The sequence below is a fragment of the Prionailurus bengalensis genome, chromosome B4 (assembly GCF_016509475.1).
Source record: "Prionailurus bengalensis isolate Pbe53 chromosome B4, Fcat_Pben_1.1_paternal_pri, whole genome shotgun sequence".
Lineage (NCBI taxonomy): Eukaryota > Metazoa > Chordata > Mammalia > Carnivora > Felidae > Prionailurus > Prionailurus bengalensis.
In genome coordinates this window covers 93,415,099-93,487,187 of record NC_057358.1, presented here as the reverse complement: position 1 = coordinate 93,487,187, position 72,089 = coordinate 93,415,099, and the positions used below count along the sequence as shown (strand labels likewise).

Here is a 72,089-nt window from a genome sequence, read left to right as displayed (position 1 = left end):
GTATAGTAAACAACAATGGATCATGAACTGAATACAAATATCAGTTTTGGGGGTGCCTGGGTGGCTCATTCAGTGAAGCACCTCTTGATTTCAGCTTAGGTCATGTTCTCACAGTTTGTGAGCTCAAGCCCTGCATCAGGCTCTGTGCTGATAGTGTGGGGCCTGTTTTCGATTCTCTCTCCCTCCCTCTCTCTCTCAAAATAAATACATAAAAAAAAAAATGCCAGTTTTTGGCTGAGCCATGAACCAATTGCAATGTCTAGTTTTTTTTTTTTTTAATTTTTTTAAAGTTTATTTCTGACAGAGAGAGAGAGACAGAGCATGAATGGGGGAGGGGCAGAGAGAGAGGGAGACACAGAATTGGAAGCAGGCTCCAGGCTCTGAGCTGTCAGCACAGAGCTGGATGTGGGGCTCGAACTCACAGACCGCGAGATCGTGACCTGAGCTGAAGTCAGACGCTCAACCGACTGAGCCGCCCAGGTGCCCCTGTAATATCTAGGTTTTAAAACATGGCTTGACTCAGGAGACACTATTGCCTGGAAGTTAAGAGCACAGTGTTGGAAATCAGACTTCCCAGGTTTGAATCTCAGTTTGGCAGTTTATTGGCCCTTAACTGTTCTAAACCTCCTCTCTGTAAATGAGACTCTTCTCTTTAGGGTAGTTGCAAGGACTAACTACACAAATAGCAATAGAGCAAACCGGTCAAAGGCTCAGACTTGAGAACTTGATCGTCTGAGGTCACATCCAGCTCCACCACTAAATAGTGAGGTGACCTTGAGTGCCGGTGCATGCCTCAGTTTCTTCTTCTGGGTGTAATAACAGTACGAGATCATCAGGTTGTTATAAAGATTTACTGAGTTAATATATGTAAAGCCTTAGAACAGTACCGGGAATTATGATAAGTATGGCATATTTATATATATTTAAAACGACCTTATTCTTACTCTGATAATAATTATCAGTTCATTTGGCAACATCAAACTCAAGACACAGGGATAGAGGCATGAGTAACATAGATTGAACTGAACCAATCCCAATCCTTTTTTTTTTCCCGTGATGCTGTAATGACAGCAGAAGCAATTTCCCCTGTCTATATGAAGAGATCAAAAGAATGAATACTTTATATTGAAAAATATAAATATGACTGTAAAGTCTCCTTTTGCTCTCCATATAAAGGAGTTCAGTGGATCTAACCCTGAAGAATCCTCTACTCATCCACTCACAATTTTGTATTAAATGTCTACTATGTACTGGGCACTGTGCTTGCACCTGGAAGATACAGATTGGGGGAAAAAGACCATTTACTCATTAAAAAAAAAATCATGTAAACTTACCTATTCGAACATACTTATTTAATCATAACATGGACAACATAAATATATACTTTTTTTTTAAAGTTTATTATTTATTTTGAGAGAGAGAGAGAGCACGAGCAGAGGAGGGACAGAGAGAGAGAGAGAGAGAGAGAGAGAGAGAGAGAGAGAGAGAATCCCAAGCAGGCCCTGCACTGTCAGTGCAAAGCCCAACGTGGGGCTTGAACTCATGAACCGTGAGATCACGACCTGAGCCGAAACGAAGAGTTGGATGCTTAACCGACTGAGCCACCCAGGTGCCCCACAACATAAGTCTTTTAAATCACTATTGTAGCTACCAGATAAAATTTGGTTATTATTTTCTTAAAATGCTCTTGCTTAAAACCTATTTTGAGGTTAAACTATTCCATCTTGCAAATTGATATTAGTACGTGGTTGGCAATGTTTTATTCTTTTTTCCTCCTCATATTGACCAGCTCTTTTACTTATTTATTTAAAAAGTGTGGTAACATGCATAATATAAAATTTACTACTTTAGCCATTTTTAAGTGTGCAGTTCAATGGAGTTAAGTACATTCAAAGTGTTGTGCAAAGTTATGTTTAGTCTTAAATATATATATATAAAAATATATATAAATATATAACATATATCATTATAAGTATATACATATAAATGAACCCCAAATAATTTTTATTTGATTCGTCTCCCTGCTCAAAACGTATCAGATCTGGGGCGCCTGGGTGGCGCAGTCGGTTAAGGGTCCGACTTCAGCCAGGTCACGATCTCGCGGTCGGTGAGTTCGAGCCCCGCGTCAGGCTCTGGGCTGATGGCGCAGAGCCTGGAGCCTGTTTCTGATTCTGTGCCTCCCTCTCTCTCTGCCCCTCCCCCGTTCATGCTCTGTCTCTCTCTGTCCCAAAAATAAATAAATGTTGAAAAAAAAAATTAAAAAAACAACAACAACGTATCAGATCTTGGTAATTAAGATGAAATTCTGACAAACATTTTATGCATAAGGAGCAGTGATATTGTAAAGTAATTCAGGGCACCTGGGTGGCTCAGTTGGTTAAACGTTAGACTCTTGATCTCAGCTCAGGTCTTGATCTCAGGGTCTTGAGTTTAAGCCCTGCGCTGGGCTCTCTGCTGGGCATGAAGCCTACTTAAAAAAAAAAAAAAATAGTTAAACATCAATAATATGAAGCAAAACAGAGCTCTGAATGCATTATAGGGGAACCTGCAAGGTTCAAGTTTGGTTCAGATCAGGCAGCAAAAAAGACAGGATAAAATGTTAAATTTCAAGAAAAAGAAGTTCATGAGTCAGGGAGGAAAAATGTACTTAAGTGTGAAGCGTAAACTGTGTATGCCCTCCAAGATTCAGATGTGTTATTTGACTTCACGTTTAGAAGACAAAGTAGCAGAAAGACTAAAGGCTCGAGCAGACACTGATAGGATTCCAGCCAAGGATGTGGTTGTGGTGATAATACCGGGAAGCTATTGACTGAGTACATTATGTCTTTTCAGATAGGACTTTTTTTTTTTTTTTTTTTTTTTGAGGGAGGGAGGTGATGCTATTTGGTTTGAAGCAAAATGCTTTACGCTGAGGTCAAGGAGGGTCAAAAGTTTCAATGCAGAGTCAGGTTGACACTGGTCTTTCTTTCCAGTAAGGCAGGGTAATGGGTAGGATTTTGGTCAGTTCACATTTAATGAGGTATTTCACCTCTCTACAATCCAGTTTTCTCCTCTGTAAACTTGAGAAGATAAGAGTATTCTATTTAACAGTTTGTACCGGCAATTAAATAATGTCTGTACCGCAATTTGAAAGGTGGTGGAGAACACAAAAACTCCTTGGGTTGAATCCTAGCCCCCCTACTTACTTGGTGGAGCCTTGGACAAATTATGTCTATGCTTCTGTATAACAAATAAATTTATTTCACAAGTTTATGGTGTGAATTAAATGAGTTTGAATGCATAGAACAATACTAGTATAATCACTCAAGAAACATTGGCTAATATTATCATGCACCACATGTAGCAAATATTCAATATAAGTGTTTGCTCTTTTGTTCAGCACCAAGAAGGCAGGGACCATATCTGTTTTTTTCACCTTTACCGTTTGTCATTTAGTAGATGCTCAAATTTTTCTTGAATGAGTGGGTCATTTCCAATCAATACAATTGCATTCAATTCCTCAGAAAGTATTCTAGTAAGAGCATCCACATTTGTATAATCAGGTTAAGTTTATTTTCACTTATATTCTGTCATATGTAGATACTTCACAGTACCCTCTACCACCTCAAAAGATTTCTTTATCATCTTCATCTTGAGAAGCTTAAAAACAGGAAGAACCCATGAATAATTTATGTTACAGCTTCTCTTTCTTCTTTCGAATTATGTTGAATCTGAAGAGGAAAATAGAATGATGAAATGTAAAACTTTGTAATTTTGAGTGACCCGTTTACTGCTGAATTGTGATTTAAACATCGATGTCTGGGAGATTTTTAACATAAAATCGTAAATACATTATTGCTTCTTAGAATTCTAACAGTAAGAGTTAGCTCAATGTAGGTTTCATTGTGGCTTGTGTTTCTAGTGTCTTAAGCATAAAGTAGTCAGTGACATTTTCAAGGTAGTGGTGAATTTGCTGACAAAAAGTTTGCCAGACAAATAAATCAATTGCAATGACTCCTCTTTACAGACATCTCAGGCTTCATCAATAGCGGAAATGATCTTGGAAGCAATTGAAAAGCTAAAATCGTTATTCTCTGTTGATACAGGACATTCTCCAGCTAGACCACAATGCAGCTTATGCTGTTTCACATACTTCTCTACTTGGCATAGAAATTCTGTAAATCAAACGCATTTGCGTTTCTGAAGAATGATTTATTAAGGCCCTGGAGAGAGCATTGCTTTGTTCTGTTTTCTCTAAATAGCACTCTTTATACGGTGTTTAGATTTTATTATGAAAAGAAGATAACTGGCATGAACCTTACCCCATAAATTCAACTGAGTAAGAAAAGTCACATTACAATTTTTTTCTTATATAGTGTTCTCTTAAAAAATTTTTTTTAAAATGTTTATTTATATTTGAGAGAGAGAGAGAGAGTGTGCGAGTGCGCAAGTGGGGAGAGGGGCAGAAAGAGGCCTAATCTGAAGCAGGCTCCAGGCTCTGACCTGCCAGCACAGAGCCTGACCCTTTGCTTGAGCTCACGAACTGCAAGATCATGACCTGAGCCAAAACTGGACACTTAACTGACTCAGCCACCCAGGCGTTATGGTGTTAGTTCTGACTGAGTCCTCATCCTGCCTGGTTTGGTGGGGTGAAGGCGAGAAATTTAATCTCACAGATCACAGTGTTCTCTCCTCTCTTCTGGGGTTTGCACAAGAATCCAGGGAGTGTCTTCTGTGGTGCTAAAGGCATTTAGCCTTCAGTTCACTTTACCTAATGCAGGTCATTGTCCAGCCTGAGTGTGTTGGCTGAATATGGGAGGAATGTGCTTCCTACCTACAGAGTGAGATGGAAGAAGGCAGGGAGGGGGAAAGAATGTAGAGGAAACAAACACACACTATTATCTGACTAAATGATAGCCTTTAAGAAACAATATAACAAATAGTTAAAATTTGAATAGGTAGTTTACCATATATGGACCATTATCTTTATCTGTAGGTAAATATCTTCTAATTGAGAGGATCTTTGAAAATGTATCCTTAAGAGAATGCATCATGCATCCATAATGCTATGAGTCTATTCCTTTTTAAAAAAAAAACACATTTATTTATTATTGAGAGACAGAGAGAGACAGAGCATGAGCATGGGAGGGACAGAGAAAGGGGGAGACACAGAATCTGAAGCAGGCTCCAGGCTCCGAGCTGTCAGCACAGAGCCTGATGCGGGGCTTGAACTCACAAACCACGAGATCATGACCTGAGCTGAAGTTGGACACATAACTGACTGAGCCACCCAGGCACCCCGAGTCTATTCTTTAATGACAAAATTTTAAAGGTGTTATTTTAAAGATTGAAAATATAGCATATTTTGGGGCACCTGGGTGGCTCAGTCAGTTGCGCATCTGACTTGGGCTCAGATCATGATCTCAAGGTTTGTGAATTCAAGCCCTGCATCAGGCTCCTGATGACAAGCCACTTTGTATCCTCTTACACACAACCACCGCCCCCTCCCCCCGCCCCTGCTCTAGGCACCTCCCCTGCTCAAAAAAAAAAAGAAAATATAGCATATTTGGTTCATAAGTCAAGAGCAGGAATTGACTTTTAAAATACTTTGAGAGTATTTTGAGCTACAAAAATATTGACATATAAGAGCAAACTATGCAGGTTCTATAAATAGAAGTGCATTTAAAAGCATAAAATATAGACTGTAAGTATTGGCAGTAGGCTGTAATGCAAAAAAACCTGTGCCTGTCTTGAACATTGACCTTGAAACTTATTTGGAAGCTTTAGTCTGTGTTGTAAAAGGGCATTAGGTAAAGCTGTACTTCAAAATCCATCCTTGCGTCCTATTTGCAATTGTTAAATGATTGAGTTTAATCTTTAGGAAACTGCTTGCCATCCTAGGGGAGTACCGCTTCTTTGTCCTTCACAAAATCAACGGAAGCTCTCTAGCTTTGTAAAAAGGTTGAATTTTGGGTAATAAAAGAAAGCTAAGCTTCTTTGACTTTTTGAATGATGCTTTTTGTTTTTTCTGATTTAAGTATGAAGTTATGATGATGACTTCATTTAAAAAATTTTAACTTTACTGAATGATAGCATAACAATATTAGGAGACAACAAATGATTCAAAAGCATCCATATTACTACTGCTTAGTACAGTAATTTTTATTATTGCACATTATCTATCACATGTTAGCATTCATATTTTACATATAATAATGACATTCATATAGCTTTTAAAATGTATATTCCAGAAACTGTTATTTACCTGCTACTGACAATGAGGATTCTCTGTACCTTCATGTTCCTGTTTTTCTTTTTCCCACTGATGTATTTTTGCTTTTCTTCTTGCACCTACTCAGATCCCCCTAACTTCCTCACCCCTTCCCTCCTCTGTAGCCATGTTAACAACCTGGTATGTATCTTTCAGTACCTCGCTTTGTTCACTTTCAATACCTCATAGAAATCCCTCTAAGTCAACCATTAAACATCAAACTCATTTTTAAATGCTGCATAACGTTCTATGTGAGGCATGAATCATAATCTTTTCAATTATTCTTTATTGATGGTCATTCACCCTGTTGCAGTTTTTTCTTCAGTAGTGTGTGGCAGTAAATAGTCTTGTGTATGTATCCTTTCATGTCTTTGGTGTAGCCACCAGGAATAGGATAGCTGGGTCAAATATGCCTATTTTAACTTTCAACAGATATTAGCAGATCGCAAATTAAGATTTTGCTTTACCCCAAGGCTATGCAATGCACATTTCCATCAGCATTACATGACTCCTTTCTTGTTCTCTAACCTCCTTTTTGGAATTAGAGTGTTATCTCTGTGAATTTTGCCCATGCATTGGGTTCTTGGTACTTTGCTTTGCATGTCTCTGGCTACTAGTTAGAGCATCTTTTTATGTTTATGAGCCATTTGGATTTGCTCTTCTCTGAACCGCCTAGTAATATTTCAACCATTTTTCCTTTGGATTGTTTCTTCTCAATTTCTAAGAACTCTTTGTATTTTATAGATATTAACCCTATGTATTTCATACTTTCCCAAATCTACTTTATAATATATTTTGCCAAATTAGATATCTACATCTACATATCTATATATAAATATATATTCTTTAATTTTATTATAATTTAAATACATAAAATGTTTTAATTTTAAAATAGCTTCTGAGTTTCTTGAATTGGCTAAGGTCTTCTTTATCTCTAGACTATACTTCTAGTCTCTTAGGTTTTCTTCTAAGATTGTTTTGCTTTGTAGCTTGAAAATTTTAGATATATTTGGAATTTGCTTTAAAATTTTTTTTTATTATTTATTATTTTTGAGAGAGAGACAGAGAGAGAGAGACTGAGAGCAAGCAGGGAAGGGGCAGAGAGAGAGGGCGACACAGAATCAGAAGCAGGCTCCAGGCTCTGAGCCCTCAGGATGGAGCCTGATGTGGGGCTCGAACTCACAGACTGCAAGATCATGATCTGAGCTATAGTTGGCCGCCCAACCAACTAAGCCATCCTCGCACCCCTGGAATTTGCTTTATATAGAAGTTGAACTTTGATTTTCCTTAGATGGATAGCTACTTGTGCCAGCATCATTAAGTAACATTCTTTCTTACTGAAATATATATTTTTTTCATATATTAATTCCTGTTATATACTGGAATCTACTTCTGGATTCAATTCTATGCTGATTAGCATCATTGCTTCTTTCACTTGAACTTTAAGATCATTTAAATTTCGACTTCAAAACTTCACTCAGTTGAAATTCAAATTGGCATTGTATTACGTTAAAATATTAATTTGGGGGAATTGATATTTTGTGATATTGTCTTTCCATTCAAGAATATAGTATTTGTCTAAATCTTGATTTATGTCCTTTAGTAAGACTTTATAATACCTCTTCCTTGTCAGCCTTATTTCTTGAGGCATTTATAGTTTTTATCATAAATGTTTATACCCCCATATCAACTTTCAAGTGTTTATTGTGGATATAAAATAGAGCTATTAATTTTTGGCTTACTTATCTTGTATCTAGCCACTTTCCTAAGTTCCTGAAGAATTCTAGTAGATTTTTTTCCAGCTTTTGAGGTATTCTCTTCCTATTATTTTTAAAGTAATCTCTACACCCAACATGGGGCTCAAACTCACAACCCTGAGATCCAAGAGTTGCATGCTCCACCATCTGAGCCAGCCAGGAATCCTGAGGTATTCACTTATAATATCAGCAAAAATAATTTCATTTTCCAGTGTATATAATAAATATATATTTCTATTGATTTAATGCCTTTTATAACAGTATTAGAGGACACTAATAACCCCTATTTCAATAGCATTGTGTTGAGGATTAAATAAGATAAACACACGTAAATTGCTTAGAGCAGTGGGTGGAATATGGTAGGGGGCCCAAGAAATGATTAATATTATTATTACTTCTCACCCATTAGAGCTTGAGAGTTCTTCCATCTGAAAAGGTCTCTTTCATGTAAACATGATGCCAAAAAAAAAAAAAAAAAAAAAAAACAAACAACCACCCCAAGAATTAAATGATTATTTGCTAGTTTTTCTTATTTCATCATCCCCCATTTTGATTGGTTTTGGGGAACCTGGGTCACAACTTTCTTAAACTTTTATTTCTGATTCTCTCACCTTCTGATTCTCTCACAGAATAGCAGGAAAGGAAAGCAGAGAAATAGCTTGTGTATGAATGATTCATTCCACGGACTGTAATTACACAACAGATTAATAATTATGATATAATAATTATGATTCTACAGATTATTTTTCTTTGAAGAGGAGTTACAGTCAAATGAGGCTTAAGGCTTGGTGACTATATTTTGGTTTAACTCATGTGGTGTTTCAGAGTTTATTTTGTGCAGGTCTGTCACAAAATCTTTTGCTTCCTAGAATTTACCTTTCTTCTTCAAAGTGAGATAAAACAGGTAAGTCAACTGTAACCAATGTTACTGCCTCTTTGAGGGAGTTTTAGGAGTACCTAAGAAAAAAGCTCTTTCTTATGATGTAATAGCCTTGGAGAGATGCAGCTCTTTCCTGACAGCCGTGGAAGAGGTGGCATTGGAAATTGTCTTCACTTTCCAGGGCTGACACAGTTTGGCACTTTACATCTACTCTGGATGACATCTTGAGATTCGTCCTCTTTACCCACCCTGGACGAGCCTTGGCAGAGGGCCTCGTGCAACAAAATCATTAACTCTTCATCTGGCATTAGCCACATCCCGAGAAGGGGAGAATGCCTTGACCGTAAGAATATCCTGTATCGGTTCAGGGTAGAAAGAGGACAGCAGGTGCCATCCTCTATGACAGCATTGGTGGAATGAAATTAGTGTCATGGCAGTGGCTAACAATACTCTTTGTTCCTGAAAAATTAAGGGCTAGCTGTTAGGTTTGCTAACTAGTTAATTCCTAGCTGGTCTAGCTTCTGCAAGGAGCTCAAAATGTATTTCAGGAATTGATACCGTCTGTTAGTCTAATCCAATAGACTCTATTAAATAGTTTCCAGTTAAAATCTTGTATGATGCTTTACTGAAGTCAGAAAATTCAAAGGAACAAATGAGTGAAATGAGAACTTTTTCCAGAATAGTACCAGGAGACAATGACTAATTCAATTTCTGGAACTGTAAGTTTGTTTCTGAAGCATGTGAAGCACACAAATGGTTACTGTCTCCTTATAACATTACTTACAGTAATTAATGGATAAAACTTATCTGGAGAAGGTCCAAATCCAGTTCTGAGAAGTGATTACGCAGACAGAAACCTCCCCCTTAATGCAGGATGTACTAACAAATACAAAAAAACCCTACTGGATTGAATTAATCCCTAATTTGCTTGTCATTTGGCTCTTGTGCCTGTCCATCACTCCAATTACTGAAACAAAAAACAAACAAAAAAGCAGTAAGGAAAACATTCAATTAAGTGCAGCAGTGGAGTAAAATCTTCTAAATCATGATGGTTTCAGAAGCGCTCACTTTCTTCTAATATGAATCATGTATGTCCGGATAAGGGTGGAGGGGAGGGGGAAAGAAAACCTTGAGTCTGAAGATGAAAAGTAAGAAAATAAAGTTTGTTATTCATATCACTCCTAAATCTAAGCCAGTGGAAGGGAGAGATTATTGTCAGCACTGAAAAAATAGAATATATATAGTGAAGATAAGACGTATGCTAACACAAGTGGAAGGTAATTCAGCGGGATAAATTAGCAGTAAAATTACATGAGTACTTTATAGGAGTACTATGTTGGTTCTGAAATTGTGGCACTAGCCTGGAATGGACCCCTTATTGACTCCTGGAAGGCTCATCTGATTCTAGGTTTCCCTCCAAAGAATCTCTACAGAGTAGCTTAGACGTGGAGCTTTCGGAGATTGGATTTCTCCAGGGAGATCTCTAGGTCTGTGGATTCAATTCAGCATGTTTTGGGTTATCATGCTGGTCTTTGTTACTGTAAAATTAGTAGGCTGACAATGGCTCCCAGATAATGTCCTAATCCCTAGCTTGTGGGATTACCTTTATTTGAAAAACAGGCAAAAATAAATAAACATAAAAAAAAAAGCCTTTGCAGATGTAATTAAGAATTCTGAGAGATTTTCTTGGATTACCCCAGGTGTGTCCTAAATGCCATCACAGAAGTCCTTAAAAGACAGGAGACACATAGAGAAGATATGAAAATCGAAGCAGAATCTGCATTTTTGTGTCTTAATGTCAAAAAATGTGAGCAGGAAGGAATGGGTTCTCTCCTAGAGCTGCTAGGGAGCAAGGCCTTGCTTACACTTTTGATTTTGGCCTTTTGTCCTCCAGAACTGTGAGAAAAAGTTTGTGTTCCTCTAAGCCACTAAATGTGTGGTAATCTGTTACAGTAGCCCTAGGAACTAATACATACTGCTTAACTAGGACATGAATGTCTTTCTAGAAAGCTATATAAATAGAGCAAGAACAGATGAGAGCCCAGTTAATAACAATTTATCTCCCTAACACATTTCTGTGGGTAAAATACCAAAGTGCCTTACAAGAAAAATGAGAGGGGCAAACATGTTTATTGGAAAGGTATGTGGAGAAATACTTCAATGGCATGTATTTGAAAGACGCCTCATGGCTTCAGTTTAGCGGAATTTGAAAAAAGCCTTGTCAACGTTGGCTCTGAAATGCTTTATAGCCGCTACACGGACACCCATAGACCTGATACTAATTAAAGGCTGGAATTTCCAAAACCTTCCTATTGTCTCCAATTAGTAGCCAATTCCCCACCAAGAAGTATATAAAGGGACAGGCATAAATTATGATGTGTCTAGATTCTTTTGACATAAATTATGATGTCTAGAGAATTACGACTGGCCTACGGATCAAGTAGAGAACGTCATCTTGTTCCTGGCCATCGAAGGCGCTGTATTCTCAGGCTGTGGAAGGCTATTTGCTGCCTTCTCTCTGTAATATCAATCCTTTGTACTCCAACCTTCTCCACTCTGGCCCACTTAGGCTGGGCTTTCCTATTTCACTTTCTCCATGCTTAATCCTTATGGAAATAATTTAATTCACTCACGGTTTCAGTTGCCTTCTGTATGTCAATGACTCCAAGGCCCAACTGTTACAATCTGCCTCTCCTCAGAATATACTCAGCAAGGGGCGCCTGGGTGGCGCAGTCGGTTAAGCGTCCGACTTCAGCCAGGTCACGATCTCGCGGTCCGGGAGTTCGAGCCCCACGTCAGGCTCTGGGCTGATGGCTCGGAGCCTGGAGCCAGTTTCCGATTCTGTGTCTCCCTCTCTCTCTGCCCCTCCCCCGTTCATGCTCTGTCTCTCTCTGTCCCAAAAATAAATAAACGTTGAAAAAAAAAAATTAAAAAAAAAATATACTCAGCAAAATATTTCCCTTAACATCAACATCTTACCAAAAAGTTCTTTCACTCATGCACTAAAAAGAATTCCTTACAGGCTTCTTTCCATGTTACTGTCATTGGTGCTCAGTCTCTCTGGTCTTGTTGATAGATCAGGTTGTTTCACTCTTTCCTTCAGTTTCTATACCTAAGCCATTAACCAGTTCTCTAGTTATTCCTTTAAAAATTCTCTTCGACTTCCCTGGTCACCATGGCTCCAACCGTAATCATTTCATGCTTACAGACCCCAGCAGCCCACAAGCTGTCTGGGTTAACTCAGGCTCTACCGTCACTCCTCCTGGGATTATCCTTCATGGCTCTCAAATCTGTTGTTGCTTTAATCATGATTCTCATTTATTTTTTTTCAAAAAAAAAAACACTTTTTTTTTTAAACGTTTATTTATTTTTGAGACAGAGAGAGACAGAGCATGAACGGGGGAGGGGCAGAGAGAGAGGGAGACACAGAATCCGAAACAGGCTCCAGGCTCTGAGCCATCAGCACAGAGCCCGACGCGGGGCTTGAACTCACGAACCGCGAGATCAAGACCTGAGCCGAAGTCGGACGCTCAACCGACTGAGCCACCCAAGCGCCCCGGTATGATTCTCATTTAGAACAACAGGGTATTTCCCGGCTAACTACCCACTGTGTATATTATTTATTTGATTGTACTCCGTTCCCAGCATGGAAAGGTACTTTTTTTTCCTGCCAGCTATGTAGTTCTCCAATCAGTCCTTAACTTGCTCAGAGAATCTAACTAAAACTGACCTGAGCAAAACAAATATAAATCAAATAGTTTACATATTTTATTAAAAAAATTTTTTATTTATTTTTGAGAGAGCGCGTGTGCGCGAGAGAGCGAATGCAAGCAGGGGAGGGGCAGAGAGGGAGAGGGAGACACAGAATCTGAAGCAGGCTCCATGCTCTGAGCTGTCAGCACAGAGCCTGACGTGGGGCTCTAACCCACAAACTTTGAGATCACGACCTGAGCTGAAGCCGGATGCTTAACCGACTGAGCCACCCATTCACCCCTCAAATAGTCCATATATTTTAAAGCAAAATGCAATTTTTAATCATTAGTATCAGTAGAGATAATAAGCACAAATGGTCTGTGGTTAGATATGAATTATTACATTTTCACTTTTTTGATACTTGTTGACTGATCTTTCCCACCATCGATGCATTAAACACCTTGCCAGTAGGGTCTGGGCTTATTCTATCATTTATTCTTTGCTACTCCTCTATGCCCGAGCATGGTACATTACACATTCAAAACTTTGACAGTAATAGTTTCCTGTTCTGAACTCAGTGCTCACAGGGGATACAGACTACTATAGTATCTATAGTACAGTATCTGTAGTACAGACTACAACAGAAATTTGAATGGGTATTAATGGTAAATGACAAAAACATTAGACTTTTATCTCTGCCTATTTAAAAACTGCTATAACCTTTTGACTTAAGTGAAAGTATTATTCACATAAAAATCCTGCAAGATATGTGTTTAGCTTTCAGAAAAAAACCTGGATTTTGACCCGTGTTGAACCTGGGTAATTATTTATGTCATCGTATAAGGAAAATCAGGTTAAACTAGGTTCCTAATAGTAAAAATTCTTTCCATGCCCTTTCAGACAAATCAGAGAAATTATTAACTGCCTATAAATGATATTTATACATATTAAAAATAGTATTTTCCTGAAACCATTAAATTGTCCCAAATGGAAAGCTCTGAGAAAGTTTAAAAGACAATAACCAAATGAGCTTTGTTCATTCGCCACTTGTCTCCCCCCCCGCCCCAATAGAACGTATGCTCCATGTGGGCAAAACGACCCTGCCGTATCCCTCACACGGCGAACAATGCCTGGAACATGGCAGACATGCAATACTGAATACATCTGCTGATTCTTTGATACAAAAACCAGGTAGATGTCTCTAATTTTGGATAAAATCTTTAAATTCTTAGTTCAGTAATCTATAGGCTACAAACAAGGATGTTTTAAGAAAGCAAGTTAAAATTATGTGCAACACGTGCAATACTTTTTATCTGCATTTAGAAAACAGACCTCTTTAGCAGTATTTTACTTTCAAAGAGAAACTAATGTCAAGCCCACAAACTTAGCTGCTCCATTAACAGGCTTACTAGCTAATTTTGACTTACTAGCTAATTTTGAGAAATACCATCAATACCCCAACAAAGACTCATGCATTTTTCTTTGAATAGTCAGTTATGAGAAACTAGGTTTCATTCTACTCTGAATCTATTACACTTCTCTTAGTGCATTCATAAAATACCAGATGTTTTGATGCAATGGAGCAAATTACAGAATAAAGCAAAAACTTGAGTCCTATAAATCACAATTGTTAAGACTCACTGATAGTTTAGGAGAAGCCTGAAAACACTAAGATTTCTAAGCTAAAGTCATAGGAGTATTAATCATAAAATACTGTAACTCCTTACTACATTTCCAAGACTTAAAAGGGAGGGGACAAAATAACAGCTGGAGATTAAATTCAGTGAAGGCACAGAATGAGGAAAACTAAAAGAAAGGATGTTGCAGGGATAAGTTTTGATTCTAAGTTTGTTGCCCCACATCTAAAGATGAAAGGATTTAAAAAACAAAGCAAAATTTACTTTCATAACTGGGTATGTTAAAACTTTCTACTCCTAATATCCACATGTGCTGAAGATTATATATTAAATAAATAAAAAAACAACAACATGAAAGTCAAAGCAGCGTTTTTTACACCTTTGTAGAAAAAATTAGGTGAAATGTCATTCTGGTTTTCTCCTAAAATTGAAGTTTCTCCAGGTATTGTTGGGGACATGAAGAAGTACTCATGATTTTTCCCAATTCAATTATATTTTAGTATTTTTCCATTTAAGCACCAGAAAAGTCCATCGATAGGATTCAAATTCCTAAGCTGCAGTTACTAATTTGGTTTTTTTAAACATTTTTTTTTTTAGCGTTTATTCATTTCTGAGAGACAGAGACAAAGCATGAGTTTGAGTTGGGAAGGGGCCAGAGAGAAAGGGAGACAGAATCGGAATCAGGTTCCAAGCTCCAGGCTCGAACTCACGAACTGTGAGATCATGACCTGAGCTGAAGTCAGATACTTGACTGCCTGAGCCACCCAGGTGCCCCTGTCGTTACTATTTTGTATGGGAGACAATGATGCTTTTTGCCAAACCACAGTCCTATTTCCAGTAGCAAAATACAAAATAAAAAGCAAAACAAAATATTGACCAAGAGGATGGCACTGGCATTTATTTCACTCCCTTTAACTCTATATGAAGGGGTGCTATTATCATTCCTATTTTACAGATATGGGAACAGAGGTGCCTAACCACTGTCACATGCTAGGAAGTAGCAGAGCTGGGATTAGAGACCCAAGAAATCTGGTTCCCACAGTCTTACTCACTATACTGAAGTGTCTACTTTATTCCCCTAACACTCATCTGTAATTAATGTGTTGTTTCCCACCAGATCAGTGGTTCTCAGGCAGGGTGATTTTGCCCTTCAACAACCCCTCACTCCCTGAATCTAGCTGGAAAACACTTGGGCAATGTTTGGAGACAATTTTGGTTGTCACGACTTGGGGGTGGCGGTAGTATTACTGGCATCTACAGGGCAGATACAGGATGTGCTGCTAAAAATTCTGTACTGTGCAGGACAGCCTCCCAACAACTCGTTATCCAGCATAAAACATACACCGTGCCGAGGCTGAGAAATCCTGTAAGAGAGTATAAATTCTAGAAGGGCAGGGTCCTAAGCTGATCTCAGTTTTTGCTCTATCCTCACACCTAGAACAATTGTGCTTGACCAGTAAGTCTTAAACTTACCTGAATATTTGTTTTCAAGAGCCTAGAACTCAGCCTTGTGCCCAGCTGGTAGACAACATTTATTAAAGGTAACAAAATTAATGGTGATGCCCTCAAAGAAGGTCAAATGGGTATAACAGGACACAGCAAATCAAGGCAATTTTAGTGCCCCATAATCCCACTTTTTGGAGTTTTTTCTCCCAATGACTATTAATAAAACCAGTTCTTCCAAGATAAGTCTCTTAAGTAAGTGGGACTTCTGAAAGAACAGGTTTTTCTTTAGATACATAAAACTTTTAAATACATGGAACTCTTGGAGTTAAATTTGTAAAAGATCAGACCTTTTTCTTTAAAATGAAAGCCTTTAAAGTTCCATTCACGGGGCGCCTGGGTGGCTCAGTTGGTTAAGCGTCCGACTTCAGCTCAGGTCACGATCTCGTGGTCCGTAAATTCGAGCCCCGCGTCGGGCTCTGGGCTGATGGCTCAGAGCCTGGAGCCTGCTTCGGATTCTGTGTCTCCCTCTCTCTCTGCCCCTCCCCCGTTCATGCTCTGTCTCTGTCTCAAAAATAAATAAACGTTAAAAAAAAAAAATAAAGTTCCATTCACATGGCATGTATTTAAGAGATTAGTAGACACCCCTAAATTAGATGGCATCACTAATCGATTGCTGATATGCTCCAGTGACTGGGAAATACTTTGAGAAAGTCTGAGTTAAGATTGGTTTACAAATTTCAAAATAACTGAATTATAGCACACATAAGAAAAAGCCAGGTTATCTAAAAAGAAAGTAGTACTTGAGTCCACTTCATTCCAAGATCTTTATAACCATAATATTCTAAGTATAACTTCATCCTGTATTTTTAAAAAATCCATTAAGCGTAACATTTGTCCAAGTATTTTCAATTCTTTCCCCTACACTTCAAAGAGCTACTAAACATTACCCAAAAGGCATACGTTCATTAATATTGCTTGATTTACAAAATTCTTTTCCAAGAAAAAATTCAAAAGGTGGTTTATGTGGCTATTCAAACAATACTAGGGAAAAAAATCTGACATCTTTCACTCACCATTTCTATAATTAATGAATGAATCTGGCTTGTCCAAATCTTAAATTATGAAATCACACTATGTAAAATGCACCTATTACATTTAAAAAGTTAAACCCATATTTATTTACTAGCACTGTTATACATTACACAAAACACAGTCAAGTGGCAAGTAATTATAATGCAAGCCCTTGCATGGCAATCCAAATTTATTGAACTACTGATGCTAAGTTATACAAAATTGCACCACTTTAATTAAGGCTTTTAGTTTACATTTGGCCACCTCAAAGTCGTTGTAACATTAGGTTGGTCAATTTAAATACTGTGGCTCCCTGTTGGATAGACACACAATCTTTACACCCAAACGTTAATGCATACAAAGCAACAAGGCATTGTTAAATAAAACAGCAATAGTTACTGCAACTTAGGCCTTGTGACCAATTACACATGATTAAAATTACTTCCCACATTCACATCCACAGTACTCGTCCACCATTTAACATCTCAACCAAAACGTTACACATGTGAAACAATCACTAACAGGCAAAAATACTAAACCTGTATATTTGGTATTGCAAATACACTTATGCATGAGCAAGCAAGGGATTCACAGTGAGAATCTACAGCTGCAGAAGCCTGAAAATGATTTACAAAAATTGTTAAATCATTAAAAAATTGTTTGAAAATATACACTTCTTGTTGTAGACCCCCACTGTACACACAACTATAAACATTGTTCCCTATGTAAACAAAAAAGGAAACATATAATAAAAGATTTGAAAAGTCTGGACATTTCCTTCCCAACAGATATTAAAGGCAACGTCTTTAATCTAAGACATTATACTGAAAGGACTATCATATTTTAAAGACAAGATCACTGTCTCCACAGGTTTTTTTAAAAATTAAAAAAACTATATAGCTGTGTTAATCAAAGCACTTATTTGTACAATACAATGATAATGACCTTGAATTTCTTAAAAAAAATTACAATAAGCTACAAGTATCAAAGAAGCGAAGTTATCTGGAGTAGTCTATATAGGAGCTCTTTGGACTTTCTTTTATTATGCTAAAATAGTGGTGCTTTTAGGATTTACATTATTGTACTCTCCAATACAAAGTATGGGGCATGTTAAAGTATACAGTACACCATTTTCATACATGTACAACATTGGTGGATGAAAAATGTCTCTTAGCAGTAATACTGGATTGTAGCCTCTGGTTTTACCAGCTGCATACTCTAGGACTATTATATAAGTAAAAATCTCTCTTGTGATACTGGAAAGTGATTAGAATGTGCAAACTGATGTAGTAGCTTTCATCCGCCTCTTAAAGGGTACCACCACAGAAAGTCCATTTAAGATGTTGGTAGGTTTAACAAAGTTGGAATGCTGGCACTGTTGAATTGGGCAACAGTTCTTCAGACCTGTCAAAACGAAAAAATTACATTGAAAACATGGGTTGAAAACAGCACACTCAAGATCCAAAGGAACACATTAAAACAACAGTGTTAAAGTGTTAGAAATGAAGAGAATACAGGCCCTTGTCATTACATTCGTGACGATATACACACAACCCATAGCAAAGCAAAGCGTGGGGAGACATTTTCATCTTTTTGGAATGACTTCATCTATTCTGCTGCCCTCCTAAAAGTCAGTCAAATCAAAGTTTTAGATATAAAAAGGGAATGTACCTTAGTGCAAATTTCTGTGTATTACCCTTCCAAAGACTAAAAGCAGAATAATAAAAAACACCACATTAAAACTTTAGGTCAGGTCAACTTTATTAGAATTAGGATTAAAAAACAGATAGCGACATTAACAAAATGAATGTTTCCAATCCTAGAATTACAGAAGTATAGAATGCACATCCAACCAGGGTTTCTAATACCAGAAAACCACTCTTCCAGGAAGAGTGGCTACAAAGCTCGTTCAGAGAAGCAGACAAAACAGAATTTATTTCATGATGGCTCTTAACAGTTGACAGTTATAAATGTTCTAATTCCATATTTAAACAAATTAGATCAACTTAAGATGGATGTCAGAAAAAGCTGGTATTACGCTAAAATCACACGTAATTAAACTTAAAAAATTTGTGAGTGATGTAAAAGAAGTAAAATCAGAACTCTTTCTGCCAAATATTTATTTTCTTTGGATGATTTTCTGTATACATTCCTGACTATGAAAAAGTTTTCTTTTTTTACTGTTTCTCTGGGGTTCAGACTTGCTGCAAGTTCCAGAAATGCTGTTAATATAGATATGGCTGTTGAAGCAATTTTTATAAATGCCTTGAACTTTAAGTCCTCATTTAGTCTGAACGAGTTTGGTAACTTTTCTAAATCCTAGCAGACTGAATGTAGCAAATTGAATAGCACAGATGGGAGTGTGTGAGCTCACGCACATGTGTGCCAAGAATGGGCATGTGGTCAGGAGAGGATGTCAGGAATGAGAGCACTTATCTAAACAGAAAGCTTTAAATGCAGAGTAGGGACAGAAACTCTAAGAGGCAGAATCAGAAGTGCTATAGTAGAGGGCCATTTTAACACAGGAAGTAGCAGAGCCACAAATACTAAAAGTTCTCAAGGATAAGTACAGTAAAATATAGTTTTAATGATAAGGGGGCAAGAAACCATTCTCATTGGCAAAGAGCAGCAGATGATAGTTGAGGGTTTACCAAGTACCAGGTACTGATCTAAGTGATTTACAAGTATTAACTCATTTAAAAAAAATTTTAAAAAAAGTTTTTTTAACGTTTATTTTTGAGAGAGAGACAGAGCACAGGTAGGGGAGGGGCAGACACACACACACACACACACACACACACACACACACACACAGAATCTGAAGCAAGTTCCAGGCTCTGAGCTGTCAGCACAAAGCCCGACGCAGGGCTTGAACTCACGAACTGCAAGATCATGACTTGAACCAAAGTCGGATGCTTAACTGACTGAGTCACCCAGGCGCTCTGATATTAACTTATTTAATATGACTGTTTTCAAAAACTATATAAAAATGTTGCATGTTCAGTTTTCCTTTGTCGTCTCATCTCTTGAGTTGTTTCTGTGGTTTTCTATGCCTGGGAACTCTTTGGCTATCAATGTCTTTTGCTGACAGACTTTCCCTGAATCCGCAGTTTATATTTGACTAATTTGGTGCCCCAGGTATATATGCTCCTATAGGACCTATAACAGCATAGTGACTAAGCATGGGCTCGAGAGCTAGTTTATTGTTTAAATTCTGAGCCATGAACTCAGATCACTGGATTCAAATTCTGGCTCTGCTATTTACTAACTGCAGGGCATGAACAAGAAATAATCTTTTTGTGCTTTAATTCTCTCATCTGTTATATGAGAATAACAGCTCCTGCCTCAGAGGACTGTTGTGAGAATTCAATTAATATGTGGACAATACTGAGTTCCAGGGATATGATAAATGTGTCAGGAGTTTTTACTATCAATCCGATGCTGGACTTATACTATCCTGCATTTATCATATTTTGCAACTGTTTGTCTAATTCTTCCACTAGACCTGACTTAGCTTAAGGCTATAGATAGGAAAGAAGGTTGGTTTTGCTCACCACAATACCGTCAGCACAAACCAATGTCCCAGTGGGGCATAAGTATACATTGGATGAACTTACCTACAATATTCAGTTGCATGAAATACCCTACTTTTGATGATATATAAAGGAAATAATTAATTACTGGGATATCATACTAACTTGTGGATATCTTAAAAAGGAAATAACCATCTTTTTTTTTTAGAACAACAAAACATTCTATACTCGTTTTCTTCATAGAGTGCCCTTAATGAAGCTGAAGTTAAAGGTTAGGGAAAAAGATAAATTAACATACCTGGCTCAGAGCTACAATGCATTTAATATATTAAAGCAGCTGACATGTTGACTTTTTGCGGGTCTTCCCAGGCACTGGAGTTTTTCTGTTAATTTGCCGCACTAGGTCATAAAAGATCTGCAAACACAGTATTTTTTTTTTTTTTAATTTATAGGAGAAAAAAACCCAAAAAAGAAAAAGTAAAATGAAAGACTGAACTTTCCATGGATATATATATGAACTCCAACAAGTATTGGAGTTAACTTAACTTATTGGAGTTAACTTAACAAGTTCAGTTAAGGAATAAGTAAAACCAGGTATTTCTGTAACTGCTAAATTTTCTTATTTATTTTTTAGGGGTGCTAAAATTATTCTCTTTAAACACTGACTTAAGAAGCAGCAGAGATCTTATTGTAGTTCATTAGAACATTTAACACCATTCAAAGAAAACAATCTTTTACTCTTTAAATCTTTCTATGTATCTTTATCCTATAATATTACTTAAGCCCCTTCAAAGCAAGAACCGTGCATGCCTTCTTGAATTTGTCTCCATCTTTTTTTTCTTTTAAAGTTTATTTTTATTTATTTTGAGAGACAGAGAGCAAGCAGGGGAGGAGCAGAGAGAGGGAGAGACAGAATCCCAAGCAGGCTCCATGCTGTCAGCGTGGAGCCCAATGCGGGGCTTGAACTCACCAACCGTGAGATCATGACCTAAATGGAAATCAAGAGTTGGACGCTTAACCAACTGAGCCACCCAGGTGCCCCAATTTGTGTCCATCTTTTACAAAACATCCTTTATACACACACACCTGAACTCTTAATCCTGTCTTTCCCACCCTTATCTTTTTTTGTCCAGTCTTTCTTTTTTTCACAGTAAATTCCAGCATTTAATAAAGAGGCTATAATAGATAGCTGTGCTGCTTATTAACATGTATATATTTAACATAAGATTTTTGGTTAGAAGATCAACAAGCACCTGGAGTAAGCATTAACTTGGAGCTGTGTTAACACACACACATATTTTTCATTAATTTTAAATCCTGAATTCCAAATCAAGAGTTTTTTTAAAGTATGTCACCATACCTCATTAACATTTATTTTTGATTTTGCGGAGGATTCTAAGAATGCACAATTGTTCCACTGTCTTGCTAGATTTTGACCTTGTTCCTTTCCTACAACTCTTTCATCTTCCAAGTCACACTTATTACCAACCAGAATCATTGGAACCTAAAAATACAAAACAAAATTGTGAGGGTAAAAAAAAGTAAGTGAATATGCTCTATACATTCAAATCCAAAGAATTCTAAGAGTCAACCCTAAGGATTACTTTTTATGCCCAAGAAAAATACTAAATTAAACAATATGTAATAAAATTTATAGTCAAATATGAAAACCTTAACTCTGTTCAGAACCTTTCATGTGAAATTTTTAGAAAACAAGCCATGATGTACTTATAAAAGAGGGAAAAAAAACTTTAAAATTATGTCCCAATGGACTTATAACTACATATAGTAAGCAAAACACAAAATATTTTTAAAAAGTACAAAAGGGTATTACTATGAAATGTCAATATATTTCAAAAGTTTTAAATGTTTTTCTAAGGGATGTGAATCAATTACAAGTTTTTTGGTTTACCGACATGCATTTATCAAATAATCATTCTTAATTTAATAATACAAAAAGGAGAAATTTGGAAAGCTCCTAAAAGTTTTAGTTTTTACTAAAAATTTAGACAACCTTAATCATGTGATGTCTGTAACTTTAAAAGGACACTATAGAGATAAATAATACTTACTCTGTAAAATTCCTATTAATCATTTAGAGATTGGTTTTCTAGAGAATTTTTGGGAAAAAAATCCAAATTAGAATATCAAGAATTTTGGCTTTTAGGAACAGATATAAAATTTTATATTCATACTTATTTAATTTAACGTAACTGATAGAACACTAATTATCAGAAATAGCAGAAAACAGACTAATTGTGAAATGTTCACTGAGCTGTAAAGATGTAATAATTCCCCAAAGTTCTCCTGTTTTAGAAGTCAAGGAAATGGGAACATTTCCCACAGATGCCTCTGAACTCTCACAGTATTTGCTTATAATTAAGTTATGTATATAATACAGTGGTTCTTAAAAGTGTGATACCCAGACCAGCAGCATCAACACCATCTGGAAACCTGTTAGAAATGGAAATTCTTGAGCCCTAATCCTAGACCTACTGAATCAGAAATTGTGGGAGTCAGAGTTGGCAATCTGTTTTAACCAGGCATATAGCTGGTTCTGATGCAAGATCAATTCTGAGAGCTGCTATCTATAGTATGATGAGGAAGTTAAGTAATCCTTTTAAAGTTTCCTACAGGGATTAAACTCCATTATGGTGCACTGTGAAGAGGTATGCAGGTTAATGTTAGAATCTAATGTATTTGTTGGTTTCCTTCTAAAAATATTATTATGCTCCTTTCCTATCAGTTGAGGTGTGTTCATATGTAGTTCTGATTCTTGTTTGAAAGGCTCTTAAGTCTACCAGAAACGTATAGAACATCTATTAGTAACATTTGCCACCCACATCTTTCCTTCCTTCCCACCAAATGCATGATTTAAAGAGAGGAGGGGGATAAAATTTATTTTACACAGGTTAAGAAGGGAGGAGGGGATTTCTTACTTTCCACGTTATAAATATTTGAAAATATTATGAGTGTTAAAGATGTATTTCTGCCTTTTAAGGAAAAAAGCTTTCGAAAAACTAGCCCCCAACCCCCCACCAACCACATGAACTTTAAATTGGATTTAAATTCAAATTCTTAAACTGGGTATCACTACAGTAAGGGTTTGAAATAAAATATATTCATTAGGAAATCAGCTTACATCATCAGTGTCTTTAACTCGAAGAATTTGCTCTCTCAGATCTTGTAAATCATTAAATGTGGACTGTGCTGTGATGGAATAAACTAATGCAAAGCCTTGTCCGTTTTTCATGTATAAATCCCTCATTGCGGTAAATTGTTCCTATAGCAGAAACAAAGGATCATTAAAAAACAATAAAGTTCTTACAGTTCATTTGATAATTTTAAACGTCTATAATTAGTGCTTGATGAAGAATATAGTAGTATTATGTAACATTACTTAAAATTATAGTCCATGGCAAGATGCTATTTGAAAACTGGTATTTCATGAAATTTTTACTTAACAATAAAACAACCAAAGCAGATTTATGTGCAATAAACATACTTAAGTGGGGAAGAAATATGCTTTCTCCAAAAGAATCCGAAGGAGGCTCCAGGCTCTGAGCTGTCAGCACAGAGCCCGACACGGGACTCGAACTCATGAACCGTGAGATCATGACTTGAGCTGAAGTCAGACGCTTAACTAAATGAGCCACCCTGGCCCCCCAAAAGGCAGTTTTTTAACATATGATATGTAGGGTACTGAAACAATCCCCAAGTTACTCACAGCTCATTTACTAGCTAGTTTACTATAGCTCTAAGGGGACCACCAGCATGCTTACCTACCTTATCTTGCCATTTTCCCACATTTTTCCTCCTTCACTAGACTGAGAGCCTTTGCAAGTAAGAACACAGCCCATGCCACATTTCCGGTACTCAAACATTAGATGAATGAATACCATATACCCAGAATAAATCTTCCCTTCACCTTCAGATACCAACAAATCTAAGTTGGTCTATAAATACTTTGAAGGAGGAAAGATACTGCTCAAGATATTTCACAGAGCCACTGAGAAATAAATGTTTACCAAAGTATTTTCCACATTAATTAAAATATGATAATACAGCTTAACTTGTTTTAAAAGTACTAGTGAGGCTGAAAATTTTCAAACAAATTTTCTACTTTTCTTCAATAAATGACCCGCTGCAATTACAAAGCACATGCATAAAAAACAGAATCCAAGAGAACAAAACAGCTTTAAGATTTAAGGCAAGTAGTAAACTTTTAAATAAGCTTAACTAGTATTTGTCTATAGAGTACTAGTATTTACAAGGTCAATATTACACAAGTTGTATATATACTTTGGTACTTGTTTTACATACCGTTCCTGCAGTATCCAAGATTTCAAGCATACACTGTTGTGCATCTACTTCAACTTGCTGGGGGAAAAAGCAAAATACATCCTCATTTTTATAAGATATAAAAGAATACCTCATTATATACAAAAGCTAATATGACATTTAAAATAGAGATTGCCACTTTACAACTAATCTCAAGCAATACCTGAATAAAACAGGAGAAAAAAACAGCTAGATAATCAAGGTCCACTGACCCTACCCACCCCCCCAAATTGTGTAAGGTGCAAAAATGACATGCTTGCTTTTTTTTTTTTTTTTTTTTAAATTTTTTATTTTACAGAGACACAGAGACACAGAGCACACAAGTAGGGGAGAAGGGCCGAGGGAGAGAGAGAATCTTAAGCAGGCTCCATGCTCAGTGTGGAGCCTGATGTGGGTCTCAATCCCAAAACTGTGTAAGGTGCAAAACAACATGTTGTTTGTTTTTTTCAATGTTTTATTTTACAGAGACACAGAGCACACGAGTAGGGGAGAAGGGCAGAGAGAGAGAGAGACAATCTTAAGTAGGCTCCATGCTCAGTGTGGAGCCTGATGTGGGTCTCGATCCCACGACCCTGGGATTATGACCTGAGCCAGAATCAAGAGTCAGACGCTCAACAGACTGAACCATCCAGATGCCCCTAAAACCATGTGTTCTCAACTCAAAGAAACCTACAAGATCCAAGCTCAATACGAATCACTCAGAACTTAATTCTGGGGAGGAAAGGATTCCAAAATAGCTCAAAAAATAATTTAAACCAGTAGTAGTTCCAAATAAGATCAGAAGTCATTCTATCTCATCACTGCCATACTTTACTTAGATATACCTTCACTTCTCTAGATAACTACATCCCCTTCGCTGCACTGGAACATTTCTGGTAGCAAAGAAGAAGACATGTATCAAATAAGTTATATATCCCTGTCACCTCTTTCCACCTAACATTTCCTAGGATAAGAAGTAAAACGGTATCTACACAGCAGCAGAGGACAAGCTGGCTATTACATAAGAGAGAACTCTCTCCCGACTAATTAAAAACATCTTCATATTAAGTTTTATTGTCACATGTTGTGTTAGTGGACACTAACAGCAGCAGTAGCACTTTCTCAAAGAGTTATAAGTAAAAAGGTTACGGGAGACTTCTGTATTTCCATCTCTAGTTTAAAAAGAAAGGAACCTGAGAGTATTCAGTCTTTGGGGGAAGGGTGAGGGGATGTGGAACTATCACTTGAGATGGCCTCGTTCTGAAGTTTGTGTGCCAAATTACAATTTTAACTGTAAACTTTAATTGTAAACTTAAAATTCTCTGAGAGAGAGAGAGAGAGAGAACAAGTGTTTTAAGATTCTCATTAACTGGTAAGGAGGCAATGTCAGGATATAATCAAGGGTGAACTTTTCCTACTAATTTTATAGATTAACTCAGCTTCTTCATCCTACTTTGTAAACAATATTCAACACTTACAAAGCTAAAAATATTCATTTATATTTATAGTAAAATCTAAAGCAAAAGGCTTTCTAGGGTAACATGTACCTTTCTATAAGAATCTTCTATCGTAGGATCATATTTTTCAACAAAAATTCCTTGAACAAACTGTACAGTCTGAAAAAAATAAATAGCACACCATTATACTTCTTAAAGAAAACTACAAATCCAAATCTGTATGCTTTAAACTATTAAACTATTGATTTCATATAAGCACTTATGCCATTGATGAAAACAAAACCACCACTATATTTAAAGTATGCATTAGGTGAGAAAATTACCTTAGAAAGCTTTTTTTAAAAAACATTAGTAACCACTATGCTCCTTATTAGGTAATTCTAACTTTAGAGCTCACATATTTAAAAAAATTTTAAATGTCTTCTATTTCAAACAAACTCAATGGCTTAAATTTGAATTTGAATTAGAAAGAGGCTAATTATTTTGTGTACACAAGTACATACACCCTCAAGACACCGCCCATCACTTTGGATACATTTACAAGTGAAAGAGCAGCTCAGGTCCCATGGTACATACTTCGCAGTTTGATCTGAACACATCAAGTTCTGTGCATGGTGGCCAATGTAAGTGGCTGAGTCAGATGGTCAATCTGTCTTATCGTGGGGTTTTGCTGAACTGAACTACATGTACTCAAGTTATTTAGCCTGAGTTTCTCCCCTTCCCCAGCCACTACTGTCAAGTTTTCTTTTTTCTTACTAAACTATTCTTGAAATGGAAAGCACGGCTGCTAAAATAATGTGAAAACTGGACAGTCATAGGAAATATTTGAAAAAGGTTTTTTATAAGCTTTAATATTTTTTAGCATAAAATGTATATTATAAGCCAAGTCACAATGAGAAAGACCAAAATTCATTCCTATCTGGCTCAGAATACAGATGGACACACATTTATGTGTTCTGTGCTTAGCCCAAATTGTATTCTGCTTATCTCACGTTGGTCTGGAACTAATACACCAGCAAGAATATGATCTACCCAGATACAAGTAAAAGCTGACTAAAATTACAGGAAAAAAATATTGTATTGCTTCTAAAATCACTGAGATTTCACCTTAAAAATAAATGAAGACAAAATAAATGATAATCAAAACCTAAAACTCAACAGAAAAAGAACATGTGTTGGAGTGAATTAGCTTAAGTACAGTGAGAATGACTTACCAGAGCAGATTTTCCAACGCCTCCTGAGCCAAGAACAACTAGCTTATACTCACGCATGGTGCACGCTTGTCAAAAGCTAGTACCTTGTAATGAAAAAAAAAATTCTTAAGTAATGTCTTTGTATTCATGTGCTTCTTTTATAAATTAGATATTCAACCAAGTAACTTAAAAATGATTACTCTACCATACTAGTGTGGCACGTTCCATAAACAGACTTACTAACGGACGCTGTTGGTAGGGCTCTTTACGCAACATCAGAGGTAGAAAGAAGCCACAAAATTACAACTTGCAACCCTATCCTAAATTTATACAGAATATTTGCTCTATATTAAGTAAAAAAAGGGGGGGGCTGAAAAACAGCATGAAGGGATATTTTACTGGTTACAAGATGGCAGTGACAGGCATGTTTAACTCCTTTTCCTGAACCATCTGTAACCTTGAGACCCAAGTAGAGTGCCTACTAAGTACAGGGATATATCCAATGAACAACAACAACAAATTCCTGCCCTCACTGAGCAATATTCCAATAAAGATGAACAGACTACAGCACAGGTCTGCAAACAAATCCAGTCTATCACCTGTTTTTGTACATAAAGTTATTGAAATTTAGTCATGTCCATTCATCTGTGTATTGTCTGTAGTTGCTATCTTGCTTTAGTGACAGAGTTAAGTAGTTACAACATAGGCCATCTGGTCCACAAAGCCTAAAATATTTACTATCTGGCATTTACAGAAAAAATTTGCCAACCCCTGGGATACATGAATGGTAAATGAGTTAGCAGAGAAAGCAGACCAAATATCTATTCCTGAAATGGGGGAAGGTACAAGGAGCCTGACAATGGTCAGGAATCAGAGGCAGAACTAAAGAATATGAGTGCCCAGACTGAAAAACTATGGCATGTTCAGGATGATGAATTAGTGGAAATCAAAACCAAACCAAAAAGAAACAACTAAAATTTCAGTATACTAAGGATAGAGAAAGAAGATCCTAAAAGTTTCCAGGCTAGGAGAATAATGTAAGAATACAAAACTCCTACATTCCTAGAAAACAGTAATTGGTCAGTGGCCATTATATAAAGTAGCCACCAGAATAAGTTCTAAATCTTCTTAATCAAGAAATGATAGTTCTATAGTAATAGTTAACAAGTAACTACTAGAACTGGTTTAAACACATTTAATCTACCAATAACCAATTGCTTCAATGAATGAACATGCTTCTGCAAACTAGCCATTACCATCAGCCCCTTACTTCTAAAAGTCAGTCAATCAAGAAGGGACTCAATTTAGGCACATTTGTGTTAAATCTCTTTATATACTCTTTCCTTTTCTAAGACTTTCTACAGTCTTAGAAAAGATATCATTTGTTTTACCTTTTTATGCCACTCTTTTATTTCTCCTTAGGACACCGTATCTATTGCCATGGCTTCCTTTCAAAACTTTCTCCATTTCTGACTTTAAATATGTAGACTATCTAGCATATTTTCTCTTCTCCTGAATGGGAGGAAAATCGCCCAAACCAACCAACTAAATTAACTAACTTCTCCACTTAACTAGTTCCTATGTTTATTTCTACACTGATTGAATCCATCATTTCCATGGACTTTTACCCCAGTTCTTGAACACTGTCTCCTTGACTTTTGTGACCTGGATGATTCTTACCAGATTATAATTTTAGAAAAGGGGATATAAAAGTTGGATCTACTTTTAGCTTTAAGAATATTTCACACAGTAGTATCCATACAAATTTAGGACCAATTACTCTTGCAAATTTATTTTTTAATGTAAAAAATCATTTAAAAACAGGATTATTCAGGTGACAATTCTATTACCAGTCCCATGCTGACATTACTCAACCACACAGGATCTATACTGACCAATTTGAGAAATACTGTTTTAAAAACTTCAGGTTCTATGAAAGATGTTCCCAAATTTGTGCTTCTGAATCCAACTAGAGAAAATATGGTAATTTTGGGGATAAGAATTTCCTAAACATCCCATATACTTCAGTAACAGTAAACCAAATATTTTAACATCAAGAAAACTAGACTCATCTCTCTGCATTCTTTTATCCTTCATGTAGCTGGGCTGTGCCAATTTCTGATAACTTCATCGTGGTTTATCTATTACTTAAAAAAACAACTCACTTCGATGAACATACACCAAAATGCCAAGCAACTGCCTTGAGTGACAGTGTTTCTACCGTTGACATTAATTCACTCCTGCCTTTGAAAGTTTGTCAATGTTTGAACTCTTGAGATTCCCTCAAACCCTGTAAGATTAGAAGTCTGGTCTGCTGAGGGGAGGTGTCTGACCAGGATATCTTTCCCTTAAGTAACCAATAACTGCAGCTTTGTGCTTTTTTTTTCAGATATTGAATGGTGCCTTCCACTCTTTGATATTTGACCTTAGACCCTCATTTAGCATCATTCCACATGATGCCCTTAGACAAACAAATGTACTGAATGGGATGCTTGTGTCCGACCAATTTGTTTGTTCTATGAATTTGCCATCAGATGGATCAGTCTCAACAATGATGGGAACTCCAACTGGCTCCTTGAGCTCACACTGCCAAATTTATTTTGTTATCCTAGCATTTGTACCAAGCAAGTCTTTGTAGAATGCAATGAAGCCTTTTGGATATGGCTTGGAGGTGTACTATTTGGTAAATATTTTTGCCATTAGTTTAATTCTTCAGCTACTTGCTTTTTGTTCACCTATGTGCGCAAAATTGTGTGTCATGCGTTTTGTTTTGTCCTGGACTGTCTTGTTTCCAATCACTGAATAAAGGAATGCTCCATTTGGAATGAATGGAGGCATAGGCCCCACAAGCCTCCAGTCCAATTCAAGCTGGCCCCAGGCACTAAACGTTGAAGATGAGTAAAACCAGTGGAGCCTTAGGCAGAGGCGAATGATTGGTCAAATGTCACTCTGGGTCACTTGCAAAATTTTGTGACAGTATATTATAAGGTCAATAACTGTGGGGCTGTTGATTATGCAGCTCCTCCCTAACCTCTGCTTGGTCAGGGAACCCGAGAATCTGTAAAGACACACTTGTTAAAAAATTTTTTTTCCAAATATTTATTGAGAAAGAGAGTGAGTGGGGTAAGGGCTGAGAGGGAAAGAGTATCCCAAACAGGCTCTGTGCTATACAGGGGCTCGATCTCACTGAACCGTGAGATCATGACCTGAACCGAAACCAAAAGTCTGATGTTCAACCCACTAAGCCACCCAGGCACCCCTAAAGCACTCTTAAATCACTTTTACTTAGGAATAATTTCTATCCAGTGAAACAAGCAGATCTTAAACAGTGAAATGAATTTTGACGTATGCTAATACCCTCACAACCACAGACACAGCCCTCATTACAATTTAAAACACTTCCATCATCCAGAAAGTTCCCAATGTGCCTCTTCTCAGTTAATTAACGGGATACCCTTTTTCTTAACTCTAGGGACTGCTTTCTTAGTTGTCAAAGCCACAACTTTCCCTAGGAAGAACTTCTGTGTTTTTTATAAACTCAATATAATCTTGATTCTTTTAATTTTTTTTTTATGTTTATTTCGGAGACAGAGACAGACAGAGCATGAGTGGGGGAGGGGCAGAGAGAGAGGGAGACACAGAATCTGAAGCAGGCGCCAGGCTCCGAGCTGTCAGCACAGAGCCTGACACGGGGGCTTGAACTCATAAACCGTGAGATCATGACCTGAGCTGAAGTCGGTTGCTCAACCGACTGAGCCACCCAGGCACACTTAATCTTGACTCTTGTACGTATATGGGCAAATGACAAAAATTGTGACTGACAAGAATGACTTAATTGGACTTATGGCCAACTTTTAAAATATCAAAATTAATACATTAAGAGAAACTGTAACTACAGAAAAAATTATTAGACAAAATAACATTCAATAATCAACTTCTTTAATTGGTATTCTGGGGCCTCAAAATGACTAAGAGAGCCTACTCTTCTTGAATCGTTCTGTCTCTTTACTCACACTACCCACACAATCCTATTCCTTTTGCTCCTTCCCCTTACCTCTGAAATACTTTTCTTGAGGGTTTGTCACCAAAGGAACAATTATACTCACCTCTTTAATTGCTGGAGTAAAAGAACTAAATAGAAACTGAATTTAAACATGAGTATAGATTTAGTTGAAGTTATGGTTAAGGATTTTCTTAAATCTCAGGATTTAGAAGACAGAAATTTGTTTCTGGATTTCAACTTAATCACTAATTACTTTTCTCTTTATAAAGAAAAATGCTAAAAGCAGAATAGGAAAGACCAGATTCAAAGAACCCAGCATATTTTAAAAACTGGCCTTGACAGAACAAGAACCTATTTAGGAAACACACTATTTCAGAAGTCTTTCTTAGAGGTAGACGGGTCAAGATTTAAAACTGTAAACAAAATAAAAATGACTTGATATGAAACAAAATAAAAATTAATGTCAGGAAAGTGTAAAATATATTGTTTTAGACCCAATAGCTGAGATAAAGAAAGGCATATCTGTTCTTTCTGTTAACTGGGCTTAGACCTGAATAGGAAACTTAAAATAAGAAATTAGTAATTTAGAAATCTACAATGGCTGAGATTTTTCAAAGACAAATCTACAAAGTAAAAAAGCTAGAAAAACCAAACCAAAAAGGTCTTTGTTTTATGAGAAATGGGAGTTTATGGATGAAGACACTTACATAATGCAAGGAGGAGAGCCATAGGAAGGACCAATGTTTCATGTTTGCTAAGAAGTGAAATACAATGATTCAAAATCTGTCCCATAATGCTGCTCCAAGTAAAACATGAGCACCCCACAATTCCTGCCGTTTTTCCACAAAAGGTAGCAATGGACTGACTACATAGAATCACAAGGGAATTTTGGGGGGTGATGGAAGTGTTCTAACACTAACTGTAGTGATGATGCACAACTTTATAGTTACTAAAACCCAAAACAAAACACTGACACAGCTGACTGAATTAACATAACAATTACCATTAAAAATATTGACTATAAAAAGTAAACATTTATGGGAATTGCATTTCTTAATGAGATGGTTGAGACCTACTTCCCCAATTGCTTTATTTATTCGTGAGTATTACCTATTATTAGAATCAGGTTCATCCAGATTATTACTTCCATCAGTAGTTTGTTTCTTTTATTCCTTATGATCAAAAATTATATTCATTGTAGGGATACATGACATTTTCTTTACACATTCATCAGGTGATGACCATTTGGATTATTTTCAGCTTGTGGGTAGTATAAATAATGCTTATCTATTTGTTTTAATTTTAGAAATTCAACCAAAAAGAATTTTTATTATAGAGCCCTATGGTCACAGGAAGTTTAAAGCATTTCAAATTTTGAAGTAGAGAAATCTGATGTTGTCAACAGACTTTCAAATCTAAAAACATAGTGACAAAACACATCTAACTTGCCAAAAAGGTTTGTAACAAAGAACACTTATAAGGAAATGCAACCAAGCAAAGTCATTATCTTTCATTAATTTTTACTAATATCTCCTTATATATACCAAACTAAAATATTAAAAAAAATTTTATCTTGAAAGAGAGAGAGAGCATGAGTGGGGAAAGGGCAGAGAGGGAGAGAGAATCCCAAGTAGGCGGGGCTGACATGTGGCTGGATTTCAAGACCCTAGGATCATGACCTGAGTTGAAATCAAGAGTTGGACATCCAACCGATTGAGCCACCAGGTGCCCTCAACTAAAATATTTTTATTTAAATCCCGATAAATACCAATGCTAGGGATATTTTTTTCCTTAAAACGAAAAACCTAACTGTATGATAGCCAAGATTTGAACTAATATCTACATTTCAAATTGGTACTTTCCACTACACCAGCTTTGAAAAATTGTTTAGAGATTCTAAGATTGAAATAATGGATTTCATTGTGAATGCTAGTGACTGAGAAAGGCCACTGCTTCTGTTTTGAAAATGACTGTGGGGTTGCATCTAGTTTTAGCAGAAAAGACAACTCTGCTCAGCAAGTAAAGTCTGTCATTGGCTTTTTGGTGGGGAGGAGGAAAGAAGGTGCTGGCACCTGTGTATTTGAGTTGTGGGCAGAACCTTCCTGTTCAAGTGCTGTTAACTTGAAGCCCAAGAATAAGCACTTGAGAAATCTGAATTTCTAATTTCATGCACAGTTCTGATGGGGAGAGTTACATCTGAATTTCTAAGGGATTTGTGATAACTACCGTTTGAGACATCGAGAATAACTGCTCTCTTTTACAGAATCCCAAAAAGGGACAATTTTGACAGCATAGCATAGTGGTTCACAGCACCTAAGTTTCAAATCCTAGTTTTGTACAACCTTGAGCAAGTCATGAAAACTTTCAGAGCTTCACTTTCTTTACGGTGAAAGTGGAAGCAGTAATACCTACACGATAAAGTTATGAGGCAGATACAAGAATGTAAACTCCAGAAAAAAAATTTTGTCTGTTTTACTCATTGCTATATCCCCAGAACCTGAAACAGTGCCTGGGGCACATAGTACGTGCTTAAGAAATTAAGGAATGAAATGTAGTAGTACTTTTCTTTAAAAAAAAAATACGTATTTTTAATGTTTATTTTTGAGGCAGAGAGAGACAGAGGATCAACAGGGGAGGGTCAGAGAGAGAGGGAGACACAGAATCTGATGCAGGCTCCAGGCTCTGAGCTGTCAGCACAGAGCCCGACACGGGGCTCGAACTCACAGACCGTGAGATCATGACCTGAGCCGAAGTCAGAAGCTCAACCGACTGAGCCACCCAGGGGCCCCTGTAGCAGTACTTTTCTTTAAGAGTCATGGATCCCATGCACACAGTAACAATCAACAGAAGATAGCTTTTTAATAATAATAGAGGAGGGGTCCCTGGGTGGCTCAGTCTGTTAGCATCTGACTCTTGATCTCAGCTCAAGTCCTCATCTCAGGGTCTGGAATTCAAGCCCCACGTTGAGCTATGCGCTGGGCATGAAGCTACTTAAAAAAATAAAAACAACAGCAGCAATCCTCTGAGCTGTTGCTCAAGTTACCTCAGTTGAGAATCCATGCTCTACCCTTTTACCTACTCGCTCAATAAAACATGTTGAGGGAATAGCAGTCCAGCTTTTGTTTGAGAACGTTTCTTCTAGGTAGGTAAAGAGACACAATGTATAGGCTAAAACTGTTTTCCATCCATACATGGGTTTTTGTCCTTATTTCAGTCCTCGTGTTACTACAACCAGTAGTGGAATAGTGGAACAGTTGGGAATATTTTAAGATCAACTGAACTATATTATAATTCTTTAGCTACAGACTCTAAGGCTTCCTACTATATTCTACTAAATCTAAGAAGCACTTTAAAAAAAACACATTTTAGGGGACCCCTGAGTGGTTCAGTTGGTTAAGCATCTGACTCTTGATTTCAGATCAGGTCATTATCTCAGGGTTTGTGAGTTTGAGCCCAACTCAGTTTGTGAGTTTGTGCGTCGGGATCTTCACTAACAGCACACTGTCTACTTGGGATTCTCTCCCAAGGCCCGTGCTCCCCCACTCTCAAATACATACCTAAACTTAAAAAAAAAAAAAAAAGTACTATACAAAAATTTCTGTAATAGTGTTGTTATCTTTGCTCTTTAACATTAATTACACAAGTGAATGAAGATTACTGTATGTACCTCAAGTTTTGCAGACTGTTATTTTGACTACCTAGGGAGAATCTCAGTATACTTTAGAAGCAGAAATATCTTGAGATGCTAATGTAAAATGAATTTTAATTCCTTTTGAACTTGTAAAATAGATATGTGTATGTGATAATGTGGTGGGGTCATTTTCTTCTACTTTTGTTTTTTTCCTGAGTTTTTAAAATTACTAATAAACAATATATTTATAAAATATGCAAATGAAAATTAAAAATTGAAGGCAAAAGAGGAGTTGTGGAGTTGTCTTTTAATTACCCCATGTTACTATCATTTAAGAATGTTGATAATCATTGGCATTTTTATAATTTTTTTAAACGTTTATTTATTACTGAGAGACAGAGTATGACAGAGCATGAACATGGGAGGGGCAGAGAGAGGGGGAGACACAGAATCCGAAGCAGGCTCCACGTTCCAAACTGTCAGCACAGAGCCCGACGCGGGGCTTGAACTTATGAACCATGAGATCATGACCTGAGCCAAAGTCAGTCACCCAACCAACTGAGCCACCCAGGCACCCCTTATAATCACTGGCATTTTTAAAAAGTGGTCATTAGAAACTCAACAATACCAAGTTGAGTCAGTCATTCAATTCACAATGAATAATAATTATAATACTGCTACTACCAGAGAAAAGTATCTTTCTGATAAATAATAAACTGATGGTGACAGTGCTTGTTTAAAGAAAACAAACAGGCAAGCTTAAAAGAACCAATTAAAACTCTTTTAATGCTATTTTTTTTAAAATTTTTTTTTTCAACGTTTATTTTATTTTTGGGACAGAGAGAGACAGAGCATGAATGGGGGAAGGGCAGAGAGAGAGGGAGACACAGAATCGGAAACAGGCTCCAGGCTCTGAGCCATCAGCCCAGAGCCCGACGCGGGGCTCGAACTCACGGACCGCAAGATCGTGACCTGTCTGAAGTCGGACGCTTAACCGACTGCGCCACCCAGGCGCCCCATTTTAATGCTATTTTTAAACCTTAGTAACTACTGTGCTTGTTCTGAAAAAGGGCTAAGAGGTATTATTGAAAATTACAAAATTAAACATACTGTTTTAAGTGCTTTACAGAACCATCAATGTAAATACTGACAATATTTACTCTAAAAATGTAAACATTGAAATTTTAAACATTTTACTCTATTGTCAAAGAGATATTTATCCTTATGCTAATTAGCATGCCAAAAAAGTCTACTTAGAAAGAAAAGATAAGTAGGGTGGCAAAGGAGTTAAGTTCTAAGTATTTTAAGGGGCATGCCAGCAGCAAAGGTTTGTATTCTGAAAAGCTGGCTGGTTTGTTTTATCTTCTTGTACTTCAGCAGAAAATACAGATTGAAACAAAAAGATACAAAGTAAAATTAGGGTACTTGATATTAGAAATTATTACAAATTCTAGTTGTCAGGTGTCATTGCCATGGACTGCCATCTGAAGAAATGGGAAGTGCAATTAAAACTATTTCATAATAATCTAAAAAATCTACACTGGAAGAAATTTTAAAACCTTCAAGCAGTTAAAGGCAACACCACAAGAAAATGATAAATGAAGACGTATCAGCAATGGGGAAGTAGGTCTTGGTCAAACTCTATGCCAAAAATTATGGTGCTACTGGTCAAACGTGAAACATTCTAGTTTGAGTTTCTAATACAGGTAATGGGATCTGGTTGATTTACATATGATTTTGTGGCATTCCTTGTAAATAATGGCATTTATTTGTAAAAATTAAATGCAGTGTGGAAGTTGAAAGCGAAGTTATGAATTGCTAATTAAAAAAATAATATGCTTATGTTAATCTGCATTTGAACCAAGCTTTAATCTGTTAACTCACCTATTATGTTAAGTCATAAATTAATAAGGGACTCTCAGATCCTCAATTTATTCAGGTGGTTAAACCGGTAAGAATGCTGTATATATGCAAAATGAATTCAGTGCTGTTAATAGTGCCACTTCTCACTTATACTTCTTCAGCAAAAAAATGTAATTTCTACAACAAGCAGGCACTTACACAATTATAAATATGAAGCATGATTCACATTACTTCTCTAATCATCTAAGATTACAAATGAAGAAAATTAAACACTAAGGAATCTACTCCTGAAATCGTTGCACTATTTGCTAATTTGGACGTAAATTTTAAAAAATAAAAAATAAGATTAAAAAACATGAAAATTAAATTGGTTTAATAAATAAATTGAATAAAAAATACTTGAAGTTAAAATTTGCATAAAAATTTAGGAGGGGGTAATTTTTGGGTATTGTATGTCATTTACATGTAAAGATTTCTAATTGTAATTACTTATACAGATTTCCTAAAATTTGTGTGACTTACAACCAACTCCTGATCAAGGAAACAGACTGATATATCTTAGACTTTGCTGCATTTCTTGCAAAACACTATTCACTAATTTAAAAGATTGTACCCAATGAGCCCTTTGAATAGATTAAGTTGTGTTTTCAACATAAGTTTCTACCATTTGGCTTTATTGTTTATTTACTTTTATTTAAAAAAATTTTTCTTTTTTTAGTGATTATTTGTTTTGAGAGAGAGAGAGAGATAGAGAGCAAGCAGGGGAGGGGCGGGGAGAGAGGGAGACAGAATCCCAAGCAGGCTCCGCATCGTCATCATGGAGTCTTGCGGGGCTTGAACCCACAAACTGTGAGATCACGGCTTGAGCCGAAATCAAGAGTTGGGCACTTTACAGACTAAGCCACCCAGGCACCTCCTGTTTATTACTTTTAAATCAACATCTCTGGCGGGGTAATATGCCAATTTATTTGTGGCTGGAGTTACACTTAGATTTGGGAAAGTCACAGAGATCTGTCTGGGATCCACTGGAGAGGTCATGGCTACAATGTCCCTTCCTCTGCTGGCGGGTGAAAATGGGATTTCTGTAGCAATCTAAATGTAGTTGGTATTATGAGGTACCATTATTCAATATGTACAAAATGCCCCTCAGTGATTTCCTTTCTCTGCTTTATACACAAAGATATTCATGATGCCCTCTCCTGCCCACTGCCCCCCACCATTTGTAGCAAGAATAATACACAGATCAGGATAGAATGTTCCTGACCAGCAAATACTCAGAATGCAATTCTGAGGAGGGTAGTGCCAAGGAAAACTTTTTGAAGTATTCTTGAACTATCTCAGTCCACAATCAGTTCCCCTTTCTGACAAGCTACACCAAATACTCTAGCACTTGATTATATACTATCTTGTACTGTCTTTTAAGAGGACAATTATAGAAAGGAACATCATCTTAAGGTTTAAGAAGTTTGGCTCTATTTAAAAAGTTATATAACTTGAGATAAACTACTTTATTCTCAATTTACAGTATCCTTGTTTGTAAAATGAGGGTAGAGGGAAGGGGGAAGAACGGAACACAGAGATGCCTTACATCAGCCAGGTAGGCATGTAAATGCTTGAAGCAGGAAGGTGTTAATGTTAGGAAATGGCGTGAGCAGAATGAATGCTTATACAGATGAAGTCATTCAAATTCTGAAAGTTGTGAATATTGTGGAAACCAACAAAATCTACTTAAGGTATGGAGATTTGGGTTCTGGTACTAGTTTTCTACTTCTGTACTAAATGATCTCTAAGGTCCCTTTCAATTCCAAAATGTATTGTTACATATACGGGGCTTTGAAGAATTATATACAGACAGAGCTTTTAAAAGTATCTTAATGTTATATTCCCTTTTTTAAAAAGTATTTTTTTTAATGTTTACTTAATTTTGAGAGAGAGCGTGAGTCGGGGAGGGGCAGAGAGCGTGCAAGACACAGAATCCAAAGCAGGCTCCAGGCTCTGAGTTGTCAGCACAGAGATCGACACTGGGCTCGAACTCACAAACGTGAGATCATGACTTGAGTCGAAGTTGGACGCTTAACTGACTGAGCCACCCAGGCACCCCTCCCTCTTCTTAATTATTATAAAATAAAGGGGCCAAAAACAATACAGGACAATGTACACATTCACAGGCTGCTCTCGGCTGGGAAAATCCATTACTACCACCAGGTACTCAACCAAGGCAAGATGCAAAGGCTTTCCGTATTTTCTTCTTAGTTCTGGCATCCTAGTCCAACATGTTTTGTGCAATTAAGATCTCCTTTTCAACTAATTTATGATTAGGGTATGGACATGAGGTTCTCTCTCACTCAGGGTGGTAAACATGGAATGTGGAAAGAAGGGAGCCCTAGAACTGACTACCTATGCAACTTACCAGAGGGTAGTTACTTATTCTAGGCTTGTCTTAATCTATAAAATACAGACAATAATATCAATTTTACAAACTTAATGGACAGATTAAACGTATATGGTCTATGAAAGTCTTAAGTGTTAATCATTACTATCATCAACGAGATGAAGAGTAGTTCCTCGTTATTTTGTCCCCAATTTGGTCTAGAAATATTTGTTAAATCAAGGAATGACTAAAGACTAATAATTCATTTCCAACAAAGGAAAGAACTATTTAGATCCTTTTTTTTTTAATCTTTATTTATTTTTGAGAGAGAGACAGCGTGTGAGCAGGGGAGGAGCAGAGAGAGAGAGGAAGACACAGAATATGAAGCAGGCTCTAGGCTCCAAGCTGTCAGCACAGAGCCCGACAAGGGGCTTGAACTCACGAACCGTGAGATCATGACCTGAGCCGAAGTCGGACGCTCAACCGACTGACCCACCCAGGTGCCCCAGGTCCTTTTTTTTTTTTTTTAAAAGAACTATTTAGATCCTTAAAAGACCACAAACAAGTTACCTTTTGTACATAAGTTGCCATTTAAGTTCACATTCTTGACAGACATCAAGAATCCCAACTGAGAATGAATTACACAAATCTTGAGAAAAATCAGTTCTTACACTTGCCGTGTAGGAATGTAATTCGAGTAGAAAAGAAAATGCTCTGGAGCAGGAAAAGTATTAAAAGCAACTTTTAGGTTCCAGAGACACCTGCTCTCAACCTCAATCTGATTTATTCTTTAAACCAATCTCATTAATAAATGTAAAAAGCAGGTTATGGTAAGAATCAAATCCTTGAAAAGTGGGAAGTGACATTTAAAAAGCTTTAATTCCTTGGGGTGCCGGGGTGGCTCAGTGTGTTGACTCTTGATTTTGGCTCAGGTCATGATCTCAGGGTCATGGGATCGAGCCCTGAATCGGGCTCTACGCTGAGCGTGAAGTTTGGGATTTTCTCTCTCCCTCTGCCTCTCTCCCTGGCTTGTGCTCTGTCTCTCTAAAAATAAAAAAATAAAAATAAAAAGCATAATTCTTTTCCGTTAAAATGTCATAGGGTCTCCAAATAGCTATAGTCAAATTAAAAATTTTCCAAAAACAATGGTTAACTCAAGCAATTCTATCCTCAAGTTATTTTGCTACAACACCCACCCCCAACCATCCATCTTGAAATTCTGTGATCTTAAATTATAAATAAAGGACTAAGTAAAAAACTTAACTACTGGTTCCTGAAGTCAAGTGACATTACTTCTCCCACTGAACACTTTCTGGAAGAGATGATATTTGATTTCTCCTTTCCGCCTCCAACTCCGAAAGAAGTATTTTAGCAGCTGAAGAGGACTGCTGTGTTCTCTTTGCACTCCTAAATAAATTTAACTAATTAAAATGTTAGGAGAACCTGGTATTAATCCATTGGACACAACGACAGAAATCAAAACTTCTGAGATTTAAAAATTATTTTTGGAGGTCCAAACACTACCTCTCATACTCTCTTTTAAAAATAAAACTAACAATGAACTACAAAATAAACAAAAATCCATTAAAATGAGTATTACTTATCATATTTACTTTCTGAGTTGTGTGCATCTCTCTTGAGGGGAAAATGGGAAATGTTTCTAATCTTATATTCTGCTGAGAAAGGTCTTCTCTGTGAATCAGTTTTAAATCTAGTTAAGTGCAGAATTTGTAAGCTACCCAACAATTTCACTGTTCTGACTGCATTTATAATACCTCAAGTAAGGAAAAAATTTTTCTCTTGCCCTTTTCATGGATTAATATTGCCAGTAAATAAAGCTTATTCCTACATATACTATGACATGCAATATAAGGTCATGGTTTCTAGTTTTATTACTGGAGTTATTACTATAGTTACCTTTCAGTTTAGTACTTGATCATTTCTCGGCCAAATCAAGAGAGCAAGGTAGTTAGGTGACAAAAAAAAAAAATGGAGATTCCAACATGTTTCGAAAAGAAGAAGAAATAATATGGGCTCAAGATGACCTGTTTGTTAGTTTCTATCAGATCCATCCCAACAGGTTGGATTTATGTAGAACTCTCCTCTGCTCCCAAGAGTTCTTTGGACACGACTTAAGAATCTACCTTGGGGCGCCTGGGTGGCTCAGTCGGTTGAGCGTCCTACTTCAGCTCAGGTCACGATCTCGCGGTCCGTGAGTTCGAGCCCCATGTCGGGCTCTGGGCTGATGGCTCAGAGCCTGGAGCCTGCTTCCCATTCTGTGTCTCCCTCTCTCTCTGCCCCGCACCGTTCATGCTCTCTCTCTGTCTCAAAAATAAATAAACGTTAAAAAAAGAAAAATTAAAAAAAAAAAAAAAAAAAAAGAATCTACCTGTCAGGGTTTTTTTTTTTTTCTTCTTTTTCTCATCAGATCTAGTAGTAAATTCTATAGGTTATACATAATGACTAAAAGATCTTCTGTGTCTCCCAAACATAATTTAGGTAAATATGGATAGAATTATGGATATTAACTTTACTATTTGTTATATATAATTTAGAATCTGATACACACACGCTTTATTTAACTATATCTTAATTAGGGAAAAAACCAGGAAAATATAAGAATTAAGAGCACAGATTTTACATCTGATTTCCTAAAATGCCAGTTCTAACTATTAGCTAAATGACCTTGGTCATGTTATTTAACCTCTCATTTAAATGAGAGGTTATGTGCCTCATTTCCTCATCTGAAAATGAGAATAACAGTATTTGCTTCATAAAGTTTTAAATATTCAAATGAAATGTGCAAATGTTAACAGATAGTAAGCAGTATTACTTGCTATTTTTAAAATCCCATCTACCTATTAACAGTGCTCAAAATTTGAAGCACCTACAGTACCTCAAAATCATACTATACTATAGGAACTTGTATATCTAGGGGAGTTGTCACTCTCTCTTATCCATCCCATTACCAAGTCTGATCCATTCTACCTTGGCATCTCTGAAATCAATTCCATTCTCTCCACTTCATTCCTTTATAAGAGCCCTCATTATTTCCTACAATGAAAAAGCGCGGGGGGGAGGGGTGGTGGATCCAAGAGGCAAACATGAAGAGAAAACATTAATATGTTGTACACTTGAATTTCAATGACCAGATTACAGATGTTAGTTTATTTTTAACTGTGAAGACAAAGAGGTAGGACAAGCTAGAAATCTGAGGGAAAAAAATATGACAACTACATTTTAGTGGCCTTTATACCCCAGAATAACTGTTGGTTTAGGACATTAAAATGTAGTGTTCGTGGGGCACCTACGTGGCTCAGTCAGTTGAACATCCGACTCTTGATTTCAACTCAGGTCATGATCCCAGGGTTGTGGGATTAAGCCCTGTGTTGGGCTCCGTGCTAAGCATCTAACATGCTTAAGATTCTCTCTCTCCCCCTCTGCCTCTGCTCTTGTGCTCTAAAATAAATAAAAAATAAATAAATAAAATAAAATACAATGTAGCGTTTGCACTGTTACCTCACAATCAAGCAGGGTCTACAGAACAAAGGGCTATGTGTACACAGAAGAGAATTCTCTGCCTATACAGACATGTCGAACAAGGCTCAAGAAAACTATATGGATATTTAAACCAGACCAGTGGATATTTTAAAGAAGTAGGGCAGTTCACTAGGCAATGAGGACATTCTGGGAAAAGGGATTATGAATGCATGGTGTGGAGGGAGGGAGGAGTGGATGGACAAGGAAGGGGACCCTCTTAGCTTGAGAGTTTGACCTGTATTCGACAAGAAACTGAGACAAAGAGTTTGCAAGTTGGGAAATGATATGACCATATCTGTGTTTCAGAAACTGAGTATTAGTTTTCTGAATTCTGGGAATTGGGTAAGAAGCTACCGCAGGTGAGAGATGGTGATCTAAGTTAGGGCAGTGAGAGAAGGAATCAAGAAACATGGTGACTGACTAGATGGGTGAGGAAAATGGGATGGGATACAGCATGATCAGACATGGATAGTGAGGCCATTAAACCAGATTGGGAGCCTAAGAACAGACTTGGTTCAGTAAGTATCTTATCTTTTACAATAGGTCTTAAAAGATGGCGGGGTAAAAACTGACAATGGTATAGACATGGTAGTAGAATTTATTACTAAAGAGATTAGGAAGAAGATGCTCAATGTATTCAAAAGGCTTCATGCATAGAACAGAACATTGATTTGTTTAGCAAGACTGTAAATGTACCATGTATAATGTTCCACTCAATATTCCTGGCTTATTAATTGAAATATATAATTCATTTAGATGACTACAAATCTCAATTTTAAGGCTTATAGTTTTAGTTAAGTCTTCATCAAATGATCTTTGATTTAATGAAGGCTTTTATCAATTTATGAACAGAAAAAATTAATACTGTACAAAACCAAAAGCCTTCCTAGGCTTAATGAGTATCTTGGGGCAAAATATTCAGTAACAAACGTGTGTTGTACAGTAAACCATAACATATAAAAATCATTTGCTCACAAAGTGTCAAATAGTGTCTTTACACTTGCTTCTTTTCCTCCTTATCTGAAGCCTTTTGTGACCAGGGCAGTAAATATCTTGCATCCTATTTTCTCATTTCTTTAGGATTAAACAAGTAAGTACTGCTATGGTGACACCACTGCCAGTGTTTACTTCACATTCTTTTATTAACATCTAGTCTAAAGGAAAATTTATCTATTAAAAATCAGCCAAAACTACTATAAGCAAAGTACAGATTCCTTCCTTCTTTTGTGAAAAGAACACCATTCTTTCTCAACTTCAACCTAAAATTTTCCATTTTCTTGTCTTCTCAAGTTTTTTCATTGCTCAAATCTGATCTTTACATTTCTATATAGGAATATAATGTTGGGATACATTTGCTCTAAAGGCACAAGTAACTTTTCTACAACAATGTGGTCCAAGATATAAGCTGGCAAGTCTCACAGACTGGCAAAAAGAACCATAAAAAGCTAAAACAACATCAGAGGATTCTATTCACATTCTTAAAACAAGAAAAAAAGAGGATAACAACCAAGCAAACTATTCCAGAAGAGCCTATTTTAGCCAACAGATTAGTCAAATTAAAGATGCTATTATTATTTCACATATAGCCCCAAGAGGTACAGTTAAAAAATTTAATAATTACAAAATGGGGGGGGGGGAAGGAAGGGAGGAAAAGGGGGAGAAACCAGGTCATTAATGTCCTTTTGGTATAAAGTATCGATATTTTGAATGGCTCTTTCCCAATAATACCACCAAGGCACAGTGCATGTCCCAGAATAGTTAAGCTACTATGGCTTAACTGCTGATAAAACTTGCAAAGATTTTTGGTAATTTTAAGTTATATACCTGCTATTAGAGAGATTTCAGCCATGGACTTCTCTGATTTATATACATGAGGACATACAAAAGCCAATTCCAGCAAAGGAATGACTAGGCACAGACTATCCTAGACATTTCTTTAGAAACAGTCTCTGCAGTGCAAATCTATAAGCAAAACTCAAACCACTGTAAAGGGAACTAAGAGGAAAATTTCAGGTCACCTCAGACTTTGCTTTATTTAATACAGTGCACTGAAATAAAGCATTAATCATCTGACAGATTATGCAATTTTAAATTAAAAAGTTGAGCAGCACCACTTTCTCATAAAGTCACCAATGATATGTCATACACAAATATATTTCTAAATAGATCAATTAAGCAAGTGCACTTTTGTATCTTCATTTGAACATTTAAAAATGTCTAATACTCAGAAACTTAAAAAATAAAAGCTGAAGTGCCCCCCAACACCTCCTCCCGCTAAGCCAATCACCTAGTTACCAGGCATTTACTACACTTCTTAGAAACTGTGCCAACAGTGATATGCAAAGGAGATGGCTACAGCATAAAGTGGAATCAGGGTTACCAAAAGTCCTGGTTTTAGCACTGTAAGTCTTGTGTCCCAGGAAATCCTTAGTTCTAAGCAAATCAAGATGGTTGTTCATCTTAGTAGGAATACATCTTCATATGAATTTGCTTTCTGTTATGTTTCACAATGTTAAAGATACGAGAAGCTTCTGGGTGGCTCAGTCAGTGGAGTGTCTGACTCGTGATTTCGGATCAGGTTATGATCCCAGGGTTGTGGGGTCAGGCTCCACCTGGAGCATGGTGCCTGCTTAGGATTCTCTCTCTCTCTCTTTTTCTCCCTCCCGCTCCTCTCCCCTGCTCGCACATGTGTGCACTCTCTCTTAAAAAAAAAAAAAAAAAAAAAAAAAAAAAGAAAAAGAAAAAAGAAAACAAAAGAAACTGCAAAGGCTTAGAAAACATCTTGCACAAACGTGGGGTACGACATAGCTTATCTTTTTCTGCAACAGAATCATACTCTTCTCTGAAATAAAATATGGAAATTAAAAACCAAATTGTGTGTGACACTATGCATAAGAGCCAAGTTGAGTGTTTATATGGTAACAGACAATATTCGTATAGCATTTACAATTTACTGTATATCTTGACACGAGTTTTCTCATTTGGATACAAGTCCAGGGACGTTTCTCATTAAGAAACACTGTCCCCTGCTTAATTAGGAGTACCTTTCATCTAATTAGTATTTGAATATGCCTTAAGTGAAAGTCACAATGAAGGTTACAAAGATGAACAAAACATACTTGGTCTCAGGAAGCTTACAATTTTGTAGGAAAAATGACATAAAATATGAAATATATCAAAAGAAACAAAAAATATTGTCAAAATCTGAAGACAGGTCAGGGAGAGATTTATGAAGAAGGAGGCAAATGACCAAACGGCACAGCACTTCAATAGGAAAGAACATACTAGAGAAAAGTGAAAGCAAAGGCACAGAAGGCAAAAAAATGTAGGAATATGAGTAGACTCCATAGAAAGCACAGTCTGAATGGATCTCAGAGTATAAATGGGAAAATAAAAACAGCAAGAAGGTCTACATACAGTTAACATAATATAGATCTCTGAGTTTGGTCAAGAACCTTGTCTCATTTTAAAGAAAAAAACATTTTAATGTTTGTTTATTTTTGAGAGAGAGAGGCAGAAAGATAGGGAGACACAGAATATGAAGCAGGCTCTAGGCTCTGAGCTGTCAACATGGCAGGGCCCTGATGCAGGGCCATGAAATCATACCCTAAGCCAAAGTGGGATGATTAACCAACTGAGCCACCCAGGTAGCCCTAGAAACCTTGTCTCATTTTTATAAGCAACAGTCCTAGACATTTTGAAGAGAAACACACCAATATTGAAAAAACTAGAGGTACTTTTTAAATGAATAAAAATAGTTCTAACAGAAGGCTGGACAATACATCTAGAAATGTTAAGCATTTTATTAAGATGATTTAAATACTGTCTACTTTTAAAATGCACCGGTTTGCAACAAAAACCTATAATGAGTTGATGAAAACTAAAATTAAGAGATCAGAAATAATGTACTGCGTGGAGGAAAGAAACTGCAAGAGACTGACAAAAAGTTAAGACAATCAGTAATTTCAGCTTCATTCTACAAGACTGTAGGAATACTATGTACCTACTATGTGCACAGAGTGCAGATACCAGATATACACATCAAGGCTATTTTTTATAACAGGATGTTAACTTTGATGCCATAGCATGTGATATCCAAAGCATACTGAGATTACTTTTTTTTTTTTAATTTTTTTTTTTCAACGTTTATTTATTTTTGGGACAGAGAGAGACAGAGCATGAACGGGGGAGGGGCAGAGAGAGGGAGACACAGAATCGGAAACAGGCTCCAGGCTCTGAGCCATCAGCCCAGAGCCTGACGCGGGGCTCGAACTCATGGACCGCGAGATCGTGACCTGGCTGAAGTCGGACGCTTAACCGACTGCGCCACCCAGGCGCCCCAAGATTACTTTTAGTTAATACCGCGACCACACAACATGGCACCACTTAGGGTATTTGCGTTAAGATCTCACTTATATTGACAAATGAGGCAGATTCCTAGGGCAGGCCATACTTTTCCTCAAGAAGCTGCTTTGGATCCATCCAAGTACATAATACTCAGTTATGACTTAAATATCTCATGGCCAGGGATCTAAGTGTGAAGTTAATTGCTGCATAACCAGCACTTAACAGTTGGAATACAGAATGCAATTATTTGTTGAATGAATCAAAACCAGTTTCTTGCCCTAGGGTCTGGCAAACTCCAGACCTGAGGTCAAAACCCATTTACTGTCTGTTTTTTTATAATTAAAGTTTTGTTGGAACACTGCCACGCAATTGCATACTGTCTATGGTTGCTCATACTACAATGGTAGAGTTGAATGGTTGTGACAGAGACTGTATGGTCCACAAAGGCTAAAAATTTATGATTTGGCACTTTACAGAAAAAGTTTGCTGATACCTGCTCTATAAGCTAGAAGTAAGGATAGATCTTGTCCACTAATTCACTGGTGGCCAACGGGTTTTAGCTCAAACAACAACTCAAAATATCCTGGAGTGCAGTGTTGAGAATGATTCTGAGACCAACTCCGGTCTCAAAGGGAAAGATTACAGTTCTTAATTATCAATCACTACTGTGGTTTAGGAGGAGAAATAGGGTTGTAACTCTAAAAACACTGAAAACTTCTGTTGCAGAATACTTTAAATAACTAGCACTGCTGTTTGATAGTTTACAAAGATGTATTAATTAGCCACAAAATAATATGCACACTCTCCCCCCCCAAAAAACGTGAAAGGAATCACTGAGAATGGTTTGCCTGAATGCTGAAGACTGTCTACCAAAAACAATGACTTTGGATTCTGGCATAGTTGCTGATGCTCATTTTTACAACATTCATTCATTCATCATTCATTCATTCATTCATTCATTCAATATTCATTCATTATTCACTTGGTCAACAGATTCAGTTGTTTAGAACCATTCCTAAGGATGACTAAACAGTGTTATCAGGGGAACCTATGGCAAGAAGATAAGCCCCCAACATACCCCAAAACTCAATCAAGCTTTAAAGATAAAATTGAAAAGGGCATGTTGGGTAAAGTACATTTTTACATTTGAAGCTAAATTAAATCTGCCCCCTTTGATTCTGGAAGTAGTTAATGGAGCAAACAGTTTAACATTAAAGGATTCATGCCACTGGAGCTCTGCAAAGTTTCCCTTTAGATTATTTTAGAAAATTCCTTTGTTGGGGCGCTAAGTGGCTCAGTTAAGCATCCAATGTCGGCTCAGGTCATGATCTCACGGCTTGTGAGTTCGAGCCCCACATCGGGCTCTGTGTGGACAGCTCACAGCCTGGATCCTGCGTCTTCCTCTCTCTCTCTCTGCCCTACCCCCACGTGTGTGCGCGCAAGCTCTCTCTCTCAAAAATAAATATTAAAAAAGAAAATAAAATTCCTTTGTTTGCTGGACCTACCACAAGTACTTGCACCCTAGCTATAAAGGAGGCTGGGAAAACTAGTCTCCAGCATTTTTATTTCCTACAAAGCAAGTTTGTTAAACAGGACTTATTTAGATCTGTGTCTTTTCAGACACTGGTCTCTCTTAAGGTAAACGTGAACACACACATCTGTGTATCTATAAAAGACATTTTAAGGCAGATATTATATTTCTGTTAGATGTACTCTGGCCCATATGGGCCACACCCCAGAACGAAAGGAAGTAAGGAGCCATGCATGGGATATGGGAAGAGGTAACAAAACCACTGTGGGGAATGGTGACAAGGAGGGTCTCAAGATCAGATCAAATTTAAATCTGTAGACCCAGAAGCCTACAAGAGCTAAGTGATATTACAGCAGTGGTTATCATATTGATGACCTCTCATCATAGTAGGGATTTTAAGTGTTTGTGTGTGAGCGCGCATAAGTCTTTAAAAGCACTTCTGAAAGACTCTGATAAAACCTCCTTGTTCTTCCTAAAGTCTCTAAGACCTACATTCCTAGCAAAGAAAGGTCAGTTCACCACAGACTGTCTTACTCATCTTTTTGCCTTCAAATAACTGTCCCCCAATTTAGTAAAGAAAAAGAGGGTCTCTCTGTTCCTCAGGTCTCCAGAAATCAGATTCTTCAGCAATTTAAATAACTTGCTCTCAATGTCTTAACTTTCACAAATCACAGAAAAAGAGAAAACAACCACTGCAAAGAGATGACCATTATTGGGGGTAAGAAAGCTAATGATGTATTTTTCTGTTCCTAGGTGAAGTCACATCTTCTCCAAGTTTGCTGATTTGTCATTTCAGAATTTAATACTAACACCAAAGATGCTTAATAAAGTCTTCTGAACAGGTTGCAGAATCAGATAACTACAACCACAGAGACATCCCTATTTGTTAGATAAAATATCTGCTTTCATATATTTCAAGCAAATGCTACACTAAGTACAGTTTATGAGCTGCTAGGGTAGAGGTAAAAGAAATCAGAAGTGAGGTGCTTTAGTACTAGCAGGTAAATTAGAATTTAAGTTAAGGGTAGATTCCAGAACAAACCAAACCTGTCTTCATAAATGGAAGAACATCACGACTATTTCTTTTAATATAAACACTCAAATTTTACAAAACACCACCATCTATAAGGATGGGGGAACATTTTTTTTAAAACATAATTTTATAATCTGTTTCAACATAAGGCTGAATTCAGAAACAGAATTAGTGTCTTCCATGAAAGAAGGAATAAATGACTGCAAAAAATATTTTATTTCATTGTACTGTTAACCTCCTAACTAGGATTAAATGACAAAGCTTAATGTGACTGCCCTCAAATGCATTTGAAACCATAAGAGGAATGCCATGATTTAGACTGTGGGTTCATAATTTGCATGACTAAATTACATTCTAAATGAAATTTCAAGCCCAGGACATTCCTAATGGAAAATTCCCTAGTAAACCTGCCAAAAGTTCAGAGGAGAAAAATTAACCAACTAACAAAAAAAACAGTGGAAGCAGAGGTACTTCCCATAGTTTTCTCTTGTAATTTTAGTATCTCAATCTAAGTAAGCAGCAGTTTATGCTAGCTGCTTCATGCCAACACTGGTTTATGCAACTAATTGTTTTATGAAGTTATTTTTAACTAATTTAAGTTCTTCCTTTTACACTTTGCCATGGTCAGTTTGTTCAAAGATGCTCTCAGTTATTGAGTAAAATAAAGTCCATTTAGAAAAATAAAATGCATGCCACACTTTGGAAGCCACAAATAATGCTTGTATTTGGCTTTCTCATACATTACTCACTTACTTGCATAATTAGTAGGTCAGTAAGTTTTTGTTTTTTTTTTTTTTTTTTTTTTTAAAGTAGCTTCAGAACTTGCCTGTCTTGGCAATTCTGAGAAATAGAAGTCAGTATCCAAAAAATAGCATATACATGTTTGCATTCTTGGACATTCGTATATACCAAATGAATGGAGAAAAGCAATGAGAACCAAAGTGTGGGTGTTAATTAGGTTGTTAGAATAAGGAGTGCACATGGGGAAACCACAAAAAGTATGCAGGGACTTTCTGTAATCAATTCTGAGTTCCAAAGAAGCATCTTCAGATATTTCCTTCTTTCCTTGTCAAAAACAAGTGATTCCATCAAGGATTTCTATTTTTTATATGTTTATGTATTTTGAGAGAAAGAGTATGTGTGTAAGAGAGCATGCATGCATGGGCAAGGCGGGGGAGAGGAGAGAGAGAATCCCAAGCAAGCTCCACACTGCCAGTGCAGAGCCCAACTCAGGACTCAATCCCAAGAACTGTGAGATCATGACCTGAGTTGAAGTCAAGGATTGGATGCTTAACCGACTGATCCACCCAGGCACCCCCCCCTCCCCCGCTCCCGATCAAGGATTTTTAGAGATCAAGTCAGCCCTATATAGTATTCCTATTCCAACCTCCTATTGTACTCTTACTTCACAATTAAATGTATCATGTAATTTTTAGAAACCTTATGAACTGGGAGACAAACTACATGATATCTTAAAAGACTTTAAAAATCTACTAAGAAATTGTGGCTAATATATGAGCTGTCAATCATTAAACATTTTAAAAAACCACTTATTATGTTCCAGGCACCAATATACACAAATGAATCTTCACTATTTCCAAACATTTAACTGGATTCTAAGGAATTAGGTGGTTTTCCCATTCCTTAAGAGACTCATCACCCTAAACAGGGCATTCCAGCCTGAATCTGTGTCGAAAAGAATTGCTTGGCAGAGACTGTTTCTAAGCTAATGTTTTCAGACCCTGATGTCCTCCCCAAAGACACAAAGTAATAAAGAGTAAAGTCTTTCTAACAATTTTAGATCCATTTTTCATAGAAGATATAATTTTTTTACAGAGCAAAACCTCACCTAAGTACTACCATGAGGCTATTTAAAGTTTTTATTCATCCTATTCAGTGTGACTATTCATGTTTCACTTTAGAAATATTAAGAGTTTGAATACTCTTACTAATATTCAAAACAAATCTTTCCACAAAATTCTGAATTCCAAAACACCTGGGACCAAGAATTCTAAGTGAGGGATTCTGGGCCTATAATTCATTTCATAAACATCTATGATAGCAAAACACTTCTTTGAAAAACTTTGCATTTTCTAATTCCCGTATTGTTGCCTACCCTGATTCACTGATGGTCTAAACCTTACGTTCTCTCTTGATATCATGTATAGATCATACCCACCTCATTTTTTAGGTCTTTTTGTACTACTAGAGCCTAAGATTCTTCACTATTCCTCTGACTCTATAACCATTCATCTCTATCCCTCATTTGGGTATCAATTATTATTATTTTGAACTGCTATTTAAATTTCAGATTAACTTTTCATGTCTTTGCTAAAACCTTTTGTGCATAATTACGTGATTTAATTCTAACATACAGTAACTGAGAACAACTAGCTCTCAATAACATGCAGTCAGATGAATGAGTCCTCAAGGGACAGATGCCCTAAATAATGAAGAATTATAGTTGGAAACAGATATAACACTTAAAAAAATTAGCGTAAATGGCCGATGATGGGAACTGATAAACTATGGAATACTTTATGTATTTTTCTCATTAAAATAAAAAATTGTTGAGCACTATGTGCCAGTTACTGGGCTAACCATTTGAGATTGTGGTGGCAAAGTGACATGGTATTCCTGGCCTCCTGAAACAGTTTAGAGGGCAAGAGAGAATAAGTGGATAAATGTTACTGATTATGATAAGAGCTATGACGACAATAAAGGGGATACTCCTTTACATAAGGTGATCAAGAGAAACTTCCCTGTAAATGTACAGCTGAGTTAAGATATAATGTTAACACTGAGTCAGAACTGCAGAGAGCTGGAGAAAGATCACACTAGAGAGTAGCTGTAAACCCCAAATCTCAAAAGATGGTAAAGGGCTTGTTGGGTCAAGATCAGAAAGAAGTTCAGTATGGATAGAGCTTTGTTAACAATGGAGAAGAGATAAAGTTGTGAAATAAGCAAGAACTGGGTCTGGTTTCTATTTTAAGACCTGGGGGGGGGGGGGGGAATTGGGACTGGAGGATACTACATGATCTGATTTACATTTTTTTTTTTTAATTCTAGGTGGAGACTGAGCTAGATGAAGACAAGAACTGAAACAAGTTAGGAAGCTCCTGTAGGAGTCAAACAAGAGAGGACTGGCTTAAACAAGAGTAATACCACAGAAACACAGGATTTTAGCGCTCAAAAAGACCTAAACAGCCATTTAATCAAACTTGCTTTATGGAAAGATAAGTCCTAAGAGAGAAGTTAACTTGTTCAAGGTTTTACAGCTAGTGCCAGAGAGAAGCCTGAGACACTTAGGTCAAAATTATAATCACTAAGCTATGCTACTTAACAGCCTGGAATCAAAGGTCTAGCAACTACTGAAAACTAGCACATGATTCCTCAAATTTACCCCTCAAGCTTCAAGTCATCAGCTAAAACTTATGCGAAAAGTAAGTGTTCAATTTGAGCACCTGAAGGTTCAGAGGAAAGTACACAAAGGGTCTGTCTGTTGAGGAATAAAAGTACTCTCAGCTCACACTGCTTAGTGATGGAACTTTTACTTTAAACCCCACAATCTCAGATAGGTAATATTAATTTATCTTCTACCTAGGACCCTTTCTTTGGTAGATAAGATGGATCAATCACTAAAACATCACAAATGCTTTTCAAAGTGTTTATCATTCCTGTTCAATCAGAACTCTAAAGTGAATGCAGTTAACAGTAGTCTTGCTCATTAGAAAGAGAACGTCTTAATCATCTTCCTTACTCTTTTCTGCACTATTTCCTGCCCTTCTACCTCTTCACTGCCTATTATCACCATCATCACTTTCATGTCAACAGAAAAATGTTATGAATGCTCTTCTGTCCTTAAAAGCTTGCACATCCTGTCTTCTCTTTGTTGAAGATGATGAAGGTGACAGGACTTTTGAAAGAAAAAAAAGTATAAAAAAATCTAAAATAGAGAAAATTTCATACAAATTTTTTTTCAGCTAGCAACTAAAACTGCATAAGCAATAGCCAGTGCTATTAATTGTGATTAATTTGGGTGTCCTGAACCTAAACTATAATCTCAGTATGTTCCTTAGTTCAGAACAGCTGACCAGGTGATTGTTTAATATAGAGAGAACTAAAGCTTCCTATTAAATTCCCTCCCCCTCACTGTGGAATTAGCTTTTGTAGGCAGGAGTTCTATAATGCTTACTCCTCAAAGCTACCCCAAAGTTAGCATTTTTACACTTACTCCTCTACACCACTCCACGCCTCTGCCTCTTCCTCTTCTGTCAACGCTGTTCTTTCAAACAGTGGAACTCAGACTCACTACTCTTCACAGAACACATCCATTTTATTATCTCTAGGGAAATAACTGGCACTAAATTTCTAAGAAATTAAGTACAGTATAAGCTACAACTTACCCACCTTCTTTCATAATCTGAAACTTATTACTTGAACTGAATGCAGATTAGCCTAAAACCCCTTTAAAATTTGGAACTGGGGTGCCTGGGTGACTCAGTCGGTTAAGTGTGTCTGACTCTTAGTTTTTGCTCAGGTCATAATCTCCCCGTTTGTGAATTCGAGCCCCACATCATGCTCTGTGCTGACAGTGCAGAGCTGCTTGGGACTCTCTCTCTCCCTCTCTCTCAAAAATAAATAAACTTTACAGTAAATTAAAAAAATAAAAGATTTGGAGCTGTTCTATGACATGAAGTTTATAAAAATCCTTAACAAGGATTGCTACAACTGTTCCTAAACAAGCATGAAAGAAGAACTTTCTCTCAGAAGAACTTACATTTGTTTTAAAGGTATCTACTAAAGGGGCTCTTGGGTGGTTCAGTCGGTTGAGCATCTGAGTCTTGATTTTGGCTCAGGTCATGATCCCAGGGCCGTGGGATCTGCATTTGGGTCTATGCTAAGTGTGGAGCCTGATAAAGACTCTCTCTCCCCCTCTTACCTTCCCCACTTTGTGCATGCTAAAATTTAAAAAATATATACATTTTAAGATGTATCCACTAAAGGTAGACAACACAGCAAATTCTCAGGTCAAAGAGACATTATTAAACTTGAAATGAGAAGAAAATTGATAGCTTTACTACAGGAAAGCTACTAAATATTCTAAAATCATGAAAGTCAACTATTAAAAAAACTACCTTAAGGTTATGTCAGAATTTGGGCACACGTACAATCTATGTATAGATGAATTACCAGGTGTACAAAACAAATATTAAAACCAAGAAATAGGCTTAAATTAATAATCAGCTAATCTGTTACTATGATCAAAAGTTGAATGGAATGCTCAAGAAGCCTATTAAAAAAGTCAACCTAAAATGACTACATATTAATAAGAGATTTCAAGATGAAGCACATGAAAACATGGCTTCACATTTATCTATGGTTCCTATTCTTACATTCCCCTCCAACATAAATCAAAGATGGTAAACACTGAGAACAAAGCATGGAAAAATGAGTGTACAAAAAGGTGAATAATAACCACACAGCCGGAAACATTTAGTAGCCTTAAATGTCGATATTCTCTTTTGATACTACACCAAAACTTGACAACTGGTTGCAATATACTGGAACGGAAACCTTACCAAAAAACTTTAGATCTGCCGGAATATTAAAACCCATTGGTTTAATGGAAGGATTTCTTACCCATGCATGATTTTGTAACATCATGCATTGGTCACTTAGAAAACACTTGTACAGAGTTATGCGGATCTTCAAATGTTGACACATTATATATTCTTTTTAAAAAACTATCTTCTTTAACATCACTAATATCATCAGAAAATTTTTTCTAAATATTGGGAAGCTGTCAAGAGCACAGTGGCTGATATAAATTTTCCAAAATTCTGATTTTCACTTGAAAACTGGAACTTTATCATTGACCATAAATACTGTTGATCCTTTCCTTAAAGCAACAGGCTCATTTTGTTTATTATGGAGAAAATGTCTCCCCAGTACCCAAGTCTGAATAACTGTAGTTTTTCAGGGATTCTTTAAAGTAAAAATGGTATTCATGAAAAAGTGGCTGGTTCAGCTTGCAACTCAAATTACACAAATGCAACTGTTATATCTTCAATATGCCAGCAAAAACAGTGTTTCAAGCAATCTTTTCATTCTGTCATAGTATATTGAAATAATATGTACAAGAGCCAAGATTTGATTAAAAAACAAAAAAACAATTTTTTTTTTGTTTTTTTTACTTCTTCATCAAGTGCATTTAGGTGAGTGAAGTTTTTTGTTTCTGGTTTTTGTTTTTTTGTGCATGGCAGTGAAGAATACAATGACTATGAATACAGCGTGGTGCTCTGACTTGACTGGTTCTAAGGTGCCCTAAATTTTACCCACCACTGCTTTCGTACCATTGGTACACATGTCAACGCAGTAAAAAAGGTAAAGAACATCTCAGTATTATTGTAAAATCAGTTTTGTATGTGCAGACTCCTGAAAATGTTCACGCAACCCCAAGGATTCTTTGGAGCATACTTTGAAAACCACTGAGCTAGACAATTTGTTATGCTGTTCACAATCACAATGATTTTGTCTTAGTCCTTATTCATACATTAATAACAGTCTTAAAAATCAACTTCAGCTGGAAGAAGCAACGCTACAGAGGAATAAAAGTTTTATAGAACAAGAACTAATACGACATTAGTATAGTCTCTATAATAATTTATGGATAATACTCCACTTAATCCTCAACAACCCAAGGGATGCCTGGGTGGCTCAGTGGGTTAAGCATCTGACTCAAGTCATGATCTCACAGTTGTGAGATCAAGCCGTGTGTTGGGCTCCAAGCCCTCTTCCCTGCCCCTCATCGGTGTGTGCACTATCTTAAAAAAAAAAAAAAAATCCTCAACAACTCTAATATATGTTATTTTTCTCACTGAGGAACCACGAGTAGGAAAACTTCGGAAAGGGAAGTACAAATTTTGCCTAAAACTTCATTGTACTGGTGGAATTATAAGTGATATTGTCTTCTTTGTATTCTTCTGCGTTCTAGAACACTTTAACAAGAAAATTAAAAAGACAAACATTTAAAAATGCAGCCAATCTTACCAATACAAACCCAGTGCAATTTCAAGTTGAAGAATTTCAAGAGCAGAAGAAAATACACACATATTTGTGTACTTCATCCCTATCCTTATTATTTGTACAGTATAGAATTCAAGATTACCAAAGGATTCCTCAGTTTTGTTATCAAGTAACTTAAACATAACTTATAAATCTTAGAAGTAGCAGCTATAACTTTGTTAGCATAAAATAGTAATATTCTCACTGCAACCTTAAAACACAAGGTAACAGTTGGATGCAATATGCATACCATTTTGACACCAAAAACCTATTAATTAAACAGTTTATATTTACAGTTTTTATTTTATCGATATCCTCAGTTCCATTAACTTTCAGAAAGTCTCCCAATTTTTTTAGAATAAAGTGACTTGGAAAAATATATTCCAATGTATAAACTTTAGAAGTATAAATTTTAGAAGACACAGATAATTAGAACTTTATTTTACATAACATTTTCCATTTCCTTTCCAGAAGCCTTTGCCAAAAACTGCTATTACATGGACAAAACAGATTTTCTTTCATCTTTTTTTCTCTTCCCACAAAGCAGAGGAAAGCAACAGGTAATCTACCAGTGAGGCCATCAGTTCTGTGTATGTTTTCAAGAAAAAGTTATTTAATGAAATGCTAAGTTTTGAATAAGAAAAAATGTCTATTTTATTAAAAGTACATATTTACTGAAATAAATTTTCAGAGCAACTACTGAAAAATTCAGCAAGATCTATAATGTAGTGAAGGTGCTGATTTCAAGTCAATAATTTAAAGCAATCAAAATTATTTATAACTGTTTTTAAATAGATGTTCTCTTCCTTTAATATCTTTATTGAGTCTATCTGTACAACAGTTAAAAACATTCAATTCCTCACCACTGGAAAAAACTACCTAGCAAATTATCTCATAAGATCAGAATCCCGTTTAAATTTAAAAGGTCTCACTGGTTACATACATAAAATATATAAGGTATATAAAGGAGCTTATCTACAAAATTATAAAATAGCGTAACTATAAGAGTAAGCTTTAGAAGCCAGGTCAATGTAAAAATCCAGAATCAGAACATTAATTACTCTCTGTGGTTAGAAAGACTAAGATTCTTAATTTAAAAGTAAACATATTTCTAGTACTCAAGTACCTCAAATACAAATAATTTTAATCATAGTTATATTCCAGATACTGTTCTGTATAATAAAAACCAGATGGAAATTCTGCAATTCATGTTGCAAGTATTTTTTCTTTTGGTAATTTAAATATTATTTAAAACCTGGTACATTTCCCTAAATGTTCATTTCTTTCTTTTATAAATTTAAGGTTCCTTAGAAACAGTTTAAAAATTCTTGATCCTGTGTTAATGCAGAACAAAAATTCTTTTTAAATTGCTACTGAAATAATAATCACTTGCTGTATACCCTAATTTGACTAACATCAGGAATAAACACATCAAAGTAGCAAGTATGGAATACTGGTATTTCTTTTTGTTTGTGGCACATTTTAAAAAGTGATTTTAATTCTTTAAAGGCAGCACAAAAATGGTTCTTCTTTAAATGTCTTTAAAATAGAAATTCCATGGGGTACCTGGATGGCTCAGTCCGTTAAGTGTCCAACTGTCAATTTCAGCTCAGATCATGATTTTATGGTTTGTAACATCAAGCCCCACATCACTCCATGCTGAGCATGGAGCCTGCTGGGAATTCTCTGTCTGTCCCCTGCCACCCCCCATGGTCCAGGTGCATGCTCTCTCCTCCCACCCCCACCCCCAAAAAGAGAAATTCTATGGAAAAGGGATTGGTCTTAAAATCCAGTGTTCAACTAGGCTCAAAGTATAGCAAGCCAGTCTTTATTGCAAATGGATAAATTCATTCTATTTTTTTGTAGCTACTGCTTCCAATGTATTCATGAGATTTCCAAAGAATTAATAAACTAAAGACTTAAGTTCTCAAATGGTAATTAGTACCTTTTGATACTACTGCAAAATATCTAAGAACACTGAAAAATATTTGGCTTCAGCCCAAGTGTTTCAGCACATGGTACTCCTGTTTATTGAAAAATTTGTTCAATGTTATAATGAATCATTGCATCAGCCAAAATATCTGTTCCTTAACTTTTTCTAAAAGAAATTTAACTTAAAAAGGCTAATAGTAAAAACTTCAGCCTAATCTCTTAGACTATGGAGTCCTCAAAAATGGTAAGAGGGGAAAGATAATCAAGGCACATATTTAGTCACAACTTTATGTGGTCTTACAAAGTTTAAGATAAATCTTTATCAAGTTTTCTCTAGACTGAACATGTGACATCACGGTCATAACAAAAAAAGAGCACTTTTGAATATTTAGTTCACAAAGACTAAACTATTCCTGGTGTGTCAAATTTAGACAGCACAGATCAATACCCACCGTCTTTATATATACACATATACACGGGAACATGTTATTGTAAGTCTAGGAAAATGACACATGTGTATCAATAAGATCTTGGTAGTATTCAGTAATAAAATTACCTATTTAAAATCACACATTTGGGAAAAAACTAAATATCTGTGTAAAACAGTGAGATTTTCTTTGTATCCAGATCTAGTTCACACATTAATTTTACTCCCCTAACAGATATTTATCAAATACCTACAACAAAAGTCAAAACTGAACGAGCAATTTCTCATCCCAATCTCAGACTTTCTACTTAAAACAACATGTATAATTAGTTACCATGTTATCAATCTCTGCATAGGCCTTCTACCAGTCTTGAATTACATTGAAGATACACTTAATATGATATTTATGTACATGATCAAAGTTTTAGGATTAATTCTTCATTACAACTCAATAGATGCCCCTTAGCATGGAGGCTTACTTTCCTTTCATATAGCAAAGAGAAATGTTGGAATTTTATAGTTAAGGATTATCTTGAGGATAAAATGAAAATCAGTTTGTAAAATTAAAAGGATCCCAAAGCCAATGTGTTAATGTTTATTTCTGAAGGAAGACAAAGTGCTCTCCAAATAGTCTCTCTTTAATGTTTACTACAATTAATTTTTCTACCTAAATGCTAAACCCTTATGTGCAAAGGCAAGGTTCTCAGAACTAAGATTATAACGGGGAATGAAATGGATCAGTTCCTCCCCTCATTATGCTTACATTTAACAAACTGGTATTATCTATGTGCAATGTACCAAGTACATGTGCAATGTACGTGCTTTGGGGCATACAAAGAAGACATCCTGTCCTTGGACTTTACAATTTAGAGTAATAGGTAACAAAAATCATACGAATAATGACAACAGAACAGTAGCAGAATGTTGGAAGTGATAGTTGTCATAGCAAGAGAGGACTTTCCTGGAATGGAGCAGGGGGTATTACGGAGAGAATGCAAAAGACAGAGCAATTATTTTCATGCCCCCATCACATTTTTTAAATTAAGCCAGTGTATTATTGGGCTCTTCAGTTGTATTGATAACTCGAACATTAAAACAAAACTGGCTACAGGTGTTTTAAAGATCTGCTCTGGGGCTTCCTCAGATAAGACAACATCACAATTTATTGTGAATGCCAAACAAGAAAATCCAAGTGAAAACACTTGGTGCAGTGCAGAGTTTAAAAGCAAAGACGGGCTCAAATAAGACACTCATTCAGGGTTCTGTGTCCTTAAAGTTATGTAGCCTCCTTGACTGTCAATTTCCTCTCCTAAAATCTGGAAATGAAACTACCCAAGTGGTTCTTCCACAATTTGACTAAGGTACCAATCGTTTTGTGTATGATTACTATCCTGTAAAAATGTAATTCACTATAAAAATACTTTATTTCTTCTTCCAGTTTCTCTATTACATACTGTCCTAAAAGCCCGCAAGGCCACTAACTAATCCTATCTTTTCTAGGCCTCAGTTTCCTCCTCCATAAAATGAGAGGGTGAGACTGGATGACCTAAATAGTCCCTTCCGGCTCTTAAAAAGTCCCATGACTCCGTTATGACTCAAATACTATTCAAGAGTCAGCTTTCAGAAGTGATAGGACTTTGAAGTTAAATGAACATCTCCCTTCTTTTATGTTACTTCTTGCTAAGATAAGATTTTGTTGAGCAAGTCTAAACAGCTTTCCAATTACAAAAAAGTCAAAAATTTACAAGTTAGAAGCTTTAAGTTGTAAGCACTCGATATATATTAGATGCTACCAGCAAAACAAAAATCCAATTAGACTGAATTAATTTTAAAATCACGATGTTCATTTAGTGTCAACTTCTACCCCGTTAAAAATGTAATTTCCCGTTACTGTAATACAGAACTGCTTATGTTCCTTCCAAACAAGAGTTGCAGGGCAAAAATGCTTTGCTAAACTAATAAATGTGTGGGGCGGGCGGGGGGGGGGGTGGCGGCGAAGGGGAAGCAAATCTTGTACTTAAACTCGCAAGGATGATCTTTTCTCCAAAAGCCATCAGTTCTTTTCAGAAGAAAAATCCAAATGGCCCAGTTAACTGGGGACAGTTTTAAATAAAATTCATGGTGCTGACAGTTTTAAGATTAGACACATCGAGATGGCGAAAAAGAGAAGACGACAAACTTCCTGGATTTTGTCTCCCTCGGTAAGAGAAAAGAGATTTCCTCTTGCTGACGAAAGGAAAGGCCCCTTTAACAGTTTTTCCCTACGCGGTGGCTGCTGCCAGACTAGGTGGGGCTCCCTCCGCTGCCTTCCTCCTGCCACTTCCCGCAACAAATGGAGCAAACCAGTCCCGTTTCAGGCAAACTTTTTCCCTGTCAGGCTGGAGCCTGCAGGGCGCCGGGGAGTGGTTTCCCCGAACGCTCCCCGTCCTGGATCGGGGCTGGGGGAAGCTGGGTCTTCTCAAAGGACAACTTTCTGGTTTCCGTTCTAACTTCCACCCACACCCAGGAGGGCACAGGGGTGGCCAGCGAAGGGGCTCCGGCGCGGGGTACTAGTGTTCCGGGGAGCCCGGCGGGGGACGGCGGGCAGCGGGAGAGGCTGCGGCGGCCGCGGGCAGGAGGGAGCGAGCGGGTGGGGGGGGGGGGTCCTCGGGCTCTCACTTCCTCCGCCATATTTCAGACATTTGACCCCTTCCGCAAAGCGCGCTGTTCCCCGGCGGCGGCGGCGGCGGCTCGTCCCCGCCGGCCCGGGAGGCAGCGCGTTCGCCGGCCGGACGCCGGGCCCTCGCACCACCTGCCGCGCGCCGTGAAGCCGCCGCCGCGGCCGCCAGGGTCCCTGACCGCCGCGCGCGCCCCGCCCGGCCCGCGCCGCACCCCACCCGCTCCCCTCAGCCGGCGCCCGGCCCCCGCCCCGCGCGGCCGCGGCCGCGGCCGCCGCTCCCCTCAGCGGCCACGCACACACTCTGCGAACCTCTCACGCTGTCACCGGGTCCCCGCAGCCCGCGTCGCCCCGTGCCTTGCGCTCCCTCCGGGTCGCTGCTCCGGCGCCACGGCGGTCCTGCCGCTGCCGCCGCCGCCGCCGCTCGGGCTGGTTTACACGCCTGACTCTGGGCGAGGTTTGGCGGTGTCGCCTTGACGTCAGGCGTTCAGCCTCGCTCTCGCTTCCGTCCGCGGGCGGGGCGCGCGGGTGCGCGGCCGAGGAAGGGGCGGGGCCGCGGGGCGGAGCGAGGGGAGCCGAGGGGGCGGGGCCTTGCGCGCCGCCGCAGCGCAGGCCGGACCCACGCGGCGCCCTTCGCGGCCGCGTTTTCTCCGCCGTGTGTCTCTCCCTGCTCTCGTCCCCCTTTCAGCTTCGCCTGGGCCACCTGGTTCGGGACCCATAGGCGTGTCGGCTTCGCTGACTTCAGCGGGTTACAGTGGTGCGAAGGGCTTAGAAACCCTCCGAAACTTAAAAGATGCGTTTATTGCGAACTGTAATTCAGTCACCAACGCCACCTAACAGTTGGTGCTCGCGTATTCCTTTGTGCTGGGGAAAGTGGCTGGGAAGTAATTGAGCGTGCAGTTTCCACACCTAGAGCTCTCGTGAAGGAAGCCAGGCCAGGGCACGGTCTTTTTCATTCTTCAAAGGGTTTTTCTCTTGACAAGTATTTCAAACACTGGTGTCTTAACTCGGGTGAACTCTTTGTCCAAATTACCCTGCCAAACTCATTTAACAAACCTATGATCCCAAACAACTTTGTACTTAAATCAACTATTTATATGAATAAAGTAAATTGCATATTTAAATGCATGACTCGGGCACTTTAGCGGGTTACTCATAGGTAGGTTTATGGTGAGGCTACTGGGCGACAGAAAGCATTCTCTGTTCCAAAAATGCCTTGTTCCAAAAAGGGCGGGAACTTGACAAGGGAACTTACATTATTAGAGAAAAGACTAAAATATAAATACCCGTCTTACAAAATATCAGCTCTTTTATGAAAGGAAGCTTTGATGGAAGAAGAAATTCAAAGAGAAAGTGCAGGAAAAAGTCAGACTTGGGAGGTAATTGAAAACTAACGTTTGCTTAGTTCAGTTTAACTTTATTCTTTTTTTTAATGAATTTATTTATTTTGAGAGAGAGAGTGCGAGCAGGGGAGGGGCAGAGAGGAGAGAGAGAATCCCAAGTAGGCTCCTCGCTGTTGGCACAGAGCCCGTTTGGGGGTTCCGATCTCACAAACCGTGAGATCGTGACCTGAGCCAAAATCAGGAGTCAGACGCTTAACCCAATGAGCCATCCAGGTGCCCCCACTTGATTCTTAAAATAAGTTTCTATGAACTTTGATAAATTTGGAAGAGTAATGAGAAGTATGATTAATTTCACTCCTGTAAAGAATACTAGCAATTGAAAACTAACCAAGTTAAAGAATATTCAAGAATGAATTATACTTTGCCAGTTTTCTGTATGTAAGTGCTTTCTAGGTATCTCGCAATTTAGATGAATTGAATGTTACATATTTCTGCAATTTCCATTTCCTTAGAAAACCCCTTTTTAATGGAAATTTCAAAGGCAAATTTCAGAGCAGTCTTTAGGAATTATTATAAAATCTAAATGAATGAATTTTAAATAAATTTGACTTAACTTTGCATGAAACTTTGATCAAGTCTGAAAGCCTGAAACTCTTAAGTTCATGGAAGCAGATGTTACTTGAGTATACCAGTGTTTTTTCTTCTTTCTCTCAACTTTCCTTGACTTTCCGGCATTTGATTTTTTTTTTTTTTTTTCAAAGCTCGTTTTAGAAGTTTGGAGTTAGGATTATTTAGACTTTGAGGGAATACTTTATTTTAATTAAAAATACATTTGTTTCTCTTTTAATAGACTAGAAATCATTACACTTGTATCAAACTATTATCTTTATGCAGAGAATGCGAGAATCTGCATGTCTCAGCACCAAACTCTTCTTGAAATCTTCACCAGGATATTCCACCGGCAACTTCAACTGGTCATGCATGCCAACTGAACTCACCATCTTTTGTCATCAAACTAGTTTCTTCTCTTCTTTTGTTAATCGTATCACCATCTTTTAAATTAAACAGTTTCCCAGCCTGATCCTCCTTTCTCTGCGTTTTCTCAAATCATCAGTCAGTTGGCACATCTATAAGTAATTCTTTTCTACTGAGACCACACTTGTTTAGGTTGGCACTACGTCTCAACTCCTTGACTTTAGCCACACCTTCCTACCTTGCCTGGTGGCCTCCTGTCTATGCCTCCTGTGATTTATTCTACACGTCGTTGCCAGATGAATTATCTTAACGCATATTGAGCCAGTCTCTTCCTCGAAAAGCCTTCAGTTACCCTGTTGCCCTATCAAAATAAAATCCTTGTATAATATCTTATTTTCCTTCTTACAAACACGGCCTTACAGTCAGAGTGGACTTTTCGCCCAAATATAGTGCTGTCCCACTGCTCTGGTGTGGTATAGGTGATCTCCTTTGCCTGAAGTGTTCCTTCCCACTCCTGCCCGATATTCAAGGTCCATTTACTTTCTCCAGGAAAGATTGTCTTTCTAATCTAATATGGTCTGATATTTTCAATCGAACGTGGTTTCTTCTCTTTTGAATCCCTGTAACACCCTATGGCTCTTTTCTTTCTTTTTTTTTTGGTCACTTGTTTTCTACCTTCCTCCAGAACAGGAGTTTGCAAACTTTTTCTGTAAAGAGCTGGATGGTAAATATTTAGGGCTTTTGCCAGATGGTCCCTGTTGCAGCTACTCAACTCTAACTTTGTTGTGCAAAAACAGCCATAGGATACGTAACAAATGAGTGTGGCTGTGTTCTAATAAAACTTTCTTTTTTTAAAAAAATTTTTTTTTCAACGTTTATTTATTTTTGGGACAGAGAGACACAGAGCATGAACGGGGAGGGGCAGAGAGAGAGGGAGACACAGAATCGGAAACAGGCTCCAGGCTCTGAGCCATCAGCCCAGAGCCTGACGTGGGGCTCGAACTCACGGACCGCGAGATCGTGACCTGGCTGAAGTCGGACGCTTAACCGACTGCGCCACCCAGGCGCCCCTAATAAAACTTTCTTTATGGACACTAAAATTTTGATTTCATATAATTTGCACATGTCACAAATCCCCGCTCCCCTTCTTCTCCCCCTGCTCCTCCTCCTGCTTCTCCTTCTTCCATTTAAAAATGTGAAAACCACTCTTAGCCCCTGGTTGTACAAAACCAGGCAGTGGGGCTGTTTGCCCTACTGTGCTCAGGGCCAGCTTCATGGATGTGTATCGGGGTCCTGTGCTTAGAAAGGCTCAATGATCAGTTTAATGCTCTGATGTTACCATCTTGAAATTTTAAATAATTTTTGAGCAGGAGGCCTGCATTTTTTTAATTTATTTTGAGAGAGAGAGAGAGAGAGAGCCAGCATGAACTGGAGAAGGGCAGAGAGAGAAAAGGAGAGAGAGGGTCAGAGTTGTCAGCACAGAGTCTGCCTCAGGTCTCTCTATATCTCACGAACTGTGAGATCATAACCTGAGCCGAAATGAAGAGTTGGATGCTTAACTGACTGAGCCACCTAGGCAGCCCAAGAGGCCCGCATTTTCACTTTGCGTTGGGTTCCCCCAACTACTCGAAGAGAAGATCCATATGATCAGGATGTGTATTTCTTGCATTTGGTATGGTGCTTTTCACATCATAGGCACTCAAAATGTATTTGTTGAGAGATCTCTCAGGGTTGTATTTGTATTGAGCAATATTGAAGGATGAGGTAACACCCCCCACAAAAGCAGAATTGCTTCTACTCACTATAAAAGCAGCACATCTCCCAAGCTCAGGGTTTCCCTCCTGTATTACTATCCCTCTGCATGTGTAGGCATCTAGGCAAGTCTATTTTCATTGTCCCCACAGGACTTGAGGGATAGGTAGAACCAGTGCAAGCATGATGCTCTGGCTACCGCTTTTGCTGTGAGCAATAAAGTCCTTTGTCTCTGAAAAAAAAATGTATTTGTTGAATTTTCTATTCCTAAGGCACTATGGAGTGGTGGAGAACACAAGAAACCTCAGCTTCACCACTTGTTAGCTGCATAGTCTTGGGCAAATTCCTCAACCATGGAGAGCCTTGGTTTTCTCATATATAACATGGGGATAATAAACTCTGCCTTACAGAACTGTTGTAAGATGGAATGTAGGACATGGTCATGTCTTAGCCCCTGGGACTAGATGAAGCTCAGAGTTAATCTTTTCCTTTTTAATGGAAGTTCATTCATAGTGTGCTTATCCATAATTCATGCTGCATTTAACTTGATGTAGTATTTCTGATTTTTCATGTTGTTTCCTTAAAAGTTATACTTCAGGGGCGCCCTGGGTGGCTCATTCGGTTAAGCATCTGACTCTTAGTTTTGGCTCATGATTTCATGGTTGTGAGTCTGAACCCCGTGTCAGTTGTGAGTTTGAGCCCTGTGTTGGGGCCTGCTTAGGATTCTCTCTCTCTCTCTCTCTCTCTCTCTCTCTGCCCCTCCCCTGCTCATTCTCTCTGTCTCTCTCTCAAAATAAATAAACTTTAAAAAAAAAGTTATAAAAAAACCAAAAAAAAAAACCACAAAAAAAAGTTATACTTCAAATAACATCTATACCTCAGTAGTTCTATTTCAAAAGCCCACATAAATAAAGGTCTTATTGCAAATCTAAAATTAGATTTAAAAAAAACCTCATATTTACAACTTTCATGATTTTCATGAATTAACAGTTCATGATTATTAGCATTAACAAGAGTCATGCTGTTTAACTTCCAGTTAAGTATGGTAACAGTAGCATTGGAAGTCATTAACCTTAAATATTATCATATTATTTCATTCACAAATGAACAATACTGAAATTTGATTCTTTCAAGGCACTTCCTTACTATTTTTGTCCTCTTTTGTGTGTATTCATGTATGTGTGTGTATTTATATAGATACATATATATAATACGTATGTGTATAGTGTATATGTGATACGTACATGTATGTATAATATATATACACCACTGTATATAGTGTATAGTATATTAAAATAGTTATATTCCTTTGTAATATCTTGCATAGTTGGAGGTGCAGACTGAGAAGGATAAGAAGACTACTTGTTGATGCAAAAGACAAAAAACCATGGCTTAACTCCTCAGGTTCATTCTGTTCTCTTGGTCAAAGATCGTGTTTCAAACTCCATGCACTTATTTTCTAAATTTGCTTTTTATCACACAAGAGACGAAGTAAGAGCATATTAGACCATTGTTACTCAGAACTCATACTCCCCTAGGGTGGTTTGTTTGCTTCTAAGATTTCTGTTTTGGGGAAACCAACTATTCCCATATAAGAAAAACGAGGCAGTTTGGCATGTTTTCTACTCTGTGTAATAACTGCTTATTTGTCTCAAGATATATTTCAAATTCTGTCTGTATTCTATTTTGGCAGTTGGAGGCTTAACCACCAAACCTGCCTATGCCACATTAAAGAAAGCTAAGAGTTCTATAATTTTGTCATTGCGAATGTCTATGATGTAAGGAACAGATAGTGCTTAAAATTTCTCCCTTTCTTAAGCTGTGGCTGAGAAAAACCATACAAATGAAAATGACATTCCCCAAGCCATTGTGCAAATGAGTGTTAAAGGAGAAAATCACTGGAAGAACCAACTTTATGAAATACCCGCTGTCATGAAACTTTCAAAAGAAATTTAGAGTAAGAACATCTTTTAACATCACATATAAGTACTTTCGGAATCCGGGCTGTCTCCAAATAAAACGGCTAATATAATCATGCCACAGATGCTCAGAAGTTAGGCATTCTCTCAGACTTTATCATTGCGATAGCATTTGGCATCTAGCCCAAGTTACCCCTGAATCCTGTGTGTGAACCACATACCTCCGTATTAATGGCCAAATTCCAAGAGGTAGGTTTTAATGACCCATTACACAGATGAGAAGGCTAAAGCTTAGAAGACTAAGTGACCAAGGCCATATAGAAATATGTGGGCAGAATTGAAATGTATTATCTTTGTCTGCCTTCTTTTGGCGCCATGCTGTACTACCATTCTTTAACTAATGCTGTTTTTTCTTTTTTTTCTTTTTTTAATTTTTTCTTTCAACGTTTTTTATTTTTATTTTTGGGACAGAGAGAGACAGAGCATGAACAGGGGAGGGGCAGAGAGAGAGGGAGACACAGAATCGGAAACAGGCTCCAGGCTCCGAGCCATCAGCCCAGAGCCTGACGCGGGGCTCGAACTCACGGACCGTGAGATCGTGACCTGGCTGAAGTCGGACGCTTAACCGACTGCGCCACCCAGGCACCCCTAATGCTGTTTTTTCATCCAGAAAATCTCTCTTGTCTCTTTTGTACTTATTTAAAGCTTAGTCATTGTTTAGGATCCAGTGGTTTCTTGCTTCTCTGAATTTCTCTAATAATTATTGTTTTTACCACTCATTTGGTACTTATCAGACATCACTTTATTTAAATAGCTTTTGTTTTCTCTCTAACCTGAGATTCTTGGGAACCAAGACGGTATCTTACAACTTTTCTACCTACCATATTGCCTGGCATCACAGAGTAGAAATAAAATGTAGTTTAGGGGATCTTTCTAATCTTTATTAGACCTTCCAAGCTGATCATAATGTATTTGTGACCTCTGGCAGTTATTTGACCTTTCCATGTTCCCTTTTAGTAATCTTCAAAATGCATGTGACAATGTCTATAACGTAGGGCTTTGAAATTTTTAAAAATAAGAGAGCAGATACAAAAACAAAAGTAATACAGAGCAGCGATGGGTGGATTGGTTCTGGAATCGGAAATCAGACTGCAAGTATTCAAACACAGGCTCCATTCATCCTAGAGGATTTACTTCTGGCAACTCAGTTTCCTCATTGGTAAAGTGAGTACAATAATAGAACCTACATTACAGCATTATTGTGAGGATTAAAAGAGTTAACAATGCAAATAGTGCCCACCACAAAGTAAACACTCTATAAATGTTAGCTGTCGTCATGTGGAAGATTCCCAATAAATGTTGGTTCCTCCTACAACTTCTGGCACAATAAAACTGTGCAAACATAGTAAGAATTCAACAAAGTGTTATAGTTAAACCTTCCTTTTGCTTTGCTTATGAGAGTCTTCAATTAAGGATTGGCTGTGTTCTAAAGTTTCTTTATGTCAGTAGCTTGTAACTTGAAAATATGTATGCAGTGGAAACAATGATGTAAAGTTTACAGCATGAGTATCTGAAAATATGACTTGATTATTAAGGAAGCCTAAAAAAGCCCATTTTAATCCATAGATACTAAAAACACAGTTCTAAAAATACAGGCATACCTCGGAGATACGGCCAGTTCCGTTCCAGACCCCCACAATAAAGTGAATATTGCAATAAAGCAAATCAATTTTGATTTTTTTTTGGTTTCCCAGTGCATATAAAATTATGTTTACACATATTCTATAGTCTATGAATCGTGCTATTAATAGCGTGTCTAAGAAACAATGTACATAACTTGATTTAAAAATGCTTTATTGCTAAAAAATGTTAACCATCATCTGAGTGTTCAGCAAGTATAATCACTGATTTCACGTCATCATAACGAATATAATCATAATGAAAAAGTTGGAAATAGTGTGAGAATTACCAAAATGTGATACATTCGCACCAAGTGAATAAATGCTGTTGGAAAAATGGTGCCAAAAGTCTTGCTCGATGCAGGGTTGCCACAAAGCTTGTTTGTAAAAACACAGTATCTGTGAAGCACAATAAAACTACTACTAATCAGTATTTATTTATTTATTTATTTATTTATTTATTTATTTATTTTTGGCACATTTATTTATTTTTATTTTTATTTTTTAAATATAATTTATTGTCAAGTTAGCTACCATATAGTGTATACAGTGTGCTTTTGGTTTTGGGGGTAGATTCCCATGATTCATCACTTCCATGCAATACCCAGTGTTCATCCCAGCAAGTGCCCTCCTCAATGCCCATCACCCATAATCAGCATTTCTAACACTGTTTGCTTAGTTCTCACAGCACCTTTTCCTTGTGGTTTTCCTCTTTTCTCTCTGGCTGTTTTTTCTCACTCTCTTTGGGCTATCTCTTCTTCCTTCTGACCTTTAAGGGTTGGAGCCCCCCAGAGCTAGATCCTGGGCCCCTTTCTTGTTGTCTACTTTCTTCTGGGAAGTTCTAGTCTTTCCCATGGCTTTCTATGCCAGCTAAATGTCAGAAGCTCACAGGGGTGCCTGGGTGGCTCAGTAGGTTAAGGGTCTGATTCTTGATTTCCGCTCAGGTCCAAATCTCACGGGTTCGTGGTTCAAGCTGCAACTCCCCTCCTGCCGCCCCCCCCCCCCCCCCCCCCCCCCCCCGCCTCCCTGGCAACACAGAGCCTGCTTGGTTCAAGCCCCCACTGGCAGCACAGAGCCTGCTTGGGGATTGTCTCTCTTTCTCTCTGCCTCTCCCCCCCCCCCCAAATAAATAAACTTTAAATAAATGCCAGAAACTCATAGATCTATGTCTGCAGCTCAGACTTCTCTGCCGAGCTCTGGATGCATAGAGCCAATTGCCTTCTGGAAAGATTTCCTTTGTTGACCTTCCCCCTAACTGCTTTTCCTCCAGGAATCCTCATCTTAATAGAAGGTGGCAGCTTCCTAAAACAGAAATCTAGCACTTTCCTCTATCTTACTCTGCATAGCAAATTCCTTACCAAGTCCTATTGATTCCACTTCCAAAGTCACTAAAATATGCCCACTCTTCTCTATTTCCCTCAGCAGCTTGGCTTGTGTACTTTCACTTCTGTCCCTCCCCCCATCCATTCTCTGAACAGTGGTCTTAAAAATAAAAAACACTTTGGGGGCACCTGAGTGGCTCGATTGTTTGAACGTCTGGCTCTTGATTTTGGCTCAAGTCATGATCTTGTCCATATTTAAATTTTCCATTGTGATGGGTGATGTATACACGGTTACGTGTTATGTTTATACCTTTTGTGTGACTTAAATATTTTATAATAAAAGCGATATATCTTATTTTCTAAATAAGGAGTTGGGGGGGAAAGAGGAAAGCAAATGATAAGAGACTCTTGACCGTGGAGAAAAACGTGAGGGTTACTGGAGGGGAGGGGGGGTGGGCTTGATGGGTGATGGGTATTAAGGAGGACACTTGTGTTGAGCACTGGGTGTTATATGTAAGGGATGAATCACTGAATTCTACTCCCGAAACCGATATTAACACTATATGTCAGCTAGCTAGAATTTAAATAAAAATTTGAAAAAAAACCCAAAAATAAACAAACAAAAAATATTTCCACCGTGGTGTATATCATTGTTGAATTATTATATTGTACATCTAAAACTAATATAATGTTATATACCAGTTTTCCTTGATTGAAAGAAAGAGGAAACCATAGTCTGAAGAGTTAATAAAAAATATTTTCAGTCCTCAAAAATTCCTGATTGTATCAAAGATGACTTTTTACTGTTGATTTGTTAAGTTCATCATCCAAACAAGTCCAAACATTACATTTCCTTATTATGCCTATTGAATGTCTCTTAAACTCTAATCGTCTTTCCTCCTTTTGTTGAGTGAATGACTATCTGTATTTTTTCTTTTGTGATGTGCCTTTTTGTTTCTTTCAGCTTTTGTACAAATGGCATCTCTTTCCGTCAATACCTTCCTAAATATTCTGTGGCAAAAATCCTATAGCTTTTACATTGCACACCTTTATCTAGAAATACAAGACTGAAAAAGTAAGAACTTCCTTTTCACATATTTACATTATGTGAAGAAAATATAGAAGATGGATTGAAAACAATTCATTCAGCCCCAAATCCAGGCAAGATGTCTAGATATTAAGCCTATACTACATACTAGGAAGTTATCTCATTTGATCCTTTATAAAAACCTTTGAGTTGGGTTTTTTAATCTCTGCCTTTAGGGTAGGAAACAGATTGAGGGGGATTAAGTAAAAAATATGGGATCACAGTGTCAGTCCTGAGTCAAGGCCAGGTCTCTCTTTCTGAGGGGCTCTTGGTCTCCCCGCCGGGCTATACTGCTGTGGTAATAAAGACAGTGATGAGGTGATGAAGGGTGGTTTAAATGGGGGGAAACTACCAAAGGAAATTCTGGTGGTTG

The 72,089-nt window shown here is 37.4% G+C and overlaps 1 protein-coding gene across 1 annotated transcript; it reads right to left on the bottom strand.

Moving 5' to 3' along the window:
- Positions 1–16,891: 16,891 nt before the first annotated feature.
- Positions 16,892–62,177, bottom strand: RAP1B (RAP1B, member of RAS oncogene family). The gene is made up of 8 exons (XM_043564926.1): positions 61,952–62,177; positions 27,259–27,341; positions 26,135–26,203; positions 24,591–24,647; positions 23,410–23,550; positions 21,628–21,771; positions 20,566–20,682; positions 16,892–18,138 (listed from the first exon to the last, which is right to left on the bottom strand). The coding sequence occupies exons 2-7, from the start codon at positions 27,313–27,315 to the stop codon at positions 20,596–20,598; spliced, it is 555 nt and encodes a 184-aa protein (XP_043420861.1). The 5' UTR covers positions 27,316–27,341; positions 61,952–62,177; the 3' UTR covers positions 16,892–18,138; positions 20,566–20,595.
- Positions 62,178–72,089: the final 9,912 nt, after the last annotated feature.

Excerpts from the sequence above, each read along its gene's own strand:
- RAP1B (XM_043564926.1), bottom strand. The coding sequence starts at position 27,315 with ATGCGTGAGTATAAGCTAGTTGTTCTTGGCTCAGGAGGCGTTGGAAAA. Across the intron at positions 21,772-23,409 it reads GAGTTAAAGACACTGATGAT|GTTCCAATGATTCTGGTTGG; the intron begins GTAAGCTGATTT and ends TTGTATTTTTAG. Across the intron at positions 20,683-21,627 it reads CAAAAATAAATGTTAATGAG|ATCTTTTATGACCTAGTGCG; the intron begins GTATGGTGACAT and ends CTGTGTTTGCAG.